The sequence below is a fragment of the Cyprinus carpio genome, chromosome A2, assembly GCF_018340385.1.
Source record: "Cyprinus carpio isolate SPL01 chromosome A2, ASM1834038v1, whole genome shotgun sequence".
Taxonomy (NCBI): Eukaryota; Metazoa; Chordata; class Actinopteri; order Cypriniformes; family Cyprinidae; genus Cyprinus; species Cyprinus carpio.
The window spans coordinates 10,815,686-10,869,607 of NC_056573.1; the positions used below are offsets into that span (position 1 = coordinate 10,815,686).

At 36.5% G+C, this 53,922-nt stretch overlaps 7 protein-coding genes and 1 long non-coding RNA gene across 9 annotated transcripts; 5 read left to right on the top strand and 3 right to left on the bottom strand.

Moving 5' to 3' along the window:
- The first annotated feature begins 3,662 nt into the window (after positions 1-3,662).
- Positions 3,663-7,549, top strand: LOC109064890 (serine--pyruvate aminotransferase-like). The gene is made up of 11 exons (XM_042772361.1): positions 3,663-4,008; positions 4,546-4,738; positions 4,851-4,915; positions 5,035-5,135; positions 5,477-5,547; positions 5,707-5,791; positions 5,904-6,002; positions 6,295-6,364; positions 6,749-6,844; positions 6,935-7,063; positions 7,147-7,549. The coding sequence occupies exons 1-11, from the start codon at positions 3,754-3,756 to the stop codon at positions 7,252-7,254; spliced, it is 1,272 nt and encodes a 423-aa protein (XP_042628295.1). The 5' UTR covers positions 3,663-3,753; the 3' UTR covers positions 7,255-7,549.
- A 464-nt stretch (positions 7,550-8,013) lies between these two features.
- Positions 8,014-9,473, bottom strand: LOC109064891. The gene is made up of 3 exons (XR_002013464.2): positions 9,015-9,473; positions 8,772-8,893; positions 8,014-8,162 (listed from the first exon to the last, which is right to left on the bottom strand). It is a non-coding gene; the product is annotated as an uncharacterized LOC109064891 (long non-coding RNA).
- A 2,691-nt stretch (positions 9,474-12,164) lies between these two features.
- LOC109064889 (peroxynitrite isomerase THAP4-like) lies at positions 12,165-13,984 on the top strand. The gene is made up of 5 exons (XM_042772376.1): positions 12,165-12,321; positions 12,587-12,740; positions 12,834-12,943; positions 13,316-13,419; positions 13,610-13,984. The coding sequence occupies exons 1-5, from the start codon at positions 12,297-12,299 to the stop codon at positions 13,724-13,726; spliced, it is 510 nt and encodes a 169-aa protein (XP_042628310.1). The 5' UTR covers positions 12,165-12,296; the 3' UTR covers positions 13,727-13,984.
- Positions 13,985-14,705: 721 nt separating this feature from the next.
- Positions 14,706-18,378, bottom strand: LOC109064862 (bcl-2-related ovarian killer protein homolog B). The gene is made up of 4 exons (XM_019081890.2): positions 17,982-18,378; positions 17,470-17,598; positions 16,004-16,167; positions 14,706-15,437 (listed from the first exon to the last, which is right to left on the bottom strand). Exons 1-4 carry the CDS (start codon positions 18,214-18,216, stop codon positions 15,318-15,320), a joined length of 648 nt encoding a protein of 215 aa, XP_018937435.1. The 5' UTR covers positions 18,217-18,378; the 3' UTR covers positions 14,706-15,317.
- Positions 18,379-21,168: 2,790 nt separating this feature from the next.
- Positions 21,169-27,517, top strand: LOC109081121 (serine/threonine-protein kinase 25-like). The gene is made up of 11 exons (XM_042772398.1): positions 21,169-21,573; positions 22,009-22,239; positions 23,929-23,985; positions 24,109-24,217; positions 24,341-24,498; positions 24,775-24,960; positions 26,078-26,223; positions 26,354-26,462; positions 26,656-26,727; positions 27,017-27,153; positions 27,254-27,517. The coding sequence occupies exons 1-11, from the start codon at positions 21,544-21,546 to the stop codon at positions 27,291-27,293; spliced, it is 1,275 nt and encodes a 424-aa protein (XP_042628332.1). The 5' UTR covers positions 21,169-21,543; the 3' UTR covers positions 27,294-27,517.
- Positions 27,518-28,705: 1,188 nt separating this feature from the next.
- Positions 28,706-40,371, bottom strand: LOC109064888 (septin-2B). 2 transcript variants are annotated; one of them, XM_042772413.1, is made up of 13 exons: positions 40,249-40,371; positions 38,905-38,946; positions 38,619-38,733; positions 37,030-37,116; positions 36,721-36,844; positions 34,637-34,771; positions 34,387-34,504; positions 34,201-34,302; positions 32,819-32,964; positions 32,450-32,533; positions 29,789-29,849; positions 29,602-29,696; positions 28,706-29,347 (listed from the first exon to the last, which is right to left on the bottom strand). In XM_042772413.1, the coding sequence occupies exons 2-12, from the start codon at positions 38,926-38,928 to the stop codon at positions 29,610-29,612; spliced, it is 1,083 nt and encodes a 360-aa protein (XP_042628347.1). In that variant the 5' UTR covers positions 38,929-38,946; positions 40,249-40,371; the 3' UTR covers positions 28,706-29,347; positions 29,602-29,609. The 2 variants fall into 2 exon arrangements, with proteins under 2 accessions (XP_042628347.1, XP_042628342.1); XM_042772408.1 differs by having other exon boundaries at positions 32,411-32,533.
- Positions 40,372-44,661: 4,290 nt separating this feature from the next.
- Positions 44,662-45,544, top strand: LOC122146969 (transcription factor SOX-14-like). The gene has a single exon (XM_042767313.1). It carries the CDS (start codon positions 44,837-44,839, stop codon positions 45,506-45,508), a length of 672 nt encoding a protein of 223 aa, XP_042623247.1. The 5' UTR covers positions 44,662-44,836; the 3' UTR covers positions 45,509-45,544.
- Positions 45,545-48,283: 2,739 nt separating this feature from the next.
- Positions 48,284-51,082, top strand: LOC109079252 (claudin-18-like). The gene is made up of 5 exons (XM_019094432.2): positions 48,284-48,995; positions 49,606-49,770; positions 49,876-50,026; positions 50,126-50,224; positions 50,824-51,082. The coding sequence occupies exons 1-5, from the start codon at positions 48,776-48,778 to the stop codon at positions 50,867-50,869; spliced, it is 681 nt and encodes a 226-aa protein (XP_018949977.2). The 5' UTR covers positions 48,284-48,775; the 3' UTR covers positions 50,870-51,082.
- Positions 51,083-53,922: the final 2,840 nt, after the last annotated feature.

The following is a 53,922-nucleotide window of genomic DNA, read 5'->3' on the forward strand; positions in this document are numbered from 1 at the left end:
TTTATCGCACTAGATACATTTGAAAGTTCTGCTACAATGCTACTCTGTGCGATCCTCCCCTGTCTAAAAAAACGCACGACATATTAAACGCACCTTTGATGTTCCCTGAGTGGCAACCAGGTGGATCCCATAGACTCCCCATGTTAAAATGCCCAACTTTACAGCAGAAAAAAAAGTTTACAGCCTGGTACAAAAAATGGTTATTGCCGATTTTTGATTATCCGGGAGTGACGCATGGTGACACGCTGCCAGGATGGCGACAGCCCGCTCCGCCCACTTTGAGCTTCAAAAACGCTCTTCAGAAATCTACTGGTGACGTCACGGACACTACGTCCATGTTTTTATACAGTTTATGGTGTTTCCATGACTTTCTACAAAACAAAACCGGAAATCGATGGTGGATGACGTCATTGACACTATGGACACAGTCTGTCACTAGTTAAAATTGCTTATTTCTCTGGATTTAAACATTCTTCGAAACATTTAGGATAATATAAGTACACAAGTCAGCAAAATATATAACACCGTTCTAGTGGTTTTTGGATATTTTAATAATAGCATATTGTGCCTTTAATCACATTGGCTGCATCCGAAAACTGAAAAATGCTGCCTTCGGAGGACGCATTCCAAGGTAGGAAGACATCAAAGCACGTCCGAATTCAATGTTATGAATGCTTCAGTTCCTGTCTCCTGAGATGCCTTCATCTGGCCAATTTTAGAAGGCAGCACTACGTGTAGGACTTTTCGCGGATATTTTGCGACAGGATACACACACGGCAGAGCTCAACCGTTTGACGGCAAATAAAAGAGCTTCAACACCCGCCGTCCTCTGTAAATTATTAACTGCACTTGAAGCTTTCATAAAATTAAAAATGAAACACCAAAAACTGTATATGGCATCATAACGAAGACGAACTATATGTTTATATGTGAAATTCCGGAGGGGACGTCGGATGGCGTTACCTGGCGACGTAATGACGTGTGCCAATAATCGAACTATGAACTTCTTTTCATTTTTAAGGCACTGTTGTCATTATAATGTACTGATTCAAATTAGTAATTATTATTACTCCATCTTTTTAAAGAAGTCGACGCAAACATATGGGTTTATCATTGTTTTCCTATGGTTTCATTCGTGTATGCCTTTGGACTTAATTTTATAGTCAAAGTCAAATTAAAAATGTTATAACTTCAATGGACTTAAATGGTTTTAGCAGAACAGCCCCATCTACCGGACAGCTGATCTTCTGCTCAAGGACCTCAATTTAAATGGTACTTGACAAACACACTTTTTGAATTCGTTTTTGAATTGCAGCTTAATGGGGTCAAGGTCATCTATATCTGCCTGAACGTCTCCTTTGGTCAATACGTGTTACATCAGGGTACATGTCCTGTCTTTCACAAAAGCATGGCAAGAGTTGAGTTACTTCTGTCTCTTCCTCTTGCCTGTGAATTGGGTGTTTGGGCCCCACCACAGTGCAAAGGGCACACAAGGGAAAACATTGAATTTCCACTTATTTACTGTGCAGACTAATTATTTACTGCAGGATAAGTGATGGGGACTAGTGCTCTGGTCAAAGTCCCTGCTCTGACATCAGCATCTGCTTCCGTGACACAAGACTGTGTGTGCTTTTAGAGAATCACTATGTTCTGATCAGGTACTTTTGTACAGAGTAAGCAGTTTTGTACTGAATGGGAACAGCACAATCTATTCATGGTCAAGACTTTGTTCATACATAGTTGTATAAATATGATGAAATTAATTAATATAGTAATTAAAATACATAAAGGAACAGTTTACCAAAAATTGAATTTTATTTTATCAGAAAATGTACACTCCCTGCCAAAATATAGATGCGTGTGGTTCTTCATGGGAACAAATTGGGATAAATTTAGCATTACATCGCTTGTCATCAGAACAGCTGATAAAACGCTTGATAAAAAAAGATCACAATAATCCACATGACTCCGGTCCATCAATTAACGTCTTGTGAAGTGGAAAATCTTTGTTTATAAGAAACAAATCCATCATTAATATGTTTTTATCCATTGCTTCCAGCTAAACTATGAGTCCTCTATCCATAATGTTTATTTTTAGTGAAAATTGTGCTTTTGTCTGAATCAGGAGAGAAATATGCACAGATCAAACACTGTTTAAGTCAAGACAGTCCGGAACAGTTCTAAACAAATATTTTGGTGGATTTTGATGTGAGAGGACAACACTGAAGGACATTTCTTTCACTGGAGAAAGTGTTATTGTGGATAGAGAACAGAAATGACAGTTTATAGTTATAGTTATAGCTTTTAAAAAGATTGTTTCTTACAAGCATGCAGCTTTTTGTTTCACAAGACATTAACTGATGGACTGGAGTCGTGTAGATTACTTGTGGATTATTGTGGTGTTTTTATCAGCTGTTTGGACTCTCATTCTGACGGCACCCATTCACTGCAGAGGATCGATTGGTGAGCAAGTGATATAATTCTAAATTTCTCCAAATCTGTTCTGATGAAGAAACAAACTCATCTTGGATGGTCTGAAGATGAGTAAAATTTCAGCATATTTTCTATTTTGGATGCGATTTTCCTTCAAACAAATCACCAAAATTACAAAATTGCTACCAAATACAGACTTACTTAGAAATTAATGATTCAGGTGCAAATAATGTGAACAACTTCCTGTTTGCCATTATTAGATATTACCTGAAATAGGCATAGTTCTTAAGCAGTTAAAATTTCCAAGTAGTTTTTCACAAGCAGCACACCAGTTGGGAGGCCCTCTACCTAGACATTTGTTTAAAAATACGTTTTTTAATATAGCTGTTTATAAACATTCAAACTAAAATATCAGAATTTTACAAATAATATGTGCAATAGTCATGTCTACGTTAATATGCCTGTCGATCTAATACCATGTGAGGGACAAATGAAATGTGAGTTAGACTTGTGTGTACTTGTGTTTTTCTTCACATCAGCCAATCAACAGTACTGAGAAAGGTACACTCCTCCTCTGAGCTGGTAAACAAGTGAAGAATGAATGAATCAATAGAGCACCTCACAAGAATGTAAACAAAAACTCACTTTTTTTCTCTTTATTTGTCTGATTATTTATTTGTTGTTGTTGTTGTTCAAATGCGGTCCTTATGTGCTTGTATATTTTTCTTTTTACCTGATGAGGGCCAGACATTAGGGTTTTTCAGCTAGCCTCACTTAAATAGTATCAAAATCATTTACATTATCTCCAAATCTAAAATGTGGATAAATACAGATATTAATAAAAAAAAAAAAATTATGCAATGCTGTATTTAAATCCCTTGACTAATCGACTGCAACATATTGTATTCTCTCAGCACAAGGCAGTTCAACTCTGTGAAAAAGTTCAGATAAACACGTGTGTTCTGTGTATTTATGTGAGGCGTCAGGAAACTTAAGGGTTAAAATATTGATTCAAAGACGAAAGGACGAAAAAACAAAAACATACAGCCTTACATTATGTAAGGGTTTACAGCCTTACATAAACCCTCTCTAACTTAAGGCTACCAAACTTTTCTATTTTGTTATCCTGTTCATAATTTACTTATATCCACCTCTGGACCGTTAGGTTATACCTTGTTTGGAAAAAGAAGGGGCGGGGGCATTTTGTGCCAAAAGCCTGACGCATGTTGCTCTGTGTTCTAGGGGTCAAATACCCGTTTGTTTAAAATCCTGGACAAACGCAAAGTTTTGTCTTTCTAACCAACAGCAGCGAGAGGAAACATGATGCCGAGGAGTGTCCTATCCCGGTGTGCGCGCTTGACGCAGCAGGTGCCTTTGGAAAGCGCGCGGTCCACTAAACACGGCGTCCACCGCGGGATGTCCTCTGTGACCATCCCGCCACCAGCGTGCATGCTCCGGCCGCTCGAGGCTCCATTTCGGTACCTGTTTGGACCAGGACCATCCAATGTGCCGCCTCGCATTTTAGCGGCAGGAGGGAGACCTATAATAGGTCACATGCACTCAGAAATGTTCGGGGTAAATCTTACGCTACATTTTACGCACAAACGCCTTTTACGAGTGTAACATGGGTCGAAGGCAAACAAGGGGTTGTAAGGAAATCTAGCATAAAACACACATGCCATGTAGTAAAAAATGAAATACATCGCGTTAATAACAATAATTTAATACAATACATTTAAAGATCTCATGTAGTGAAACCTTTTTTTTTTTCAAAAACGTCTTTATCTTTAAATACTTATGTATTCTATTTATATAGAATGTATTACATTTATATTCATATTCAAAACGTGCCTTTCTATGATATGAGCTATATAATTAATACTTTACATTTTTAAATACTATAAGATCCTAAAACAAATAGCTTTTTTAAGAAAAATGACAAACTATTCATGACAGCATTTCTATAACAGCAACAGAATCTCCAAATAGATGATTAATAGGTCTAGACCAAAAAGCTTCATATATTGATGGCTTGATTTTAGTATCAGACCTGCCTTTGGAAACTTGGATGTTTGGAGGATTCTAACAGTCCCTGCACATATTTTGTCATAGATAATGAATGATATCAAGAAGGGAATTCAGTACGCTTTTCAGACCAGTAACAACATGACACTGGCCATGAGTGGCTCTGGACACACAGCGATGGAGTGTGCAGTCTTTAACATTGTGGAGCCTGGAGAAAGTGTTCTCGTTGCCATCAATGGAATCTGGGGAGAACGAGTCGCAGAAATTGCTGAGCGGATGGGTATGAAACTAATAATAAAAATAAAGCCAGCTCACTGTTTTCTAGAAATTCATCCTCATTTGTTGAGAGTATGAGAGCACGGTTATTCTTTAACATCTTTCTGTTTTCCCAGGTGCAAAGGTTCACACCTTGTTTAAAACACCTGGAGGACATTTTACAAATGCAGAAATTGAACAGGTGATACTGTCCTTTCATTTTTTAGTGATGTGTATACAAATGGCAATTCCTGATACCACTGTATGTTATATGACTAATATGCTCTATAACCAGCATTTGTCATTCTACACATTCTACAGGCTCTGGCTAAACATAAGCCAGTTCTTTTCTTTCTCGCACATGGAGAGTCATCATCTGGTCTGGTGCACCCAGTGGACGGTGTTGGTGATATTTGTCACAAGTAAGAATATTCTACAATCATTAAGCTTACTGTGTGACTTCTATAGTACTTTTTTGTAAAATCTTTCATATGCTTTTTTTAAAGCATTCAAGATTTTCTGATTGGTGTACACACTGTAGAGATACACTTCTGACAGTCAAGTATTTGTAAAAAAAAAATTAAAAATAATTAATTAATTAATTAATTAATTAAATATCCGAGAAAAATGTTCAAAGAATATAAAGGCAAAAAGTTTAATTTCACACAATACAGAAAATTATTTTTAAGTGATTATTTTAAAGTGAAATGTCTGTATTGTCTACTGTTCTTCCACGTTCTCTTGCATGGTTTTGTCTATACAGATACAACTGTTTGCTCTTAGTGGATTCAGTGGCGTCATTGGGAGCTGCACCACTTTTAATGGACCAACAAAGTGAGTGGATCAAAATATGAAGATTTTAAATATGTAGTTATATAAATATGAAGTTATATGAACATTTAAAGATGATGTTATATATCAAGCGCCTATTCTAAATCTCTGTGTAAAAGCATGTGGATTGAATTCAACTGTTCAAACCTTCTTCCTTTGTAGATATTGATATTCTGTATACTGGTTCCCAAAAAGCTTTAAATGCTCCACCCGGCACAGCACCAATTTCATTCAGTGAAAGAGCATGGTGAGGAGAAATATTTGTATATGAGTATGAGTATGTGCTTGCCCACATCGAATCATTCAAACAATTAATGGAATCCACTAACATTATCCATTTCTTCTCAAATGTGACAAAGCCACAAGATGTTTAACAGGAAAACAAAGCCAGTGTCCTACCTCCTTGATATGACCCACTTATCCAATTACTGGGGCAATGACGGCAAGCCAGAAAGAAAGTAAGTATTGTAAATACAAACTGTTGCTCTTTCGAGACCTAGTAGAGCATGGCTGCAAAACTCAATTCCTGGAGGGCCACAGCCCTGCAGAGTTTGGTTCCAACCCTGCTCCAACACACATACCATGTACTGTATTTTCCAAATAAACCTGAAGGACTTGATTACCTGGATCGGGTGCATTTAATTAGGGTAGAAGCTTAACTCTGCAGGACTGTGGCTCTCCAGGAACTGAGTTTTGCACCCCTGTAGTAGAGGACTTGAGCTGTCTGAAGTTAATTAAATTGTGTTTCAGGTACCATCACACAGGACCTGTGTCTGGGTTCTTTGCCTTGAGGGAAAGTCTAGCCATCCTTGCTGAAATGGTTGGGGCTTTTTTTTTTTTAAAGTAAACATTTAACACCTTGCTTGTCATAATAATTCACTCTTCAATGGTTAACCTTTTGGTCCCAGTGTCTACAACTATATCTGCCGATACCTTTTTGTAAGATCTGAAATCAAACTCTTTTGTCTTTACCGTCAACTTTATTGATCAATTTAAAGCATCCTTGCTGAATAAAAGTTTTAGTTTCTAAAAAAAAATACAATAAAATAAAATAAGTAATTGTCTGACTGACCACAAACCTTAGAATGGTAGTGTATATCCGTTACAAATGTATACATAGTATGTTTGCTATTAAGCAATTACTATATTTGAATATATTTTTTTAAATGACTGATATCTAAGAATTCTAACATGTCTGCTCAAGGGTCTTGAGAACTCATGGAGTCATCATACAGAAGTTGCAGAGTATCTCTGGAAGGGCTTGGAAGACCTGGGCTTGAAGCTGTTTATCAAGGACAAGGTAACTGTTGTTGACTTCACTTTATTAATTCTGAGAACAATAATATAACCTAAAAGAGAAAGCAGTTCAGATATATATCCATTCCTAAAGGATCTGAGATTACCCTCCGTCACCACCATTGCAATCCCTGAAGGGTATGACTGGAAAGAATTGCTGGCTTACATCATGAAGCATCACCAAATCGAGTTTACAGGAGGTCTAGGGCCCTCTGTTGGCATGGTGAGTAAAAGCTAGTCAACAAGGCATGACAACACAGCATTCAACTACATGGCTGAATAATTATCCCCTCAACTGATTTCTAGGTATTGAGGATCGGGCTCATGGGATACAACTGCAACAAGGCCAATGCTGCGATGGCTCTTGCAGCTCTGGAAGACGCTTTAAAGCAGTGTCGAAAATCCAAAGCCTAATGACTAACTGTTGACCTGTATATTTTTACAGTTTCATATGGTGATGCTTGTAGTGCGAAAATTACACATTAATGTGAAGAAGAGTTATTATATATGATGCTTCATAACGGTTGGTATAATGAGGAAGAATTTTAGCTGATTAGAAATTGTACATTATGTCTCCTATTGAACTAAACCAGCTGTTTTCAACGTGTTTCTCAATGTCCTTTTTAATGTTTCGACAAGCACCACTCCAGCACTTGAATGACCTTTATAAAAACGCTATGAGAAATAAATCATAAATATAATTTCATCATTTGGGTTTACAAAGCATTTTTATTTATTCTCCTTTTGAAAATTATGTTGAATATGAGACACATGAAGCCAAAACAAAGTTTAACAGCATTTACCAAATTTAATTTGGTATTAAAATAAAAATAGTGCTTTGGCATCTCCAAACAAACAAAATAAAAAGCAAAACTCAAAGCATCTGAAACTCAAAAAAACATTTCAGACATTTACATTAACAAACTGCCAAAAAAAAAAACAATTTCATGAACAAGAAACAAATTAAATAAGTGTAGAAAATTAAAAATATTCCAAAATCATCTTTGAATATTTACAACTCAAAGCATTGCCAGAATCATTTGAACTTTTCTAAACATAAACCAGCTAGGTATTGCAACAGTTTCATCATTCTCCCACAAAGTGCCTTTTCACTTTGGCTGCTGGGAATATAGTAACTAATTGTACCAAAAGTATGTGTGATTGACCTTCCCCTCTGCATCCTCATAAAGGATGATGAACTGCTCCCCTTCAAACTCCCAGTCCAGCACTATTTGTCTACTGTACATTTTTACAGTAGAACTCACACATCAGAAGGGATGCTGAGCCTCATCCAGCACCGTCAGAGTCATCATGCAGCAACCCTGGAGATATGGAGCATGTAAACATTGATGTTTTTATCATTCCTTGATAAAGGAAGCAAGTTCAGGAAATGCATACAGTTGTGGACAATTTTTTACACTTTGCAGGATCTGCAAAATGTTCATTATTTGACCAAAATAAAAGGGATCATACCAAATGCATGTTATTTTTTTAGTACTGACCTGAATAATAGACTTCACATAAAAGACATTCACATATAGTCCACAAGTGAAAATAATAGTTGAAACTGTATGTAAAATTTTGAACAACTGTGTCTCACTAAAATACACAATAAACAGTGTATATTTGTCTAATACAATACATATATAGTAAGTCTTGCTAGTCTGCTTCATCGGCAGCATATTTTCTGCCATTGCTGCATTCTCATGTTGTAAAGCCAGCTGTCAACTCAAAGTGCATTTAACTTCAGACATCTAGTATTTGGCCTTGTTTATTTTCCCCATTCACACAGCATGATACTTACCGATCTATTTATAGACAGTATCCTAAGAATAGCAAGCCAGAACTGACCAAACAGTCAGTTCCAGGGAGAAATGAAGTCTAAATAAAGTGGCCAATGAGTGTAAGAATCAGGAATGAATCATAGGTACCTCAACATCTCCCTGCAATCCCTCTGCTTCCCATGGAAGACTGATCTTCGCCACAGGCATGTGCTCGGATACATTTGCGAAATCAATGGTGATTAACTGCACAAATACCCCTTGTGACATCACTGTGAAGCCCAAGAACAATGTGTGAACATTCATATTATTCACATCATATATCAACAGTTTGATATATCATGCTCATAATTTGTTGAAAATCAGACTGCGACAAAAATATTATATATTTACCTCTCCTGGTGTACAGTGGGGGGAAAGGCTGACACATGATTGGCTAAACTGGATTGTGAAGCTCAGTGTGCAGAGTGTATCCATGGCGACTACAGTCAGGGTCCACAGCATTGTCCTCTGCAGGTATGTACTATTGATGTGAACAAGCATACTTTATGTGTTAAGGGACTGTGTGAGATGTTATCAACTTCATCAATGTACTAAATAACCATAATAACTTAATAATTAAGTGTTTTGTACCAAAATCTTGACCAAAGGAGACTTTAAATCAGTTTGTGGAAGTGCAGTTTGATCATGATGAAGGCAATAATTGGAAAATTATTTTCCAATTGCCCTACAAGCACCACCAATGAACATAAAAACAACATAGATTAAATATTGACAGGATGTAAATAACGTTTTCAATAATATAAAGTTTGTATTTTTTGAAGATCTGAATGTTTTATATTAAGGATACACCAATATACATTTCATACATAGATGTATGCTTAGTATGTATAGGCATAACATTAAGAGTCCTAATATAAATGAAAAACAGGGAAATAAGCTAAATAATTTAATATCCAATATCAACCCATGCAGAAAAACAACTCTATTATGGCCTGATAACAAATATAGTACCAAAATACTGTGTTGTGCATCCCTAAAATACTGAAATTATTTAAACTTGGCTAAATACATCAACATACCCGCCAAAGTCTGATGATGATTCCTTTATCAAACTGCAGCAACTTCACACGCCTGTCAGCACCAAAGAACGACCAACGTCAAGTTCTTTGCAAACCTGTCTTGCGAATCAGAGAGCGTCACCTTGGCCTACACATTAGATGCATAAGTCAGATGAGTGTATGTATTATGCTTCAGATTCTTCAGATGTGTTTCTTACTTGTCTCCTGGAGCTGGTGAAGCTGGATACTTTATTCCATGAAACTAAAGGCTATTAAAGGGTTAGTTCACCCAAAAATGAAAATTAGACTGTGTTTTACTTACCCTCGAAGCATCCTAGGTGTATATGACTTTCTTCTTTCAGACGAATCCAGTCGGAGTTATATTAAAAATTGTCCTGGCTATTCCAAGCTCTATCATTGCAGTCAGCGGGTGTTTCTGTTCAACCGTCCGCAAGTCGTCAAATAAAGCTCATGCATTCATAATAAAAAGTGCCGCAGAAGGCTCTGGTGGATGAATAAAGGCCCCCTGTAGCAAATGTGTTTTTGTAAGAAAAATTTCCACATTTCAAACATAATAAACAATTTTCTCTTACTTCTGCTGACTGTCCTACACTGAAGCAGTTCCAGCAGTTTGTTTTTGCAACGTATGAAAAATAATTATAGGAGCAAAGAGGCCCTGATATATTTCAAACAAAGTTCATTTTCATTCTTCATTGTCGGGGCAAAAAGAAGTTTGAAAAGGCTGAGCTATGGTATACAGTTTTCAAACATTCCAACACCCCCACACTGCTGGAGGCGTGGTGTAGGTTAATGTAAACATGTGTTGCGACATGCATGCGCGTATGCCCTAAAGTGTAGGCAATCTAGGTGTGAGATGGGCACATGGGGAATAATGGTTAGAATATTTTAGGAGTCAAGTATCATGTTTGCAATACAAAAGAGCCTTTATATGTCCATAATCAGTGCTTTAAGGGAAGTGTGAATGTCTCATAGTCTGAAAACTGTAGCATGATGTGGAAAATGTGGATAAATTGTTACACCTTTTTATATTTTATGTGGTGTCATGATTTACTTTTGATAAAAAAAAGGTTTATTATTGTTTGTTCGTTTGGCATTTCATTTATTGTATACCCTTTAAATTGGCTTACTGAAAGAATAACAGCAGCAGCAGTATGGTGTAACATTGATTTGAAACACATGTATTTGGTACTTGTTACCTTATATCTTTACTCTTTCTTTTCATTCTTTTCATGGCTTTGGAAAACTTGTCTCAGATGTTTCTCTGCATTGTTTTTTTGCATAACTCCGGGTTTGTTTAGACACCAAGCTACTTTGCAATTTCTTTCTAGGAATTAAATGTTTTATTCACTGAATATTTAAAGTATGTGCGCTAGCGATCGCACAGGTGCAGATATATCTGTGCCAGCTCAGCTATTCGACACACTGTATTTATGTTGCTAGTGATAGGAGATGTTGTTCTGTTGCCTAACCTCCGTTGAATGAGATATGAACCGGAAAAAAAAATTGCAAGTCAAAGCAGGTGGAGTTTCAGAACACACCCACCGACTGCGTAACCGCCACGGACCAATGGAAGCTCAAAGGTGTTTAGGAGCCAAAACGAACTCCCCAGAAAGTTCAATTTGGTGAGCTGTTTCGAACTGCCGAAACAAACTCAAAACAAACTTTGTTTCGGCCTGATTTTGTTCTAAATTACGTAATATCAGATTTTGTTTGAAGTATATCGGGGCCTTTACTTTAGCAAAGGAAAACCAGTCTCCTCTTGGATATACCGAAATCCTCTGACATTTTTCTTTACAAATCCTCTGTTTGTACTTCTAATTTGTGACTGGCATTTTGTTTGTTCTCTCTCCGCATTCGTCACTAATCATGCAGTCATGCAGGTGTCTTACATCATCCGCCATAACTGCTTCAGTGTATGACAGTCAGTGGAAGTGAGAGAAAAGTGTTTATTACATTTGAAATATTGATATTTTTCTTACAAAAACTCATGGATTCCCTACAGGGGGCCTTTATTCATCCCCCGGAGCCGTCTGCGGCACGTTTTATTTTGAATGCGCAAGCTTTATTTGACGACTTGTGGACGGTTGAGCTGACTGCAATGATAGAGCTTGGAATAGCCAGGACAATTTTTAATATAACTCCGACTGGATTCTTCTGAAAGAAGAAAGTCATATACACCTAGGATGCTTCGAGGGTAAGTAAAACACAGTCTGATTTTCATTTTTGGGTGAACTAACCCTTTAATTCATTTCTTATTTACCATTTTGTAGACAAGCCTGTTTTAAATTTTGTTCTAACTTTCTGTTCTAACTTTATATAATACCCAAATATACATTTTATATATATATTAATGAGATAATAGTAAAATGTGTAGTGGAAAATAAAAAGTGTTCTCAATCTTTGTTCTTCAGCTTGATCCGCGTCAAGTGTTTAGTTAGAGCGCCTAATAACTACATCTCCCAGAATTCTTAGTGTCAAATCAGGAAGTAGATACTCACTATTGTGTTGGCAAAGAGTTCAACCTAAGCGCGATATACATTTAGTGTCATTTATATTGCTAAAATTCGTGCTCATTTGAAAATATTCAAGCGGAATGTCATGCCCATTCAATCACTCTGGTAGGACAACATGATGATTCCATTTAAATTCATAGACACCTAATTTGTCTTATTTCTAATGGTTTATTATTTCCGAGCTGTCGTCAGTAGGTCAAACGTCAAATGCATTACCATAAAAAAAATAAATTAAATTAAAAAACCCGGGAAAAAACAAACAAAAAAACAAGCATTAAATAAACCGCAGGTGCATGAGAATGTGAACATATTTTATATCACGGACAAGCGTGCTTCGAGGTCATTTAAACCGCCGTCCGTGTTTCCGCAGCGGAGCTGAACCCCGCGGTGCTGCCGCTGGACTGGCTCCTGGGAACCTGGCAGTCCGATGAGCCAGGAGAGGGGTCCTTCCCCTCCATCACACCCTTTCGTTACACAGAGACTCTTCATTTTTCACATGTAGGACAGCCTGTGATCAATTTTATGTAAGTAACAAAACAACCCAGATTTTTAATAAGTTTGTACAGTGTTCTGACCCACACGCAGACAGTCAGAAATTATTTATTTACTTATTTCAGGTTTAATGCTTTCCATGCTGAGAGCAAAAAGCCACTTCACAGGGAATGTGGATTCATCAGGCTTCAGCCAGGTACCAACAGGGTGGCCTTCATCATCGCACAGAACTCAGGTGTTTGATTTACTTTAAAAATTCTGTCATCTATATTCAGCGGTGGGTAGTAATCTGGATTATGTAATCAGATTACTCTGATTAAAAATTATACATATATATATATATATATATATATATATATATATATATATAGAATTCTGATACGAATAAGAAACAAAATAATTCTATTCAAAAGGATTCTAAAAATAATCAAAAAGTAGTTAGAATACATTATTTAAAATGTGTAATCTAATAGATTATATTACTAACTACAAATATTGTAATGTCATTTGTAGTCATCAACAAACTACAAAGTTGAAATTAATCTACCCAGCACTGTCTATAGTGCCATGTATGTTTTTTAAAATCACCTGTTTCTACCTCTTCCAGGTCTTGTGGAGATTGAGGAGGGGGAACTGACTGGACAGCAGCTGACTCTGCACAGTACTTCCCTGGCTAGAACATCTTTTGCCAAGCAGCCTTATGTTCAACAGGTCTCATAACACATACTGTTTGACTTGCGCCTTGTCAAATTAATGAAACAATTAGCTCTTATGTAGCAATATTTTCATAAAGAAAATATATTCAGCGGTGAAAATGATGAAAATATGGCTTAAATTGTGCTGAATTGGCCTAATTATTAGAATACATGTTCCACTAATAATTTCGAATAATTTTGATCAGATCTCCAGGCACATCCAGTTGAAGCCGGGTGGAAGGCTGGAACAGACGATCTCTATGGCACTGGAAGGACAGCCTCTGACGCAGCATTTGCACATCACTTACCGCAGGACTGATTAACTAGCTGTCATGTGGGAGGAAAATGTGTTTGTGAAAAGCACTTGTACTAATGTACTCGTCCGACACAAAATATTGATGTTTTATACATAGCAACCTGCAGGTGATGGTAATATATCTGTTAGTAAGAATGTTATCTAAAGTAATAGATGTGTTTTGACCCGTCTTCCCAACAAAACAAGTTCCGCAAATATTGTTACAATATATAAAGGGGTCCTTTTGTATTATGTATAGCAACTACAATAAAAGTATGAAAATCTAGTTTCAGATTTAAATTGTTTAAAGTTTGTTCATGGCAAACTTTGTATAAATTTTCTCTCCAGTTATAATTTAAGAAGTTTTTAGTGTTTATATGTTTAATGGTATTTCATTGGGGATATATTAATTCAGTAATAGAAACAAGGTTCTCTACCTTTCGATAAATTAACTGTCATGGCTTTCCAGTAATCAAGGACAAGATTGTTTAACAAAAACATTCTTAAACTATAAATTATTAATTGCACTCAAAATAATGGATATCGGGTTAATAAAGTCAAATCTACACTAGAGTTTAACTTTTGTTTTTTGAGACTTTATTTTTGAATCAAAGAGTCCTGAACAAAAATGTATTATTGTTTCCCAAAAGATATGCAGCACAGCAAGTTTCAACATTGATAAGTATATCAATATCTCTTTAGCACCAAATCAGCAAATTAGAATGATTTCTGAACGATCAAGTGACACTGAAGACTGGAATAATGATGCTGAAGATTAAGCTTTACCATCACAAGAATAAATTACATTAAAATATATATTAAAATACACAACAAATCAAATAAATGCATTTTCTGGTTAGCATAAGCGACTTTAAAAACATTAGTTAAAAAAAAAATATATATATATATATCTTACCAACCCAAAACTTTTGAAACGGTTGTGTATATTCATAACAGAAATTTATATTCTTTTTCATGATTTCTGATTTTAATTATTTCCATAATATTTGCAGGTTTTCCTTGACCACTGGAACCCTTTCTGTTTTAAAATGTTCAACTGCTCTCTCAGTTCACACATTAAAACCTTTATTTTAAGATGTATACAGCTGGTGACAACAGTGTTTCACACACACCAAAAAAAAACTGTATGAACTCAAAGTGCAAAGTGACATTCCAAACATCATCTTGAGCAATTTTGTAAAAATAAATATCTGAAGATAGACAAACATTAAAATGTTTCTCACATCCCCACCACAGACATTCAATATAAAATCTCAGTGTAATGAATCCACACAACGTGTCAGCACAAAAGGAGCTCCAATGCCTGCATATCAAATTTCTGAGTCATTTTAAACTAAGGAAGACAGATATTATGTAGCTCCAGCAACGAATATAGCACATATTCCCTCACAGTGCCCTCCCCTCCTGTCAGGTCATAGTATTTGTTTCAGTCTATACATGGTATATTTTAAAGAAATCAAAGAAGATTAAGGCAGTTGAACCAGGGTGAAGTGCTATGACCTTTTTTAGGGGCCGTTTGCTCCACAAACAGCACAATGGACCGTTCAAATAGTTCTGGGATTCAGTGCTCAGTCAACAGGATGATTTCCTGCACAAGGCTACTTCTTCAGGTAGATGTACATGGTCTTTAAGAATTGCCTCCATGTGAACACAGCTGTTGATAACCAGTGGGCACGAGCTCTAGAGTCCATGTTCACCACACATTTTAAAATGTCCCCCTGGAAAGACAGGTGAAAATAAAACATTTGACATGCTATCACATACACTACTGTTCAAAAGTATGGGTTCGATCATATTTTTTAAAAAGAAGTCTCTCCTGCTCATCAGGGCTGCATTATAATTTGATCAGAAAATACAGTAAAAAAAAAATACAACTGTGAAATATAATTTAAATTTTAAAACAGCTATTTTAAATTGTATGTATTTTAAAATACAATTTATTCATGTGATGCAAAGCTGAATTTTCAGCAGTCATTACTCCAGTCTTCAGTGTCACATGAGTCTTCAGAAATTATTTTAATTTGCTGCTCAAGAAATATTTCTTGTTATTATAAATGTTGAAAACATTTCTGCTGCTTAATATTTTTAAACAAAACTTTTAAACAGTAGTGTGTGTGTGTAAGAAGCTCTTTCGGAACGCCTCCTTGCGGCTCATCCATTGCTCCAGGCTGCAGCTACCCCGTCTCGCTTCAGGTGGGTAACAATATTTTATTTCCTCATATGGCCTCTAAGAGGTCAGGACCAGTCTTGATTCATGAAGGCAGTACAGAGAATGAACACGTACCCATCCTCCTCTCTTTTTGAGCCATGGGACCAGGTTCCTTCGCACAAACTCTCCCAGACTGTCCACTATGGTGTGCACCATGACTGGATGGCCCTGATGCACACAGTCCACTGCCAGCCCAGCTGCTACAGCATAGATGGCCACCACCTTGCCCCATGTGATCCCTGAAAGTAAAAGCAATTCCATGAGCTGAACTAGAAAGCTATTGAGCCTCAAGCACTTTTACAGTAATCATACAAGCGTTTTAGATATGAAACAAACAAAAATAAAATTAAAAACATGTTATAATGCAAATTCTGAGGTTGCAAGTCCTATATTTGCCTATGTATGTATATTATATGTATATATAAATACACACACATTAGTGTGTATATTATAAAAAATTATATTCAGACACTTTGACCTGACCATGTTTTGCTTAAGGGTTATCTGACATTATCAAGATGAATTTGTTCTGATACAGTTTAACTCTTGAGTTCTTTTGAAGGTGTCTGAATAAATTTTGAATTGACTAATATATATATATATATATATATTATATATATATATATATATATATATATATATATAAATATATATTTCTTTAATGTATACATTTAAGAAATATATGTAATATAGATTTATATCTATATATAATAAAAATCACAAATGTTAGATATAGATCCAGCTGTGCTGATGGTGTAACAGGAAGCCTAACACCTTTAAATCTGCCATAACACACTGCCATGCTTCAAGAGTCAGGTATTATGCCCACTGTTATGTTCCATCATCTTCAGCATTCATTTAGGATAATTCCTCACAGATCTATAACTTAATACAGAAGATAGATTGTTGTGAGAAGATCATCAGGCCAGGGTTTAGGACTCCATTACAACCACCATGTACATCAATAGAAGCAGAACTCAGATACAAATGTGACCAAATATGTAGAAAGGAAAGAATGTGGGTATGTCCTTTTTAGGGTTTTTTCCATGTTCCGAAAAAAGACCACTGAAGAACTTGTCATTAAACTGATGATCAGTGCCCCTCTCAAACACACCACTGAAATCCAATCATAGGTTAAAGTCAACAGCTTTTCCAATTTTAGATTACAATTTTACTGTAATTTAATAATAACATAATGAAATTAATTTCCTTAAAGGCTTTAAAAAAAAAAAAAAAACTCAAACCCTTCTCAGGCTAACATCGCTTCATTTACATTTGATCGCACATCTCCAAATTCACTCCAGTTATAGTAGTGATGTCTTCGTGCAGTGCTTTTTTTTTTTGTCTCAAAATAGCCAATTAGGTACTGAATTAGCAGTAACAACAACAACGACAAGACACCTAGAGAAAATAAAAATAATAAAATGTATAAATATTTTTTGTTTGGTAAAATGTTTGTAATTTTTTTTTAAATACTCCAATGCAGGGAAAGTGAGGTCATGCCCACAAACACCTTTTATACTGTCTTCCAGGTCACTTACCCATGACTAGGATCTCTGTTGCTACAGAGAGAAACGCATGTGACACCACAGCCTCCACTGCTACACTGATGTTCAGCTGCTTTGCAATATTACGATACACATACGGATGCATACACTCCAGTTCATCACCTGCAAAACAGTTTAAATATACACTCAAAAGACAGTGAGAGGGATATGTTCCCCCATCTTTCCAATATTCAGAACAGTGGTCAACCAAAATGGGTTTCAGTGGTAGAATCAACATTTGGTCCCCTCAAATAGCCTACATAAAATGTGGTTACAGCATTAATGCACACTTACTATAAACCACAGTATAATATTATGAAAGAAAGTTCAAAAGAAAGTTACATTCTTGTTACATGAAGAAAGAAAGAACATCTGAATGCTGACTTTTGATTTTGAGTTATGATGTTATGAAATAGTCCTGATTTATCTGGATGATAAACAGCCTACTGAAACAGCGTCACATCTGTTAAGAGCATCGATTCACACTCACTGCTGGGTTTTCTTACCCAGTTTTAGCAGCACCACAGATACATCTACAAGAGCCTCGTGTGGCTCGGGCAGATCAGACTCGACTTTTGACCAACTTAGTCCTTCCCTTATGATTCTGGAGTGAATGAAGTCTCTACAAAGTTCCTTGGACTGGGAAACGAGCTCTTTTTCCGTGGGAGTCCGATCAAACACCTCCATCATCATCTCCGCGGCGATCACCGAGGAGCGCTCAAACACCCTCATGTCCCGCATGTTTGTCTGACACGAGCAAAAAACCCTAAACCTAACCTAACTGGTTGAAGCTGCCTGCATAAACATCCCACAAACTCCACTAACATTACGAAGCTCATTTCTACGAGGAAAGTCCAGATAAATTAAATCTGAAACAGGTTCGCCGAAACCTGAATAGCCAATCAGGGAAACGGAACAGCCCCCACACAAGATTTACGCTTCCCGATTTTATGATTCGTCATCTTCGATGTCTCTTCCACGGTCTTCTTCTATTTCTCATGAGAACATACAATGTTGAAATGCACTTTCTGTCATATTATCATCGTGCTGTCTGAGGTCGCTGTTCGCCTGTGCCCTGAATCAGACAATTGGAAGCGATTTTTCTCGCTACCTGGAACGCTTAGGTAACCGCTTAACCAAGTGAACGGCTTAGTCCAAATATAAACAGTCTATGGCACCCTGGCAAGACTTAGAATACTCTTAGTCTAGTCATATCAAATTAAATGAATGCTAATCAACTCTGTCAAATCCTAGGTTATTTATCAAAATCATATAGCGTGCAACATTAATATTCTTTAAAATCACACTCATGTTAAAAGATGAGGCTTTTGTCTAACAGACCTTCTGTAGGTGTGAAGGCTCCACATAAAATGTTGATTTCATCTAATGATTCTTTCTTAAGGAGCGAGCTAATCTTCAAACAAACACAACCGTTTAAAGTCCTGTGTTTGACTCTTCTTACGCTTCAGTATGTCTTTTTTTTTTTGCTGGTCATATTTCCTATGGTGGTCTCAGTGGTAATCAAAGAAAAAAGTTTAAAAGTATGAGAGTTCTCTTGCAACTCAAGTTATTTTTTATTTATTAGGCCTATTGAATATTTGCATCACACTTAATCCTGGAGACATTGTGATTCTTACAGGGATGCCAGTTTCATTCAATGCATCAGTCAAGGAGGAAAGTTTTATTCATAGCATATTAATTTCATTCATTGTTCATTTCTTTAAAATTACTAAAAGAATGTAATTTTACTTGTGTGGATCCAATGTGTTGCAAAACTGTAGGTTCTGACCCATAGGCCTACCTTTATGACAAATTGTAATTCAAAGACTTTATTTGGTCTATCCTGCTCATGTGCCAACTATGCAGTAGTCTATTTGTACTGTGTTTTAGTATGCAATCAAATTATGCTGTTAAGCCTAATGAATCTATTTAGTGTAGATTTAAGTGGACAGTAGAGGCAACAGGACTTTATATAGCTACAAATAAGGTCACCATGAAATCAGAGCCAACCATTCTTATTTTTGGATATTGCAGTTTTTGTTATTATTATTATTTTTTTTTTTTTTTTAAATGAATGTGCCCTCATTGGGTGCTTCTCAAACGGAAAGCTGCGTCCTTCCTAGTCCAGTCCTTCTGAGGTTTCAAGTCTAGAGTCCTGTTCAGCATTAAACGCTAGAATTAGACAGTCAGGGCTGGGCAACTTCGGTCCTGGGGGGCCACTGTGAGTTTAGCTCCAACCCTAATCAAACACACCTGCCTGTAGTTTTCTATAGTGATCTTGAGGACAATGATTAGCTTGTTTGGTGTCTTTTAGGCTTGGAGCTAAACTCTGCAGGACAGTGGCCCTCCAGGACCGAAGCTGACCGGCCCTGGTCTAATATGTGCACATGGCTCCACTCCTGAGGTCATGGCATGAAAATACTACTAAAATTATAAATTGAAGAATAAATACTATTAATGATTGGTTTGATTGCTTCTATTGTCCTCATTTGTAAGTCACTTTGGATGAAAGCGTCTGCTAAATTATTAAAATAATGTATTTTGTTGATGTTTTGTAAGATGTTATTGATGAATGTTGTGTGTAACTGCAACACTCATTGCAAATGTAGTGGAGTAAAGAGTACAGATAGCCTACTTATTGAAAAATGTAGTGAAGTAGAGAATAATAGTTTCTAATATCTTTGATACTCAGTGAAACTACAGAGTATCCAAAAAGATACTCAAATACAGTAATTAATTGCATTTACTCAAATACTTTACACCTCTGAAGACTGCCCACTAAAGATCCTTCAGACTGAGACATCCTTCAACAGTGCTTGATGATGTGGCAGCCGAGATATGCTGCCTTAATGTGCCCCCTTCCAACTGAGAAACACTCATAATCTTTAATCAAAAACATCCTCCCTCAACCTCATCTCTTCTCTGATGATGCGTGCTGGATAATAATCCCTCCCCTCCAGCAACCTGTCACTCACATGAAATCACAGCAGATAGTAAACAACAATGATCCATTCCAGATGGATAAAATCACGTCCCACGCAATAATTCTCCTCATTTGAGGAGTTGTTTCACTCAGATTGACATCACAGTAGGAAAGAAAATACCTCCATTTAATGCTGACCTCATGCTGACCCATCACATCAACACCCACAAAACTGGGCCAACTGGATCAGGCGGTGGTGTTTTGCCCCCATGATTGAAGCTGCATCTGAAATGCCATGCTTGTACTATATTTGGTTTGAAACGTACTTCATGATCACCATGGTAGTTGTCTCTGTCACATGAACTATCAGGAAAGTTGCGATGAAATGGAAATTGTGACCGATCTTTTCTTTGTATTGTAGGCTACATCCAAGTTTTTAACAGATTAATTATAAGTGAAGGCATTGTGACCGGGCAATTTGTTCTTGTTTTGGGGGCGTTGCATCTCAAAAGTGGAGGCAAATATAGCAAAGGAGCTTGCAAGGGCAGGGTTTAAGCAAATTAAATGACTGGAGAAGTCTGTCATGTTTATGTCATTTTGATTGAACATTACGAGGTCAAAAAAGAAAAAAAAGAAAGAAAGAAAGAAAGAAACGCATATACGGATGAACTGTTCACAATAATGCGTTAGAAAACAGACAGGGTAATTTTCCATAATCTTGCGCCCAGTATAACTACAACTCCCACAATCCCCCGTTCCTTGAGTCAGAAGCTGCGCATGCGCGGTTGCTCCTATTATTTTGTTCTCCCGCAAGCAATAAATGAAGAGCCGCCTGAACGTGAGCTGATCAATATAAAACAGCTACACTCGGAAAGCGATTAGCTCGTACGCAGATGCTTTCATTCATGGAGCCACACGACACCTAACTGGGATTCTCGCCAGGCTGCGGGGTCCGCCATCAGGGGATTGGAGGCCGAAAACACGGCAGACGAACAGGACATGCAGAGGTGTTTTTGTATGTAAAAGCTAGCTAGCTAAGCAGGGGATCGGAGGAGGAAGAGCAACCCGTTGAAGAGTTATCCAGCAACCCCTCCTTTGGCAGAAAGGGCTACATCTGCTCTCATCCACAGCGACCTGCCTTCAGGATGGCGCACCTCCGCGACATGCAGAACCAGGTAAATCCGCAGCCCAGCCGAGTCTCTCATTCTGCATCCAGGGGTTTAATCTCATAATCAGTCAAACCGCAATGTTTATTAAGCCTGGCATATCATGACTTTTCTCAATTTAGAGTAATTGAGGGCTGCCTTATATTGTGTCTGAGTAATCCGTTTCAATGCAGATCATTGGAAATGAATGCCTCTTTTTTTTTTGTTACATTTCATGTCTGTTTCATTTCATTTGAATTGTATAAGTCATTATGTATGTATGTGTGTGTGTGTGTGTGTGTGTGTGTGTGTAAATAGTTCATATGATTCCCAAACATATATAGTAGAGCATCCCAATGGATGTGATGTAATCTATAAGGGTCCATAGTAAATTATTATTGACATTCATCTACATCTGTCATTGTATCTCACATCGTCCCTTTACTGTCTCTCTCTCTCCAACAGAATTCCCGGCTTGACCCGGAGGAGTATTTCACGAAACAGGAGCGCATTGGGAAGGGGTCTTTTGGTGAGGTCTATAAGGGCATCAACAATCGCACTAAAGAGGTGGTGGCCATCAAGATCATTGACCTGGAAGAGGCCGAAGATGAGATCGAGGACATTCAGCAGGAGATCACGGTGCTCAGCCAGTGTGACAGCCCCTATGTCACCAAATACTATGGCTCATACCTGAAGGTACACTCTCCCATTGTTTGGGATCTCAGGCGTGTACAGACAAACAATAGTAAGAGTTTTTGAACATCAATACAGCATCTTTTAAAGTCAACACGAAGCCACTTTTTAATGCATGATGAAATGATTTAGCAATGAATTATTCCAAAGAAAAAGTGTTTATCTTTAATCAAAATGTGATACCTTTTTCTTTATCTGAAGCAACTTAAGCTATTGTCATCTCCTAAGCAATGCAAGATATTAGAGAATGTTAATAAATGGCCAGATCACTTTTTAGGTTTCTACAAACTGCAGGGAGTTCTAGTTCTCTGGTAGCATTCCCATTCATATCTGTAGCCCTTGTTTAACTAGTGTTGGACATTCTGGAAATATGCAATTTAAAATCTTAAAACAACAAGGTTAACAAGGCTATGCTTACTAGCCAAACAGCAAACCTATCATTTGGTTAGTAACATCCGCTGTCCAATCAATTTCTTATGGATAAAAAAACTATTTTTTCTTATTAAATATCCTGTTTCAGTCAGATTTTTTTTGTTTACATACATGAAAAATACCAGATCTGTTATGATTTCTTCCAGAAACTGAAGTCCGCTACCTCAATCTTTAAAACAAATATTGGGGTTTTTGTAGCAATACCATAGAAGAATGATTTTTGGTTCCCCAATGAGCCTTTTAATCGATTAAATTAACCGTTAATTTTATTTTGCATTTGAAAGGTTAAATGGATGATTAAAGGGATACTCCATCCCAAAATGAAAATTTTTCTCATTAATCACTTACCCCCATGTCGTTCCAAACCCGTAAAAGCTTCATTCGTCTTCAGAACACAATTTAAGATATTTTGGATGAAAACCGGGAGGCCTGTGACTGTCCCATAGACTGCCAAATAAATAACATTGTCAAGGTCCATAAAAGTATGAAAAGCATCGTCAGAATAGTCCATCTGCCATCATTGATTCAACTGTAACGTTATGAAGTGATGAGAATACTTTTTGTACACGAAGAAAACAAAAATAATGACTTTATTCAACAATTCCTCTGATGGCGTACGCTCTTCTGTGTCAGCTGCGCCACAAAGGTACGTTTTTGACATGTATTTACGCTTTGGTTTGAAGGAAAAAAGCGCATTGGCGCAGAAGACTGACACAGAAGAGCGTACGTCATCTGCGTACTAGTCAGATTTGTCAAAATGGTGCTACGCTGATTTAGAGAGACACAAAGGAGAGGAATTGTTGAATAAAGTCGTTATTTTTGTTTTCTTCTCGTACAAAAAGTATTCTCGTCGCTTCATAACTTTACGGTTGAATCACTGATGACAGATGGAGTATTGTGACGATGCTTTTCATACTTTCCTGGATCTTGACACTGTTACTTACTTGGCAGTCTATGGGACAGTCTCAAGCCTCCCTGTTTTCATCCAAAATATCTTAAATTGTGTTCCGAAGACAAACAAAGCTTTTACGGGTTTGGAACGACATGGGGGTAAGTGATTAATGACAAAATCTTCATTTTGGGGTGAAGTAACCCTTTAAGGTTCAGCATAGAACCAGAGATGCCAATGAAGAATGTTTATTTCATGCCACATGATAAAATATCTACTGGAGTCCTATTGAAATATGAATGCTAAGTACAATAAATGTCAAGTGACATTTAAAGAAATGGTACTTGTCTTATTTTTGCCATTGTCTACAGGGAACTAAGCTGTGGATCATCATGGAGTATTTAGGAGGCGGCTCTGCTTTAGATCTTGTAAGTAAAACAACAGTGGCTCATCAGTTATGGGAATATTTTAATGTGTGCATTCATGAATTCTTAAAGAGCTTTCAGCTTTAGAAATTAAATTTGTCTCCTACGTTCCTCCACTCGTCTCAGTTGAAACCAGGACCGCTAGAGGAAACGTACATTGCCACTATACTGAGGGAGATTCTGAAGGGACTGGAATACTTGCACTCTGAGAGGAAGATTCACCGTGATATCAAAGGTGTGATAACCTACACGTCTGCCTACTCAACTGAGCCATCTAGGAATGGCTTCATATTTAATCATCTGCTTTCTGTGAAATCTGAGTTCCGTGCTAATGATTCATGTTCGTATCTTGTGGCAGCTGCCAACGTGCTGCTGTCTGAGCAGGGAGATGTGAAGCTGGCAGACTTCGGGGTGGCGGGACAGCTCACAGACACCCAGATCAAGAGAAACACTTTTGTGGGAACTCCTTTCTGGATGGCTCCAGAGGTCATCAAACAGTCTGCGTATGATTTTAAGGTGCGGGAATCCAGATGAACGGACTTTTCTCAACATGCAAAAGAACAGTCTGAATATTAATGTGCAAATGTGGCTGCAGAGCTGTGAAAACACACATTCAGCACTCTGACAGAAAGGCTGGGGTGGTAAAACTGTTCCCAATTTTTTTTCTTTTTTTTGGTAGGCATGGAAACTGGTCACTAGCGTAGTTTACGTTTTAGCATAGTAGCAACTAAATAATATTTAAATCTAGTTGAAATATGAAATGAGACTTTTAGGCTTGCTTTTTGGCTACAGGCAGACATTTGGTCCTTGGGAATTACAGCTATTGAACTGGCGAAGGGGGAACCCCCGAACTCTGACCTGCATCCGATGCGAGTGCTGTTTCTCATTCCCAAGAACACTCCCCCGACGCTGGAGGGCACCTACAGCAAACCCTTCAAAGAGTTTGTGGAGGCATGCCTCAATAAAGACCCTCGCTTTGTGAGTATTTGGATCTGCCACTGGTTATAATGTTTCCGGTTAACCCCAATATCTACAACAGTCCAAGGTTTGGAAAAATTAAGATATTTTTAAGTCTTATGCTCTTCATGGATGCGTTTATTTGGTGTAATACAACAAAACAGTAATAATTTGAAATATTACAATTTAAAAGAACTGTTTTCTGTCATTCTATTATGCTGGTTTGGTGCTTGGTTTTTATTTTTTATATTTTAATTGGTGCTCCATTGGTAATAATTACTTTTAATATCAATGTTGAAATGTTTTTTTTTTTTTGGGGGGGGGGGGTTAATATATATATATATATATATATATATATTGAATATAATATATCTTAATGCATCTATCTATCTATTTTAATGCATTGTATTAATTTAAAAAAGTCTATCAGTTTCCACAAAAATATTAAGCAGCACAACTGTTTTCAACATTGATAATTTCTTGATAGTTTCTTGAGCAGCAAATCAGCATATTAGCATGATTTCTGAAGGATCATGTGACACTAAAGCCTGGAGTAATGATGCTGAAAATTCAGCTTTACCATCACAGGCATAAATTACATTTTTAAAATATATTAAAATAGACAGCTGCTCATTTTAATTTGTAGTAATATTTCACAATATTCAATTTGTACTGTATTTTTCATCAAATTAATGCAACCTTGGTGAGCATAAGAGATTTAAACATTAAAAAATCTGATAACACTTTACAATAAGGTTCCATTAGTTCATGTTAGTTAATGAAAATAGTCGTTCATGTTAATTCACAGTGCATTAACTAATGTTAATAAGCACAAATTTTGATTTTAATAATGCATTAATAAATGTTGAACATTAAATTACTAAGATTAATAAATGCTGTAGATGTATTGTTCATTCTGGTTCATGTTAACTAAAGGAGTTAACTAATGAACCATATTGTAAATTGTTACCAAAAATATTAATTATTCAAAATTTATGACTGGTAGTATAGCACAGAGAAGGTTAAATTACATGGTTTTGTGTCCCATTAAGCACCAGTTGTTGTCAGACATCTTAAGCTTTTTGAAACGAGGCAGTAAAGACGTCAAGTATGGCCTCAATATTCTGGTTTTGTGCAGCGGCCCACCGCCAAGGAGTTACTGAAGCACAAATTCATCACGCGCTACACCAAGAAAACGTCCTATTTAACAGAGCTGATTGACCGATACGGCCGCTGGAAGTCTGAAGGCCACGGAGACGAGTCTAGCTCTGATGATTCTGATATGTATGTCACCCATCCAATATGATATATTGTTCATTTCTTATTACTTGATTGTACTGTCTGGTGTATTGATCCGGATGATTTATAGCCTTGAAAAGAATAATGTTCTCCATTCTTCCTTGCACTCAAACAGGGATGGAGATAGTGATGACAGAGACCAGTGTCCCATGTGGACGTTCCCCACAGTCCGGCCCAGCTCTATGAACAAGCTCCAGAAGGGCTACACAAACACAGACTCAGAGGTCACTATTCAAACATTTACAGGGTTATTATTAACTAAAACTAAAGCCATAAAAACATTCAAACACAATAAACATTTGAAATAAAATAAAACATTGAAAAGTAAACATTGCTGTGAACCATTTATACAGGGTTATTATTGTTTTTGACTTAAGTAATTGGAAGTTAAAGTTTTGCTTTGGATTTATTTCACAGGCAGCTGAGACGGTAAAGAGGCAGCCCAAGTCACAATGTCTGTCAGCGCTGGTCTCTCCCATATTCAGAGAGGTAAAAACGCACAAAACTCTCATATTCATATATATATATATATATCTATATATATATATATATATATATATATATATATCTATATATGCTTGATATATATATATATCTCTATCTCAAACACCCGGCCTGGATTTGTCAGGGCCAGATGCAGTGCTCTCACTGTAACTCTAACACTATCACTTTTTATCACAGTAGCAGCAGATAAGGCAGCAGTAAAGTGTAATAAACTGTGAAAAGCTCTATATGTTGCAGTGTTGTAGAGTTAAATGTAAGTCTGTCTGCTCTCCAGCTGAAGGAGAAGAGGAGGGCATGTGGAGGGGGAATGGGTGCCATAGAGGAGCTGGAGAATGCCTTCAACCTGGCAGAAGAGTCCTGTCCTGGCATCTCTGACCTCCTGGTCACACACATGATGGAGAGAGTGTGCAGGTGAGCGGATCTTTATTTATAGAAAATATACCATTATACAAGTAAAAATTGCATGTGAATGTAATATTTAAGTAAAAAAAAAATTGTTTTTTTTAATTAGGTTTGCTCTGAATGGCAACACCACGCCATCATCACGGTGAAGACACGCCTCTGCTGCTGCCGCTCCTCCCTCCTCCCGCACTAAATCATCATCATCGCCCCATCATTCATCCTCTTACCCCCGGAGATCTTTTAATTAGTTATGCTTAAATATTTTTACAGTTTTCTTTATAGAATGGACAGTATTTAAGAGAAAAAGCCATGTCATTGAGCGAACTGTGTTTACCTGTTAGATCAAAATCATATTATAAAGTGTTTATGGAAACGTGTTTGTGTGGTTATTGGTGTGAATTGTGGTAAGTTTAGATCTCTTCAAATATTTGGTTACATTGGTGTGAATTGTGGTAAGTTAGTACATGGAAGTAAGTTTGAGAAAAAAACAGCTGCTAGAATATGTTACACATTGAAGTACTGAGAAAAACAGCTGCTAGAATAGGTACATTTAATGTTAAATTGTAATCATTAAATGTTTATTTTTGTGGTAAATGTTTATTATAATGTTAAGATATTTTTATTATGGTGTTAAGAATTATTTTTTGTTGTTTATGAAAATTATAAAATTACAAAATGTTTATCATAATATTAAGTTCTAGATCATAAAACAAAAACTATTTGGTTACATCCCCCCCCCCCCCCCCCCCCCAAAAAAAAAAAAAACAGGTTGAACTACAAGTTTGGATGTCACTACATGGGATTCACACATCTACACTCTTTCACAATGTCAATGAAACTGTCTATCTTTAGTTATAAAGCCTAATTTGAATTGGGCAAACGATGTTACTTTTAAATACCTGGGAATATTTAAGGCCTTAATCGTTATGTTGATTTCTTTATCATGTTTTAATTCATGACCTCTAGCGGCCATCGAGGGAACTGATTTGTACTTAAGTAAAAAAAAAAAAAAAAACCCTACTAAAACCAGTCACCAATTTTAACAAGTCCTTCCTGTTATAATCAACAGCAAATTGAGAAGTGAATAACCCCAAAAAAGGGCAAACCCCAAAACTGTTTCAATACAAAATTTTATTATAAGATGATAGACAATAATGGTTTAATAGAAAGTTCTCAAGTGAAACATTAAAACTGGAATGTTAACAACTCCAGAGATTTCATCACCAAATATGAAAAGCAAATTCAACTGTGTTATAGTTGTTTTTTTTTTTTTTTTGTATATTGTAGAAAATATTTTTTTTTTTAAGTTTTGTTTTTTTTTTTTTATTATGTGGATTTTTTTCAATCACAGGAATAAGATCAAATATTTTAACCATAGATCCCATAAGGAGGTAAAAACTTGGCATGTTTCAAGGTCAAGAGCACAACAGCATATTTTGATGTATACAAATGTCACTCCACTAAGTAAATTTCATATTGCACTCATACCAGAATAATATCTGATAGTACAAACATGACAGTATGCACTCAGGTCATAATAGGCTAAATGAGCTTTAACATTAGAGAACAATGTATTCTTCATTAATCGGCATAGGGAATGGATCATGGGTCACAGTATAATGTTTTGGGACCATTCAACTGAACAGCACTTATATTTCAAGACTTCATGCAGGGAAGAGAGAAGTACTTCAGAAAAGTGACAGCAATCTCTCTGGCAACACTTAGAAACAGCATAAAATGATATCTTAAAAAAAAAAAAAAAAAAAAAAACCTGCCACTGTGACACTCAAATTCGACAGCTGCTTGTATTTTCACAGTGTTTGTTTAGCTAGATGGGACAGAAATGAATTTGAGCGGTCACTACTAATAAAGGTGCTCTACAGTACAAGATTCCTTCCCAGCAGCATTTGGCTTTTGTAACAGATTTTTTTTTCTTAATTACTGATGGCTGCTCTTCATTTTTGGAACAGGAAAAAAAGTGAATGAATATCAGCAACAGCATTTGAATAAAATACCCCCCCCCCACCACTTAATACTGCTTTAAAAAAATGACAAAAAAAAATTAATACAAGAGTGAAAGAAACTAAGAAAATGGCAAGCAAGACGAGCTAAGGACTGGTCTCTCCTCTTTCTCCACATTTAGCAACACTTCCTCCTCTTGTTCCGTGTCTGACTGGGTCAAGCTCGAATGACAGGTCTGCATCTGTAAGAAACACAAACAAAAAACAGCCCCCCAATTGCATATTTAATAACAAAAATAAATGGCCAATTTGTGCGCCCATATTTGAAATGTCTGGGGCATTTTTGCTTTATTTCTTAATTTTACCCTGCTTCTATTTATACCTCAAATGCTGAAGACCAGCTCAGATCGCAGAACTGTTTATAGTTACGAGTCGGTTACCGTATTGTGACTGGTTATGTTGTTCTGGGGTTTCAGCGCTTGTAATGTGGTCTTACCGTGTTTCTCACAGGTGTGGGCTGTCCCCTTCTCCCTCTCCCTGTTTCTGCATCTGCGCCTGCATCTTAGCGATCATCTCCTGCATCCGCCTCAGCTGAGAGACACACAAACAGAGTCACACACAGACCTTCAGGCAAACATTCGTATTATTAGCCTTCAGCTTGTGTTTGCTTTGAGAGATCCTACCTCAGCCTCTTTCTCCTGCAAGATTATATCCTTGTCCATTTCCTCTGGCTCCGGACCTTTCCTGCATGACACAAAGCAAGTGTAAAGAGACACACAGCTGTACTGAAGCTTCACAGTTATTGTCAAAGCAAAACTGTCAATAGTTTTAAAAAAAGAATTTAAACTTTAAATTCATCTAAGAATTTAAAAATGAAATGCCATGGAGCTTAATTAGTCAATTAATTAGAATTCAATGCATATAAATATTTGCCCAAATGAATATAATTAGAATTTTATTAAATAATAATTTACATAAAGATATTCAATGATTAGAGCAAGGACATCAGATAAATTTTTTAAAAGCATATACGTAAGTGCCAAGCATATTTTAGTGGAATAAATATATATTCCACTAAAATATACTATATACAGGTGCTGGTCATATAATTAGAATATCATCAAAAAGTTGATTTATTTCACTAATTCCATTCAAAAAAGTGAAAACGTGTATATTATATTCATTCATTACACACAGACTGATATATTTCAAATGTTTATTTCTTTTCATTTTGATGATTATAACTGACAACTAAGGAAAATCCCAAATTCAGCATCTCAGAAAATTTGAATATTAATTAAGACCAATACAAAGAAGGATTTTTAGAAATCTTGGCCAACTTTAAAGTATGAACATGAAAAGTATGAGCATGTAAAGCACTCAATACTTAGTTTGGGGTGCTTTTGCCTGAATTACTTCAGCAATGCGGCGTGGCATGGAGTCGATCAGTCTGTGGCACTGCTCAGGTGTTATGAGAGCCCAGGTTGCTCTGATAGTGGCCTTCAGCTCTTCTGCATTGTTGGGTCTGGCATATCGCATCTTCCTCTTCACAATACCCCATAGATTTTCTGTGGAGTTAAGGTCAGGCGAGTCTGCTGGCCAATTAAGAACAGGGATACCATGGTCCTTAAACCAGGTACTGGAAGCTTTGGCACTGTGTGCTGGGGCCAAGTCCTGTTGGAAAATGAAATCTGCATCTCCATAAAACTGGTCAGCAGCAGGAAGCATGAAGTGCTCTAAAACTTCCTGGTATACGGCTGCGTTGACCTTGGACCTCACAGAAAACACAGTGGACCAACACCAGCAGATGACATGGCACCGCAAACCATCAATGACTGTGGAAACTTTACACTGGACCTCAAGAAACGTGGATTGTGTGCCTCTCCTCTCTTCCTCCAGACTCTGGGACCCTGATTTCCAAAGGAAATGCAAAATTTACTTTCATCAGAGCACATAACTTTGGACCACTAACAGCAGTCCAGTCCTTTTTGAAGCGAGACGCTTCTGACGCTGTCTGTTGTTCAAGAGTGGCTTGACACAAGGAATCCGACAGCTGAAACCCATGTCTTGCATACGTCTGTGCGTAGTGGTTCTTGAAGCACTGACTCCAGCTGCAGTCCACTCTTTGTGAATCTCCCCCACATTTTTGAATGGGTTTTGTTTCACAATCCTCTCCAGGGTGCGGTTATCCCTATTGCTTGTACAATTTTTTTCTACCACATCTTTTCCTTCCCTTCGCCTCTCTATTAATGTGCTTGGACACAGAGCTCTGTGAACAGCCAGCCTCTTTTGCAATGACCTTTTTTGTCTTGCCCTCCTTGTGCAAGGTGTCAGTGGTCGTCTTTTGGAAAACTGTAAAGTCAGCAGTCTTCCCCATGATTGTGTAGCCTACAGAACTGGACTGAGAGACCATTTAAATGCCTTTGCAGGTGTTTTGAGTTAATTAGCTGATTAGATTGTGGCACCAGGTGTCTTCAATATTGAACCTTTTCACAATATTCCAATTTTCTGAGAACCTGAATTTGGGATTTTCCTTAGTTGTCAGTTATAATCATCAAAATTAAAAGAAATAAACATTTGAAATATATCAGTCTGTGTGTAATGAATGAATATAATATACAATTTTCACTTTTTGAATGGAATTAGTGAAATAAATCAACTTTTTGATGATATTCTAATTATATGACCAGTACCTGTATATTAATATAATATATATATTAACAAATGACAGGACAAAAACTGTATTAGTAAACCATCAGCAGAGTGTTTTGCATTGCAGAGTTTAGGCAGGACAAGAAAGACGTTATTAGTGCAAGTGTGTGACAAGCTGAGCAGGAAGTTACAGAGGGCTTTGTTTTTGAGTATTTGCATGCGTGAGCGTGAAACAGAGTCTATGTGCAGTAAGAAGAGCAGAGTCAGTGCTAGCGTCAGGCTGAAGGATAGGTGGAGCTGTGACCGAGCTCCCAGCAGTACCTCCTCCTCCTATCCTCTGACAGCTCGCTGCAGATCCACGAGACTGAGTCAAGCTCTAGAGTGTATGGAACACAGTTTATCAACTGATCAGGCTAAAACTAGACACAGCAATGCTACTCTTCTCCTTTCGTTTCTGCTATCAAATGACTCTTTATATTTGAATTTAACATAAATGAGAAATGGCTATGTAAAAATGTGCTATTTCAGTACATCTGCTTAGTGTTGCCAGGTTTGGGCTATTCAAATAATCTGCGGCTACACTCACAAAGCCCTGATTTTTTTCATGGAGGTTGAGGGAGGAGGTGGAGAAAGGCAAGCAGAGCAGTACGTACGCAGGCGACAAAGGCAGAATGTAACCATGGGAGGACAACCTGCCGCCCCGTTTGAGGCGCTCTGAGCGGAAGTTCTCGTAGTGAAGGTCCTGAGTGACTTCTTGCAGGTCCTGCATGTGGGTGCTGGATGGATAACAATAACCATCAACAGAAAATAATGACAATGTATCTTAGAATAGAAATAAGGCTGAGAGGGACAGAAATACACTCCATTTAATTTGTTTTACTGTTTAAAGGTTCAACTATATATATATTTTTTTTGGGGGGGGGGGGGGGGGGGGGGGGGGGGGGGGGGTGGTCTGTGTTTTGAAGACTAAACAATCAACTCCAATTTTCTTTACAGCCTCGTTTTTGTGTAAAATCAATAATTTTAGAACATTAAACAACAGATAACTTGAAATGACTTACATTAGCATGGTGCGAAGTTTGAGGAAGTCATTGTGTTCTGGGTTTTCTACTTCCACCACACCCCATGGGTACAAACGCCCTCTCACTTTCTTCCCCTTAGCCTCAATCTGCTGGTTGGATCCCACCACGGCAAATGGTATGCTGGTCTACAACACAAAGATGAAAATTAACTTTTATAAGAATGCGGCCTAGCTTGGATGCAGTCTCCTGAAGAGCAGGAAACAGTGAGCATCAAGTGATCACAGAAACTACAATCCTGCCATTTCTCACCCTCATGCTGGTCCAAACCTGTCTGACTTGTGTTTCCCAGTTCAGTTTCAACTACAATTCCCAAAACCAGTGTGAATAATTCTCACTAAAAGCTCACCAAGACTGCATTTATTTGATCACAAATAAAGTAAAAACTGCAATACTGTGAAATATTATGACAATTTAAAATAACAGTTTTCATATATTTTAAACTGTAATTTATTCCTGTGATGCAAAGCTGAATTTTCAGCAATCATTCCTCCAGTCTTCAGTGTCACAAGATCCTTTAGAAATTATTCTGATTTGGTGCTCAAGAAACATTTCTTATTATTATCATCAGTGCTTCATATTTTTAGGATTCTTTGACCAGAATGCACTTTTTTAAATGTTATAAATGTCTTAATGTCACTTTTGATCATTTTAATGCTTCCTTGTTTCTTTTTTTCTTTATTTAGTAGCAATTTCTTAAACCATAGTAATAATTATAAAAAAAAATTTTTTGTTCCCCCGATCCGATCTGAGTCATTGAATACCGAGTATCTGCATGGCATACTTTTAATAGCGCTTGGCGAATCTACTGGAAGGCGAATACTGCCACCTACTGCTAGTCACATAAAATAAGAATCAGGCTTAGTAGCGCACATTATAATAATAATAGATCAGTTAGGCCGGGCATACATGGAGCGATTTCAGCAACTTTTTCGTTAAATACCAACTCTCACTGTACGAGAGTTGTATCGCATGTGATGTCAAGCAAAAGCTCAGGATTTATGTGCTCGCACTATATGGTCTGTTCGTCAAGCTGCAACTTGACGAGTTGCACGAGCCAGGATTTGGCTCAAAATCTGACTGAAATCTGCCCGGCCTTAAAAAAAAAAAAATGCTCGATCAGCCCCGATCCCGATTGACTCAGGACATCCCTAATTAAAATAAGAAAAAAAAAATTTACTGACCCTATACTTTTGAAGTAATGTATGTTTATGGTGCTTTTTTATTTTTCGGGGAGAGTTTGAAACACATGGGTGTTGAACAACATGAAGGTGAATAAATTGTGATATTTTTCCTTTGGGAGAACTCTTTATATTATATGAGGGAAAAAAAAAAAAAAAAAAAAAAAAAAAACACACACACACCTTGAGAATCCGGGTCTGCTCTTTGAAATCTTCATCCTCATCAGACTCGGCATCAGGGAGGTGATAGATCTTGATGCCATGCTCATCGATTTCATCCAGAATCTAATATCCCACAAAAAGACGCATATAGCCAACAAACCAAACATATGATTATTCCATCTGTGGAAAGAAACCTGAATGGCTTACCCTGCGCTTGAGTCTCTCTCTCTCCCTCAGTGTCAGCGTATCAGCTTTAGCAATTACAGGAACGACATTCACTTTGTTGTGAATGGCCTTCATGAATTGGACATCTAGAGGCTTCATCCTATAAAATTAAAGCATGGGAAAATCAGCCATTTAAATCCAGAATAGAACTATGTGAACACTTAAACTCACACCTATGACAGTGGAAGGCGTCATAAAACATGTCTTAGTTGAATGACATTTAAGAGCTCACCCGTGACCCAGAGGGGAAATGAAGTAGAAGCAGCAGTGCACACGGTTGTCCACAATGTGCCTGCGATTGAGTCCACTCTCGTCATGCAGGTAGCGCTCAAACTGGTCATCAATGTAGGCAATAATGGTGTTAAAACTGAAAAAAAAAAAAAAAAAAAAAAGGCACATGATTAAACACTTGCAGACATTTTAACTGCCCCATTTAACTGCCCCATCCCTATAACAAATCTGAAAATGTGCATCACAATCTTTATAGATTTAAACTTCAAACACTTGTTTGTAATGCTGGTATCCTTCTGTAGAAATGACAGGAATGTTCTCCTTATTATCAGAGTCAGTCTGCATATTTTGCAAAATAACTTACATCTTTGTTTCTTAAACTAATTTTTTTAAAATGGGGAAAAAGGAATGCGAAAAATATTCAAAACCAAGGATGCTGAATAGTGGGAGGTCACTGTTGCACTCAACAACAGCAGTGTAAAGGCAGCAAAGCATGGAAAATGCACCAGGCCTTCTGGTTAAAAAGGCTGAAATGGTTTTAACACATATGCTAATAATATACTCTGTTGGCTTTGATACAAAACCAGGGAATTAGAATGTCAAGTTTCACTTGTATAAAAGCTATTTGACAGCATACATTTCCTTTTTCAGTTACAAGCACTTCAATATCTTCTCTTTGCTGTTTTTGTGCTCAAGTGGGTCAGGGAGCAGTCAGGAAGAGGTCACACATGTTTCCGGTCTCACCACTTCCACTAGCAGAACAGCATTCCCAGAACTCACAAAAAGAAATAAGAAACCCGCTTCCTTCATTCCTCCACTGCACTCTCTGTTCTTCATATCTCCAACTACACCATGAAAAGTCTCAAAACAAAAAAAACCACAACCAAAAAGCTCTCTTAAAGGTACAGTTCACAAAGAAAAAAAATATAATCATAATAATAAATAAAATCTCATCATTTATTCACCCTCATGCCATCACAGGTGTGTATACCTTTATTTAGATGAACGCAAAGGAAGATATATATTATAAAATCGATCTCTGTGAATATACTTCTTAGATTTTTTTTAAGAGAAATTAACACTTTTATTCAGCAAGGATGCATTCAATTAATCAAAAGTGACAGTTAAGACATTTATAATGTCACAAAAGTTTTCTATTTAACAAAAACTGTTTTCAACAAAATATAAATGTATCTAGGACAGCAAATCAGCATATTAGAGTGATTTCTGAAGGACCATGTGACACTGAAGACTGGAGGAATGGCTGCTGAAATCTCAGCTTTACCATCACAGCAACAATTTACATTTTAAAATATATTAAAGGGATACTCCACCCCAAAATGTCAATTTTGTCATTAATCACTTACCCCCATGTCGTTCCAAACTTGTAAAAGCTTTGTTTGTCTTCGGAACAAAATTTAAGATATTTTATATGAAAACCGGGAGGCCTGTGACTGTCCCATAGACTGCCAAATAAATAACAGTATACGGTGATATGGAGAGACACAGAGGAGACTGTTGACAAAGGAATTGTTGAATAGTCATTATTTTTGTTTTCTTCGCTTACAAAAAGTGTTCTTGTCTCTTCATATAACCCAGATTGCACGTCTGATGGCAGATGGATTATTCTAACGATGTCTTTCATACCTTTTATGGACCTTGACACTCTTATTACTTGGCAGTCTATGGGACAGTCACAGGCCTCCCGGTCTTCATCCAAAATATCTTAAATTGTGTTCCGAAGACAAACAAAGCTTTTACGGGTTTGGAACGACATGGGGGTAAGAGATTAATGAAATAAAATTCATTTTGGGGTGGAGTATCCCTTTAAATTAGAAAACAGTTAATGTAAATTCTAATAGTGTTTCACTACATTGCTGTTTTTACTAGATTTTTCATAAAGTAAATGCAGCCTTAGTGAGCCTAAGAGACTTTAAAAACAACAACAACAACAACAAAAACATACCAACCCCAAACATTTGAAGATAGTGTAAATCCAAATGAATGGATGCTGAAATGTCCAAAAAAGCACGAAAATGCTGAGCATTTTCCAATATTTCTAATGACCATCAAAGCAACCCTCACCAGTCCTGGCTGTTGATGGCATCACCGTATCCAGGCGTGTCGACCACAGTGAGACGCAGCTTTACTCCACGCTCCTCGATCTCCACAGTTGAGGCCTCGATCTGAACCGTGCGCTCAATCTTCTCTGTATGACAAGAGCACATGTAAAAGATATATCAGGGGAGACTCAAAACACAAGGCCGAGATCCGTCCTTCTGTGCAAAACATCAGGCCACGGATGTTCATCAGACCATTTTATACACTTTCCGATCTGAATATGCTTAGATATCTGAACACCTGAGGTAACTTCCTCAGTTTTGAAACTCTCACCTGCAGCACCAGGAATGACCCTCTCTGGGTAGAGATCAGTGAGGAACAAACTGTTGATCAGCGTGGACTTCCCCAAACCCGACTCACCTGAAAACAGCAGAAGTGCTAATGAGGAAACACTAAATCATCATATCATCAACTACAAAAACACTTTGACTGCATTTCCCTTTGCAAAGAATAAACAGCGTGATGTCAAAGCAAACATCATGGACATAAGTGTTTTGTGCAATTATCTGTTTCTCTAGTCAGTGTTTTGTTTCTACGTCTCAGTGAAGCTGTCTTCCAGCAGTGAAAGGGCTCGTGGTCGGAGGTTCTGCATTCCTCTGTGATTTATTTTAAGATGATAGGATGACTGTACAATGGGCTTTTCTGAGCGGGCAGCTCCCGGTCACCCTCCCCCACAGCAGATCTCATTTGTGTGTCAACAGCTGTACACACACTAAACACACAAACTCACAGGGCTGAGGGGAGAGTCCCAGCTGCCTTAAAAAAAAAAAAACTAGGATTCATCATCACTGTGGTTCAGCCAAACTTGTTCCCACAGTCAATTTCACTAAGCAATAACCATTCAAACATGAAGTACTAATGTTTTCTACTACTAAAATGTGTTTTCCCTCTAAATATGGATCATCTATGATGTTTCTATGATGTGTTATTTCTCCATATGTTCAAGAGTTATGCTGCACATTTTATACATTAATCCTGCAGAAAAATAAGACAAACCTGAACAGATTCTCTTGGTTATAATATAAATTGAATGGGGAAACAAATAATGGTGTATTGCGTATATATTCTTTAAAATTGGAAATTCACTAATAATCGCACAGATTGTTCATATTTATATGCACATGAGAACTTAATTCAAAACATCTGCGTTTGTGCTTAACCTGATTCTAATGTTAAAATCACGATGAAACAAAAGTAGTGACAGATATTTTCTTCCGTACGGTGACATACATCTGAGAGTAACAGATTATTAAAAAAGCAAAAAATGTCAGGGACTTGGTTCTATGCATCGGTTGTTAAATGGATTTTCAGATGTGAGTGTTTCACACAAAAATGAAGGGAGACGAACGTGAGCTGGATTATTTGATCACAATAAGATCAATTACATGCATTTACAAAACAAGGTTTTTTTCACTGAATGTCTCCTTTAATATGATTAGACAGCTGTACATTTTTATGCAAAGGAAACCAGCAGCTTGAACCATAACACCCCCTTTCTTTTTTTAATCTATGATAAAATATACTTTAAATAACAGTATTAAAGTATGTGATTTATGCATATTTGTGATTTCAGTTGTTCCTACATTTTCTCTAAATTTAGAATAAATATTAGTACAAAAGTTATTAGAGAATCATGATTTGTTTGTGAAAGTTTTCATGCACAGATTGTATGTACACATGGTCAGTGAATGAGAGCCATTGTGTTTTGGTTGACATAATGGGAATAATTTGTAATCTTTAGCTGTTTGGCATTTCAGATTATACAAACAACAGCGAAGTTGTTCAAGAGTGTGATTAGTGTTTATTGGCAATATTTTCAAGTTTATGAGGCACATTCAAAACATCACATCCACACTACTTACCCACCACCATGAGAGTGAACTCAAAGCCCTTTTTCACGGATTTCCGATGTACCTGATTTGGCAAATTCGCAAATCCCACATACCCAGGAGTCTCTGGGTTTGTAAACTGTCCTTGCTGACCACAAGAGAACAGAACATGCACATTTAAAAAGTCTTAATACACTGCTATCTATATAAACTTGATTCTCTTAAAATCAATTAAATTCAGAGCTTAGAACATTTTCTGAACATCCCCAGTTTCCTTGCATTTCAATCTCTACGTAAAACTAAAACTCAATTTCCTTACCTTCATTTTATCAGCTTGAGACATTTTGAACTCGAACCAAACCTGCAAAAATATAAAGTTAAAACAAACAGGCTTATTTACAATACAGATGTTACCACTTTACATGAAAAACAACTATAGGTGTTAACTTTCTTAAAAAATTGACCATCGTGATGTCGCAAAATGAGTTAAACTTACATGTACGAGAAAGCTGTCGATAAAAAGCTTTCACAGCTCTACAGGAACAGGAAGTCAGTTCCTGTCTGCGAGCATCAGTCTCACCACAAACCTGCACCAGCCATTTTAAACTAAGAGCACTAAATATAGGCTTAATTCAAATAAAGCAGTTATTTATATCCCTGTATTTTTGTTGAATGCAGTTCAAATATTTATTTAATTAGAGTAGAGATTTTCTACCAGGGGCCTCGAGATGACTATAAGAATGAAAATAAGAGAAAACAAACATTACAATAACCTAAAAAGATATTTTACCCCTTAAATAACAGGGTTTTTTTTCCTCACAGGGTTCCCACTTGAAAAGGGAAGTAGACTAATTTTAAAAGCATGATTTATAGACCTGAAAAAAAAAAATTATGGAAATGAATGAATTCTTATAACTCCATGGGAATTTATATCATGAACAAACACTTTTCTGGTTATGCCAAGCTGTAACATTTTTATTAGATTAGAAAATATAGCACACACAAAAATTTTATAGTTTTTATTAGATTTGAAATTTTTGTTAGATTATATATATATGCATGTATGTATATATATGTATGTATGTGTGTGTGTGTGTGTGTGTGTGTGTGTGTGTGTGTGTGTGTAAATATACACACACACACACACACACACACACACACACACAGGGAGAAAGTTATTTATTCTAGTAGAGACTCAAGGGACTCAAACATGACGAAATGCCCCAGACATAAAGATTTAAGAAGAAACATGTTGAAAGAAAGGATCTAAATTAATAATTTTAACAATCTGCAGTCGTACAGTATAAAAATGAAATGTTTAATGCTGATATGAGTTTGCGTTTAATTCGAGCAGAACTATTTTAATAGTATTGTTTATGTAGCTTTATAAGAAAACAGCACCTTAGTTTCCCCAGGACGTAAACAGAAAGCGACTTTGGAAAGGGAAAAACACACATATTTTACTAACATTGTGGCGTGAAAAGTGAGGCTCTGTAATGTAAATGTTGGTGTAGGATTGTGGGGATTGGTTTCTGTCTGGAGACACGCCTCTGTTAACGGAGCTCATTCAGAGACACGCCAACGTTATTCTTCAGAGAAGCAGATAAAACCTGACCTGTGGTCTGAAGCACAGAAATGACTTGAGTAAATGGATTCGACCTACCTTTCAGTCGCAGAAAATCTTGAGTTCACTACTGCAGGAGGTCGAGGAGACGAACAGCCCAAATTCCTGAGATTCCGGAACTCGCACTAATGCCGACAGTGTGAAATAAGAAACGTGAAACAGTCTCGTTGTTTCAAAATAAAAGTCCCGTCGCAGCAGCTCCTTATGCACAAAACTGCACTTATCAAAACATAAAACTAAAATCGGGTTATTACTTTTTCTATGTATCTACTTGATTCCTTTCTTTTTCAGATTTCATTACATGGAGATAAAAATAGAAAAATAATATGTGGACTATTTTGTTTATTATTTTAACATTTCAGGTCTAAATTTTGTTCTTATTGTATAACAAGTTTTAAAACAACAGGTTTAGCCACACTACATTTAATTCAGTAGATCCCCTGAATGCAATATCGGATTTAAAGAGGACTAATCATCATGACAGAATTCTACAACAGCAAATAAGAAATAAAAGCATATAATAACATTTAAGACATAATAAAAAGTCATAATATAAAGCCAAATAAAGTCTTTTGAGCATCCAATGTATCGTCAATGATTTAAACACCTCAGATTATATGCGTTTATAGTCATAATCTCACAGATATAAAATTTATGATTGGCAGTGACCTCCAGTGGTGATGAACGGTAGCCAGTTGGTCATTATGAATTTTACAGAAAACAAAGGTATTAAAAGTCATAGGAAGTTACTGAAATTACTTCATAATAAAAAATCATAATAAAAAATACACTCGTTGCATTTGCTTGGATTTTTTTCCTTTTTTTTTTGTAATTTTATTAACCCATACTAATAATACATGATGATTATTTTTTTCTTGTTATGAGTAGAATATGATAAATGCTAAAGAATATCAGACATTATTCTCTCTTTCTGTCTCACGCACACACAAAAATACCATGTAAGACAATAAAATAAAAAAAAATAAAAAATTGCATCCAAAACCTATGTATATTTTCTAAATTTAACCTATACATTTTTTTCTAAATAAAACAAGGTCATACGTTTCAAAGCAAGTAACATAACATATCATGATACACAGCAACAAAGATTCTTTTAGAGGTATTGAAAATAAATGAGACCTTCTGGATTAAATATTAACTGTAATGACAAATGACACTGATATGTGACACCAAAAAACTGCATCTCTGCATTCTGTACATCCCCCATCAACTTACACTGAGTTAATGTTGCAGTGCTTACAGGGCATCTTTCACGTAAAAGCTCTATTTAATTTGCTGAGGTACATCTAAAGTCTTTAACCTGCATTTAGTGCTTTTTGCAGAAATGCCTTATTGCAAATGTCTCTGACTGGCTGCTGACTGCTGTGATTTGGGGCTTAATCTCCAGTATTAATTTCACAGGGGTGACAGAGTGGCTAGGGAGAGATCAGGGCACCTCTCAGGATTTGTGCTGTCTCCTTCATTCCTGCAACACATTTTTACTACAGTATTTCCATGAAAGGCTATTAAAGCAAAGCTTGACTTCTCTCAAATATGATTAAAATAAGCACAAGCTTTATCCCCCAGAACAGAGGAAATCTGGTGGATTGCTCTGGAAGAGGTTTTCAAAATGCACTGCTTGAAGGTACAGTATCACTAGCTCTTTACTACACCGAAGAAGGTCCGAGAGTAAACAGAGTTTTATTTCATGCTTAAATGTCTGTATTTACAGATTTAAGCAACATCCAGAGAAAAAATACTGTAGAAATAGCTTGAAAGAATTTTGAGTGGTCAAAGGATTTTAGGGGCATGTCAAACTGTGTATATGTGTATAGTATGTGTGTCCATGTATGTATTTATGTACATGTGTGTGCATTTGTTTTTTTGTTTGTTTTTTGCATGTAAATGTTTGTAAATTTTGTTTTGTATGTGTGTATATTTTTTTTTTTATTTTATGTATTTAAAAAGGTGGGGCAGGTGGAAATCATTTGTCATGACAAACTGTGAGGTAATTTCAAAAATTTGTGAACCCTTGGTTTGTAAATTATTAAAATAACCCCATTGTGTGTGTTACCTGGATGATCCACGACTGGTTACTGGATGATTTTTTTGTTTTGTGATGGTTGTTCATGAGTCCCTTGTTTGTTCTGAACAGTTAAACTGAGCACTGTTCTTCAGAAAAATCCTCCATGTCCTGCAGATTTTTCAGTTTTCCAGCATCTTCTGCATATATACCCTTCCAGCAGTGACTGTATGATTTTGAGATCCATCTTTTCACACTGAGGAAACTGAGGGACTCAAAAACAACTATTAAAAAAGGTTCAAACATTCACTGATGCTCCAGAACATGCTAGCAACATGCTAGTTACTTGCTAATAATGCCAGCAACATGCTAATCATACTGGAAACATCACTGATGCTTACTGCTAATCATGTTAACAACAACATGTTTAGTTTCTTATGCTATTTATCTATATCTGTCTATTAATCTATCACATATAATGAATCATAATCATACTGGAAACATGTTAGTGACATGCTAGTAATAGATTGATAGATAGCTTGTATTTAATCTTTTAAAACTACTTCAAACTTTCTGGTTAGGCTTTTTCAAGCCAACCTAAAGTTTGCCTACAAACTTTACTATCTAGTTAATTTATTATTATTATTATTATAGATAATGTAATAATGTAGATATGTGTCAGTCCTCCTAGGGTGGTGGGGATTTAATTGTATTTTATTTTTTTCCTTTCCGCCTTCATTTAGATGAATGCAGAGAAAAAATGCTATGGTTTTTTTTCACTTTGTACTGTTGTCTGTTTATATTTGTCTATATAATAAAACTTGTAAAAAAGGTTTTCTTATGTACAGTAAATTTACTTCCCAGAAGAGCATTCCATTTTACTGAATAACTATCTCTTCCTTTCATAAGCATCTTTCCATCTCCTGGACACTGTCCTTTTGTACCTGTCAGTGTCTTTTTCTCAAGCACTGCATGTTCCATCTATTCCTTATACATTTGAAAAGATATTTCAGACATGAAATATACAAGAAATGATATTTCGGGTCCTGGGGTACAGTATCACTTTTGCTTGGAGGAAAAACAGATTATGGCTAACATGCTTATCCATGGCCAGAATATCCAGGCGTCTGCAGATGTTCCTTTTTGGACATAATGCAAAATAATTTCTTTAGACATCAGTCATTCTCATGCACTTTGCATTTTTATCAAATCACAATATTTCAAAGGGTGAATTCAGAAAATATCTTGGTATTATTTTGTTTTGTTTCAGCATTGTAAATAAGCCAGTGCATCATTCATACATCAGTTTATGATTAAAACAAAAAAAACACATCTTCTTTATTTCTAAATTCTGATGCCATATTTGCATTTGTAACATCTGCAGATAAAAGGAAATAACCTTAAAAATGTTACAGCTACGTAGTAGCAAAGCATTGTGTGACAAATGTATAAACGTAATTAACTGTGAAAGCAAACAGGAAATAATGCTAAACAGGAAATATTACCACAATTTATTAACTAATGTAATTTATTCCTGTGATGGCAAAGCAGAATTTTTAGTTTCATTATCAGCATCTTCAGTGTCACATGATCCTTCACAAATCACTCCATGCTGATTTGCTGCTCAAGAAACATTTCTTGTTATTATCAATATTGAAAACAGAAGCATCAGGTTTAGTAGGTGCAAACTGCTTAATGTTTTTGTGGAAACCGTGATAATTTTTCCAGGCTTCTTTGATGAATAGAAAGTTTGCCAGAAAACCATTTATTTGAAAATAAAATCTTTTGAAATATTAAAAATGTTGTAAATGCTTCAGTATCCTTCTGGGCTTAAATGGGTATTTTGACATTAAATACTTGACATTTTATCATTATTATGCATATAAGTGAAATGTTTGTCCTTTCATTCTTAAAAATTCCTTCACTCTGCAGGGGCATGTGAAATTCACTGGCCAAGGCAAGAAGGTGATTAAAAGAAAAATGGTTGTAAAGGAAATGATCGTGGGTCCTACAATACATATTTTCCCTTGCATTCATATACCTTTTAAGCTAAATTGTTGATTACAAATAAAATGAATGGACATGTTATGCCTACGACAACTTTTTCTGTAAATAATCTGTCAGCACCAAGGAAAGAGTTCACTTAATAGTGTCCTCGAATAGTGTCCTCGCACTGTAAGATCAAGGCTGTGTGTGTGTGTGTGTTTGAGAGAGCGGCTTACCTAAACTTTTATAGGCAGCTTTAAAGTCATTTTAATTTCATTGAGTCTCCTTTTTTGCAGAAACCACTGTTTGTCTGGCGTCATTGTAACTGTATTATGTCACTCAAGTGCTGATTGGGCGCGAGGGGTTATGATGTGTCCTCAGTGCAAAGCTTTCTTTGAAACTCTCAGAGATTTGAAACAAACATCTCACAAAACCAAGCAGTCGTTCTCACACACTTCAGTTTCAGTGGCAAAAAAAATAATCCTGCCTTTTAAACACCGCTGCACATCTCACCTCACCTCATCAGAGGAAGAACCCTCTCTTTCCACATGATTTCAATATACTTTCAGGTGTTATAGTAACTTTTTATTATTATTATTCCGTGACGCAAAGCAGCAAATGAACTCGAGGAACTTGGTGAAGCAGCCCATGGAGCACATCAAGAGACCAATGAACGCATTCATGGTCTGGTCGCGAGGTCAGAGAAGGCACATGGCACTGGAGAACCCAAAGATGCACAACTCTGAGATCAGCAAGAGACTCGGCTCCGAGTGGAAGCTGCTCTCTGAGTCTGAAAAAAGACCTTACATCGACGAGGCTAAAAGACTACGCGCCCAACACACGAGAGAGCATCCACACTACAAATACCGACCGAGACGCAAACCTAAAGGACTGCTGAGGAAGGACACGCTGTTGTCTTTACTGCATCACGGCGAGCGAGAATTTCAAGCTATCTCAAATTTGGACAAACCACAACCTCTTCATTCAGCTGCGACCATGCAACATCCTATTATGGAGCAAAGCCTGTCAACTGCTTTTCAACCTGAAAAACCTGCTTTAACCCTGGGCTCATTGGCTTTTTCTCCAGCTTTTAGCTATCAGAGACACAGGTCCTCCGGGAGTCTGGGATGCTCTGGTCAGTACGCGCACACTCACCTGTCACCTGCAGACCCCGGATACCTGCTGCCCTGTAACTGTGCACCCTGGCCTTCTTCCAGTCTCACACCTCCAGTTGCCTATATAGTGTTTTCAGGTATGAGCAAGACTGTAAACACCTCTACAGCGCTGTGACTCAGTCATTAAAATCTCATTAGAATCGTTTTTTTTTTCCAAGAGAGAAATCGATTGGTCTTTTCTCAGTTTAAGTTCAAGTGCAGCTTTAATGTTGATTAAAATACATTTAACTATTTTTATTAGCCTAATAACAGTACTTTTATTTATTTATTTGTTTGTTTTATGGGATCTCACATTTGTTTTCACGTTCATTTATAAAGCCCATTTGGTATTATTGTAATAATTATAAATAACAGCCTATAATTAATTACTTACTGTTCAGAGCCAAAGATGAATTTTAACACAATTAAATGCCAGACATCGAATGATGATTTAAATAGTCTTTGTATATTGACATTTAAATTTTAGTTGAAAATTTGTATATAACTGAATGGAGCAATTAACTCGTTAAAAGACATTTTCTACATGCTGAATTGCCAAAAAACAACAAAAATACAAATATTAAATATAGCATATACATGGTGTTACTACTTTAATATGACCTGCTGATTTGTAAAGTATCTGTAATTTTAGAAGTAACTATAGCATGCACATCTCAAATGAAACACTTGTTTATTCAAAATAAACTGTCAACTTTAATATTATACAACATAACGTCATTTTTACTTAAATATATTTTGATCTAACTAAAAAGTCAAAGTATTTGACCTTTGATTGACATTAGTCTTATGATTCATATATGAAACAGCCTGTGACAGCATTCAAAAGCTGTGACTGAAATCCTTAAGGGGGATAAACAATGTATCATTAACTTATTAATTGTGAACAAATTGTCAGCTGTCTAGTAAATGTTTTGTTCTGTTTTGTATAATAAAGGCAGATTTTGGCATTCCCTGGTTTTAACAATTGCAGTTTATTTGCATTGCCTTTGTGCTTTTGCCACTGTTTTTTTTTTCTCCATCCTATATCCTGAAATCTTTTTCACATCATTTAATCTCTTTGTCATTTATCTGTCCTCTGCCCCTGTCCAGTGTAATAAATAACAAATGTAGAGAGTGCCAGGGTTGCATATTTAGCCTAATTAACGCTCTATGGGTTATTTTGGAAATAACTTATTATAGTTTTTCCAGAATTATAATTTTTTTTCCCAAATCAATTTAACTGTCTGTGCTGATAATTTATGAATACGTGTCATTGTAATATAATTAAAATAAGGACAAAAGGTGGGGCAAGTGGAAATCATTTGAGGCAGTACATCTGACAAATTTAAACCATTTCTATATGATTCATCTAGCATACGTGTATACAGTTCCACTTGAAAGTTTGTGAACTCCTTGCAGAATCTGTGAAAATGTGAGTAATTTTAACAAAATAAGAGAGATCATACAACTGCATATTACTTTTTATTTAGTACTGTCCTAAGATATTTTACATAAAACATGTTTACATTTAGTCCACAAGACAAAAAAAAAAAAAAAAAACAACATTCTGAAATTATTAAAATAACCCCATTCAAAAGTTTGTGAACCCTTGGTTCGTAATACTGTGTGTGGTTACCTGGATGATCCACGACTGTTTTTTGTTTTGTGATGGTTGTTCATGAGTCCCTTGTTTGTTCTGAACAGTTAAACTGAGCACTGTTCTTCAGAACAGTCCTGCAGATTCTTCAGTTTTCCAGCATCTTCTGCATATATACCCTTCCAGCAGTGACTGTATGATTTTGAGATCCATCTTTTCACACTGAGGAAATGGAGGGACTCAAAAACAACTATTAAAAAAGGTTCAAACATTCACTTATGCTCCAGAAGGAAATATGATGCATGAAAACTTTTTGAAGATCAAGGTAAATTGTACTTAATTTGTTTTCCGGGGAACATGCAAGTATCTTCTGTTTCTTCCGAAGGGCAGTACTAAATGGGAATATATATATATATATATATATATATATATATTGTTTCTTCCGAAGGGCAGTACTAAATGGAATATATATATATATATATATATATATATATATATTTCTACTGTTTTAGTAATGCATTGTGTTTCCTTCAAGAGCATCAGTGAATGTTTGAACCTTTTTTAATAGTTTTTAATAGTCCCTCAGTCGTCCTCAGTGTGAAAAGGGTTCAAAAATGCAAAGATGCTGGAAAACTGAAGAATCTGCAGGACATGGAGGATTTTTCTGAAGAACAGTGCTCAGTTTAACTGATCAGAACAAACAAGGGACTCATGAACAACCATCACAAAACAAAAAACAGTCGTGGATCATCCAGGTAACCACACACAGTATTACGAACCTTTTGAACTTTTGAATGGGGTTATTTTAATAATTTCAACAATTTTTTGTCTTATGGACTAAATGTAAACATATTTTATGCAAAATATCTTACTCAGGACAGTACTGAATAAAAAATAACATGCATTTTGTATGATCTCTCTTATTTTGTTAAAGTTACTCATTTTCAGATTCTGCAAGGGGTTCACAAACTTTCAAGTTGCACTGTTATATATACTGATATATATATATATATATATATATTATATATAGTTCAAATAACATGTCATTTCTCTCTATAGAACTATATATATATAACATATCCAAATATTCTGGAACATATCCAAATGATTAACTATAACAGGGGTGGCAAACTCCGGTCCTGGAGAGCCACAGCCCTGCAGAGTTCAGCTCCAACCCTAATTAAAACTCACCTGCCTAGAGCTTTCTAATAACCCTTCAGACCTTGATTAGATGGTTCAGGTGTGTTTGATTAGGGTTGAAGCAAAACTCTGCAGGGCTGCGGCTCTCCAGGACCGACGTTCGTCACCCCAAACTAGCTACATGATATCATGCACAATTGTAAAGGTGTTCATTCTTTTTTCATAATGATGTACAGTACTATACATCTTTTCACATGCACCTTACCACAGAGGAAAATCAGAGGTGAAGAAAAGGCCAAGAAAAGACTTCATCTTGAACGAACTGTTACTCACTAAGTTAAACTGATCTAATAATTAGGTGTGCATTGTAAGGCCTGTCTGAACTGTTCTTAGATATTACACATCAAGTGACCTCAGGAATAATTTGTGTTAGTGCTCAGATGGATGGTGCTTATGATGACTCTTTTTAGTACTCCTTTTATTTTTCTGTTGAAAGAAGGTGGAATTATGACAACTCAATGCTTATCACAGGTATCACTTTAGGGGTGTGCATGTGAGCCTTCACACTTTAAAAAGCAGTCTCACCCTGTCAAACCTCAGTAAACCTCAACACTTGTCACCACCAACTTCACAAGATCATAGACAAGAAACGAAGACAGAAGCAGAATGAGTGCCACAGTGCTGCAGACCACAGGTTTTGTATCAGGCACCATTGGTACAGTTGGAGTTCTTGCTGCCACAGTTATGGATGTCTGGTGCACTGACTACCAGGAGGAGAACAAGGCAACTTCAATCCACCATCATAAGGGCCTGTGGAAGGACTGTGAGGTGTCCCAGTCTGGACTCACTGAGTGCCAGCCTCTCTACAGCTACCCGAGCTACTCAAGTAGGTTGACATAATGAGATTTTCTGTGTGCAAACCCAAAAAATGACATCCAAGTCTATTTCTGAACCTAACATTGAGACTGAAATTTGAATCAGAACAGAAGTGTTGATATTTTTTTTCACTAAACATTTCTTGTTGTGTGGCTGTGCACTGTTTGGGAACTGATAGTCTAACAATGAAGGACAATAAGCAATGTTTAATGATTTTTAATATTGCATTTTTTTCCTAAGTCTCTGAGGAGGTGTTGTCATCTGCTCAAGTCCATACTTAAAGGGACAATTCACCCAAAAATGAAAATTCTGTCATTATTTATTCACCATCACTGTGTGGAACAAAATAATTTCAATTCCCATTGACTTCCATTATATTTCTTGACCACATAATCAATGGGATCCAACACTTCGAAATATCTTCTTTGTGTTCCACAGAAGAAAATCATACAGGTTTGTAATGACATGAGAGTGAGTAAATGGCAGAATTTAATTTTTTGGATGAACTATCACTATAACAATAAGTTTAGGATGAAATTAAACAAAAAGCATCAACTCAAAGACATTAATGACCTTCTAATATTCTGTTTTTTTCCCCTGTATTTTTTTTTTTTTTTCAGGAATCCTTCAGGCTATAAGAGCTCTGATGATAGTAGCAATTTTAGTAGGTGTGATCGCAGTGTTCATTGGATTCTTCTGTCTAAAGTGCCTCAATATGAGATATATGGATCTACTGACCAAGGCCAAACTGATGCTAAGCGCAGGGATTTTGTTTATCATTGCTGGTAATCAAAAGTTTATTAATACTCAGTATCTAAACTAAACCCCACTGTTATTGTCACAATAATTCCCATTATAATACACATGGCCCACATCTTTGTACTTTTCAGGCATTTTTGATATTTCTGGATCATCGGTGTATGCTGATCAAATAGTGCCCAGTTTCATGATGACCCAATACAATCAAAAGCAAGGAGAGAAGGGAGAAATACAATTTGGGAATGACATGGGCATGGGAGGAATTAATTCATTTGCTTCCAGGTAAGATGAAAATGTTTCACTCACGTATGATTCACAGGTGTCTGTAAATTGCTAAACGCATAACCTCCTGTTATCTCTATCTTTGTTTTGAATGGTCAGTTACACATTTGGTCCTGCTCTCTATGTAGCCTGGGTAGGTGGAGCTTTGTTAATTTTGGGAGGAATTTTGAAATGCATCGCATTCAAAACAATGGAAACGTAAGTTTCATTCCAACACAGACCTATCTATCTATCTATCTATCTATCTATCTATCTATCTATCTATCTATCTATCTATCTAGATATTCTGTGACACATATTCGGTTAATGGGTTGTAAGCTAACTAGCATGTTCTATTTTAGGACAACACTGATACAAAACAGGGATATATGTGACACTGGACCACAAAACCAGTCTTAAGTGTACATTTTTTGAAATTGAGATTTATACATCATCTGAAAGCTGAATAAATAAGCTTTCCATTGATATATGGTTTGTTAGGATCGGACAATATTTGGCCGAGATACAACTATTTGAAAATCTGGAATTTTGAGGGTGCAAAAAAATCAAAAATACTGAGAAAATCGCCTTTGAAGTTGACCAAACGAAGTTCTTAGCAATGCATATTACTAATCAAAAATTAAGTTTTGATATATTTACAGTAGGAAATTTACAAAATACCTTCATGGAACATGATCTTTACTTAATATCCTAATGATTTATGGCATAAAAAAATCTATAATTTTGACCCATACAATGTATTTTTGGCTATTGCTACAAATATACCCCAGCGACTTAAGACTGGTTTTGTTGTCCAGGGTCACATATTTACAACGCCGCAGCCCAGCGCAGTGGGGCAGATGAAGAGTGTCACCTCCAGAGAATGAGAGGAGAACAACAACAAATTTAATGAAAGAAAAAAAATTCTCTCTGTCAGTTATGGCAGATGTAATGCCTTGCATTGACGAACTGAAGTAATCTTTTTGGATTCTGAAGATATTTTGATAATTGCAGTTAAAAAGTGTTAAGTGATTTGTTATGTCTCTATTGAAAAGTCTTGTTTTGCATATTGGTAAATTGGGCAGATAAGGTGTGTGACACAGGGAGTGTCACAGGTACTTAAGATTCAATAGCTAATCACTGTTAATAATTTGCTGTTTAAAATTCTAATAAACTTTTGCCAATTATACTTGACATGGTGCAGCTGATTTGGTTGGTCGAGAAAAAAACAATTTCTTCAATTTACAGAGGATGGAGAAGAGAGTCAAACTAATTGCTGATTTTCTAGGTTAATATATATTTTTAAGACAGAAATAAACATCTTAAAGTGTATTACAGCTATCAAGATCATAGACTTTTATTTTTATATAAAGCTAATTTAAAACTACTAAACCTAACCAAGTGCTAAAAGAAAACTGGGGTAAAAAAAAACGACAGAGACAAAACTTTTAAAATTCATTCTTGACAATTTTGGCATTTCGTTTAATATTTATAGAGCAATCTTCCAATATTTTAAAAATATTAAATATCAAAATATAATTCAGCCTTTTCAAAATTGATATAAAGCTCTTTGCCAACATTTAACTTTTCTTTTTGTCATCCACATTCAGTGTTAAACCAAGAATGTTCTTACACAATGTAATGTTAAATGTGTCAGGAATCCTTCACAACAACTCTACAAAAGGCCATCAAACATACCCAGAAAAACACTGGTCTCATTGCAGATGTCCTTTATGTGATCCCTGTAATTATTCAACAATGTTAACACACATTAAATCTGTAATATGATAATTACAGTTAATTATTTCTTAAAATACTGCTAACAGGTGTGTTTTCCTTCAGAGCTGCCTCTTCCCTTGTGAAAAAAATCTAATCTTCTTTGGACTGAAGGTACTTTGGCTAGACTCTGGTTTGAAAGGGCCTTCATAATAAATTCTGACCACACTGCCTGCATGTAAGATGATTAATAAAACTAGCAAATGGTGACTGAAACACAATCACTGTGGATACTTGGTACCATATTTTTCTTGAACAATTTGAGGGAAATGTTAAAAAAAGTAATTATGTGTGCTTACAGTTTGAGCGGTAACAGCCATTGGTTGGATCCTGATTTTTTTTAAAAATAAGTATATATATATATATATATACATATATATATATATATATATATATACACACACACACACAGACACACACACACCGGCCACTTTATTAAGTACACCTATTCAATTGGTTGGTAAAACAAATTGCTAATCAGCCAATCACATGGCAGCAACTCAATGCATTTAGGCATCTTCAAACCGAGTTCAAACCGAGCATCAGAATGGGGAAAAAAGGGTACTTAAGTGACTTTGAACGTGGAATGTTTGTTGGTGGCAGATGGGCTGGTCTGAGTATTTCAAAAATTGCTGATCTCCTGGGATTTTCACGCACAACCATCTCTAGGGTTTACAGAGAATGGTACAAAAAAAGAGAAAATATTCAGTTGAGCGGCAGTTGTACGGACAAAAATGCCTTGTTGATGTCAGAGGAGAATGGGCAGACTGGTTAGGGATGATAGAAAGACAACAGTAACTCAAATAAACACTCGTTACAACCAAGGTATGCAGAATACCATCTCTGAACACACAACACGTCGAACCCTGAAGCAGAGTCCTGCACGGGTCCATTTTTGGAGACCCGATCCCACCCGTACCCACAAAGTTCAGCACCATGGTGACCCATACTCAGAATTCGTGCTCTGCATTTAACCCATCCAAAGTGCACACACACAGCAGTGAACACACACACACCGTGAATACACACCCAGAGCAGTGGGCAGCTATTTATGCTGCGGCGCCCGGGGAGCAGTTCGGTGCCTTGCTCAAGGACACCTTAGTCGTGGTATTGAGGGTGGAGAGAGGGCTGTACTCCTACTCTCCCACCTACAACCTCTGCCGGTTCAAGACTCGAACTCGCTACCTTTGGATTGCGAGTCCGACTCTCTAACTATTAGGCCATGACTTCCCCAAATTATATATATATATATATATATATATATATATATATATATATATATATATATATATATATATATATATATATATATATATATATATATATATATATATATATATATATATTTAGGCTATTTAGGCTACGGGACCGTTGGATACTTGAATCTGATTGGCTGAGGTGTGCAATTATTTTTTAGGGAAACGCAGGGCGAACGTAGTTCCAGGCAGCTCTCTTGACCGCATTACAGTTCCATATCACTTCGCATAGTTAACTGTAATAATGGAAATTAGCATACAGTACCCATACAGCACACAGGACAACAAAAACAACATGACAGACGATTTTCCGAAAGTAAATGCACATGACATTTCTCACTAGCGAGGTAATAACAGTGCTGTTTAGAGACGCTGCTATAGAACACTGTTGTGGGATGCACAGAGGTAGTCTAATTCACACAAGCTCTCTCTCTCTCTCTTTCTCTGAGTGTCTCTGTCTCTCTCGCTCTCTTTCTAATAACTTCATTAATAACTGCATTAGAATGCTTTCAACGGCTCAAGCTTTCATTACCAGCTTTAAAATAACGTTTTGGAACCAGCAAAAGAGGCATTGGATGAGATGCGGAAGAAATTATCTTACTCACATTAGCGATTTAAGTACAAAAACCGGATGGATCCCTTTAAATATATCATCTGATCGATGTCTAGAGGTGTGGTAACCGTAGTATAAGTGGAATAATTGACGACGGGCCGTTGAATTATTAGAAAAATAATGCACACCCGAGGTGTAACGGCCACAAAGCGAACACTACTTCGGGTGTGCATTATTTTTCTAATAATTCAACAGCCTGTCGTCAATTATTCCTCACACACACACACACACACACACACACACACACACACACACACATATATATATATATA

Excerpts from the sequence above, each read along its gene's own strand:
- LOC109064889 (XM_042772376.1), top strand. The coding sequence starts at position 12,297 with ATGTCATGCCCATTCAATCACTCTG. Across the intron at positions 12,741-12,833 it reads CAGCCTGTGATCAATTTTAT|GTTTAATGCTTTCCATGCTG; the intron begins GTAAGTAACAAA and ends TACTTATTTCAG. Across the intron at positions 13,420-13,609 it reads AGCAGCCTTATGTTCAACAG|ATCTCCAGGCACATCCAGTT; the intron begins GTCTCATAACAC and ends AATTTTGATCAG.
- LOC109079252 (XM_019094432.2), top strand. The coding sequence starts at position 48,776 with ATGAGTGCCACAGTGCTGCAGACCACAGGTTTTGTATCAGGCACCATT. Across the intron at positions 48,996-49,605 it reads CAGCTACCCGAGCTACTCAA|GAATCCTTCAGGCTATAAGA; the intron begins GTAGGTTGACAT and ends TTTTTTTTTCAG. Across the intron at positions 49,771-49,875 it reads GATTTTGTTTATCATTGCTG|GCATTTTTGATATTTCTGGA; the intron begins GTAATCAAAAGT and ends TGTACTTTTCAG.
- LOC109064862 (XM_019081890.2), bottom strand. The coding sequence starts at position 18,216 with ATGCGGGACATGAGGGTGTTTGAGCGCTCCTCGGTGATCGCCGCGGAG. Across the intron at positions 17,599-17,981 it reads TGTGGTGCTGCTAAAACTGG|GTGATGAACTGGAGTGTATG; the intron begins GTAAGAAAACCC and ends ACTGTTTTGCAG. Across the intron at positions 15,438-16,003 it reads TCAAAAAGAGAGGAGGATGG|GGGGACATTTTAAAATGTGT; the intron begins GTACGTGTTCAT and ends CTGTCTTTCCAG.
- LOC109081121 (XM_042772398.1), top strand. The coding sequence starts at position 21,544 with ATGGCGCACCTCCGCGACATGCAGAACCAG. Across the intron at positions 21,574-22,008 it reads TCCGCGACATGCAGAACCAG|AATTCCCGGCTTGACCCGGA; the intron begins GTAAATCCGCAG and ends TCTCTCCAACAG. Across the intron at positions 26,224-26,353 it reads AGCTCTGATGATTCTGATAT|GGATGGAGATAGTGATGACA; the intron begins GTATGTCACCCA and ends GCACTCAAACAG.
- LOC109064890 (XM_042772361.1), top strand. The coding sequence starts at position 3,754 with ATGATGCCGAGGAGTGTCCTATCCCGGTGTGCGCGCTTGACGCAGCAG. Across the intron at positions 6,365-6,748 it reads TAGCCATCCTTGCTGAAATG|GGTCTTGAGAACTCATGGAG; the intron begins GTTGGGGCTTTT and ends TGTCTGCTCAAG. Across the intron at positions 7,064-7,146 it reads TAGGGCCCTCTGTTGGCATG|GTATTGAGGATCGGGCTCAT; the intron begins GTGAGTAAAAGC and ends ACTGATTTCTAG.
- LOC122146969 (XM_042767313.1), top strand. The coding sequence starts at position 44,837 with ATGAACTCGAGGAACTTGGTGAAGCAGCCCATGGAGCACATCAAGAGA.
- LOC109064888 (XM_042772408.1), bottom strand. The coding sequence starts at position 38,928 with ATGTCTCAAGCTGATAAAATGAAG. Across the intron at positions 38,734-38,904 it reads CTCAAGCTGATAAAATGAAG|CAAGGACAGTTTACAAACCC; the intron begins GTAAGGAAATTG and ends TCTTGTGGTCAG. Across the intron at positions 29,850-32,410 it reads ATTCTGCCTTTGTCGCCTGC|GAAAGGTCCGGAGCCAGAGG; the intron begins GTACGTACTGCT and ends TGTGTCATGCAG.